The 70,370-nt window shown below is 44.8% G+C and overlaps 1 protein-coding gene and 1 long non-coding RNA gene across 2 annotated transcripts; one reads left to right on the top strand and one right to left on the bottom strand.

Annotated features, from left to right (window-relative positions):
* Nucleotides 1-17,029: 17,029 nt before the first annotated feature.
* Nucleotides 17,030-22,366, bottom strand: LOC144454182 (uncharacterized). The gene is made up of 2 exons (XR_013482484.1): nucleotides 22,002-22,366; nucleotides 17,030-20,427 (listed from the first exon to the last, which is right to left on the bottom strand). It is a non-coding gene; the product is annotated as an uncharacterized LOC144454182 (long non-coding RNA).
* A 20,601-nt stretch (nucleotides 22,367-42,967) lies between these two features.
* Nucleotides 42,968-62,854, top strand: RNF19B (ring finger protein 19B). Its single transcript, XM_020983468.2, has 9 exons — nucleotides 42,968-43,727; nucleotides 54,968-55,173; nucleotides 56,577-56,721; nucleotides 57,398-57,560; nucleotides 58,087-58,201; nucleotides 58,923-59,063; nucleotides 59,753-59,960; nucleotides 61,168-61,299; nucleotides 62,063-62,854. The coding sequence occupies exons 1-9, from the start codon at nucleotides 43,132-43,134 to the stop codon at nucleotides 62,508-62,510; spliced, it is 2,154 nt and encodes a 717-aa protein (XP_020839127.1). The 5' UTR covers nucleotides 42,968-43,131; the 3' UTR covers nucleotides 62,511-62,854.
* The last annotated feature ends 7,516 nt before the right edge of the window (nucleotides 62,855-70,370 follow it).

Here is a 70,370-nt window from a genome sequence, read left to right as displayed (position 1 = left end):
TATGATTATTATCTGGTTAGATCTTCCCAACAACCTTGGGGGGTAGGGGCTATTATTATCTCCATTTCACAGTTGAGGAAACTGAGGCAAACAAAGGTTAAGTGACTTGCCCAAGGTCACGTGGCTAGTAAGTGCCTGAGACTGGATTTGAACTCAGGTCTTTCTGACTCCAAGTCTAGCACTCTATGCACTAAGCCACCTAGCTACCTGTAGAGAGGAGAGCTATCTTTCAAAGTTTCCACCCTGGGTCTCAGTGCAAGCATGAAAAGCAACATGGTGTAGTCAAAAGAATGCAGGGCCTGAGGTCAGAAGTTCTAGGTACAGGTCCCAGCTCTATTTGCTGTGTGATCTGGGACAAGTCACTTCCCTTCTGGGTCCCAGTTTCTATATCTGTGAAAGGAGAGGCCCAGTCTAGACACCCCCGAGGTCACAGAGGTCAGTTCTCACATCCTGACCATGTCTGTGAGCCAAAGAGAAACCTCACTACCCCAACTGTAAACAGTGGCTTCTCGGGGATGGGGTCCCAGAGTGAAGTGAGAGGAAGGAGGGAGGCCCGTGTGATTTCCTCTGTCCTTGAGGTTCTATTTGGGGCTGATTTTGACGGAAGTGGAGAGGAGTGTTCAAGGAGGAAAGGGAGGGAGAGGATGCTGTGGGCTATAACTTCTCCCTGACGTGAAGGGCTCCTACAAGTAGAAAAACAGGAAGGAGCTGGGTCCTACATAGAACCTCCTCCAAGTTGCTCTTCCCCCACTACTCACAACTTAGACTCCCCCATAGGATGACTACTCCAAGGCTCAATTTATTCTCTATCAGAGCTTCCCCCTGCTATTGGAAATATAAGCCTATCTCTATTCAATAAATGTTCTTTTTGCTACTATATTGTATTTCTCACTGCTCTGGTGTTCCCACAATTCAAACACCACTCTCATTTGCAGTTTTGTTCCATAGAGAATTGTTTACTTGGCTACTTAGTAAGTCTGCACCCCTAAATTTATAAATCACAAGCCCCCATCAATGTGCTTATTTTTAATAGTCAGCCAGTGGATACAACTAGCTCAAGGCTAAAGGAATTTACCGAGTTGGCATTATTAGAACGATAAACCTGGGAAACATTCCTTCACAATTACATGCATCAGTGGGAAGAGATGCATGTACTTAGGGAACATAGATGGCTAAGGCAGCTCACACTGCTGACCTGCAGGGCCCCAATGTCCTTTCCCTTTTCATGGTATACTAATGCTACTCCTCCTGGGGACAGCATTTCTGCTGGGCAGGTCACTCAGCTAGGCTTCCCAAGTCTGCTCCTCTCCACAGCTCAAACCCAGAGGCTGGGGTTTGCTCATTTGACTCACAAAGGTCACATTCCTCAAAACTGTCTCCTGCCCAGACTCTCAACTGTTCCCTAATAGGCATGAAACTCCTACAGGCAATGAGCTTCACTGAAAGGTGTATGGCCATTGAGGAAGGGGCAAGGATGAAGAGAAAGAAATGCCCTCCCTCCACTAAGAGGTAAAGGATGATTCACTCTCAAGAGCTGGGTTCTTCTTCCATAACTGGTTTTCTTCTGCCAGTACTCTTCGGACTATCTCCAGCCTAGACCAACTCATTAAAGGGTGTGTCCTGATTTTTAAAGGGCCACCAGCTGGGCTTTCTGCCAATCAATGGCTCCCTGCCCTCTGATCCCATCAAAAAGAATAGCACATCTTGCAAGTGTAACCAAGTTACCCTTCTTTATACCTCATTAAAGGCTTTATTGTCTCTATTACCTGCCCCTATCTTCTGTGATTTCATCAACTGGACTGGAGGGAATCCATCAATCAGGGACATTCTGATAAACTCCCCTCTATACATACTTTTCTTTCATTTAAACATTTGCTATCCCCAGCAAATCAACCAGAGCATTTTGGGCACATTTCTCTATAGTTTCAATTCTTAATAGCTTTCTAGGGACTTGAAAGGCTCGTGCATTGACCTTTGGAGTACCTTCCCTCAGTGCTTTATACTAAATAGTCTCAACAAAATCCGTGTAGTACAGTTCTTACACAATCCAAAACTTAACAAGAAGGTCAAGGCCTACCCTAGCTGGTGAGCCTAGAGATTATATTCACCCCCCAAATACATGGTTATAAAATTCAAAAGCAAATATTATCATACAAAATTCTTATCTGTCACCATCTAATCTAGTGCTTGTAAAGGCCTACCACACCCCAAAGACAATTTTAAAAAAGAAAAAATGTATTCACGTATCTGGTCCAATGGTGGCATATATTTATTTCCTAACAGAAATAAGGGACCTTAGGTTGTCAGTAAGTCTCACCCTTAAGTGGAAATCAAACTCTCCTGGGTGAAAACTCCTCTGGGTCCTTGCGATACAAACAGCAGCCAATACTTCTCCAACGGACCCCTTCAACACAGAGCATTCCAAGTAAAGGTCGAGATAAGTATTTCCAGAGGGTCCCTACAACACAAAGGGAATCTGAAATTTCCCCTAATGGATCCCCACAACACGTGTGACATTACAAATGGATATCCAGACTGACTGTTCACTAGGACAAGCAAGATAACTTAAGATGAAATCCAATTCAACAAAGCCCCAGAGATGTGTGGGGCTCCCCAAAAAGCCATCAAGCTCTTAGGTTTCATTACTTGGGTTTCTAGGCCATCAAACGAACCTTCTTCCAAGGACCTGCAGTCCATAAGGATCCCAAGAAGGTGTCCAGACTTGTGCCACAAGAAGGCAAGCAATCTAATTCTACCCAAAAATAATTTTTTAAAAAATGAGCATGAATGAGCCCCCATGTTGTTCTCTAGATACATTACCAGGTGCCCGCATTCTAGAGATGAAACATCCATACGTCTCATATCAGTTTCTATACTCATCACGAACAAAGTAATACAATAGATATCAGTACATAAACATTCAGCCATGCAAATGTTATTTCCGAGAAATGAATCAGGCAGCCCAGAAATCTGTCTAATTACAGACTACAAATGAAAGACCAAAAAAAAGGAGAGGAATCATTCTTTTTTTTTTTCCAGTGGATCCCTGAAAGACTAGAACATGACGTGGAGATCCTAGATGGAGAATAGCTCCAGTGTGTCCCGGAAAATGCACACCAATCACGTGCACACGTGCACGCGCACACACACACACACACACACACACATACACAGAGTGCAACACTTCTTCTGGACTCCTCCTTGTAAGACTTTGTATGAAAATATAGGGTGAAAAAAAGTGTCTCTCATGATCCTCTATGGGAGAGACTATTGTGATCTGACCTGGGGCAGTAAAATTATATTCCACTCTGGTTCAGCCAAGTAGTGTCATGAATCTGGGCAGGTGTGTTCTTTTATCTGTAAGTGCCTAGATCAGGGACCAGCAAACTACAGCCTTTGAGACAAATCTGGCCTGCTGCCTGTTTTGGTATGGCACAATTTTTTAAAGTATAATTTTAAATAAAATTGGATTTAAAAATATAAAAATCATTCTCAGCTCAAGGGCTGTCCCTTGAATCAGAATATATCAAGCCTTGGTCGGTGTGACTATCTCATCTGTATACCCAGGGGCCATCTGCATAAAAGAACGCCCCTAATTAGGCTGGTGGGAGCCTCTGTCCAGATCCAGTCAGTGATACCAGAAGGTGGCTATTTCACAGAGTCTCTTCTAGAACTTAGCCTGTTGCTGCTGGAAACATGGGCTTATCCCGGTCCAATAATAGTTCTTTTTTGCTGTCATGATGTGATTGTTGCTCTGACAATTTCAACCTGGGCCTGTCCCCCACCAAGATAACAAATGGCATAATCATGACGGGATCATGGCTCCTGGGCCAAGACCACGCCATCGCTCAGAGCAAAAGAGGGGAGGTGAAAAAGGGGGTGTCCCTATAACCTCAAAAAGGAGGAAGTCATATCAAACAGTCATTTAGTAGTAGGGGCTGCCTTCCTGAGGTAGAGACCTTGTACGTACCTGGGTGGTTGATGGGGTCCCCAGTGGTGGAGACCTGGTTCAATTTAGAGGAAGCTGTTAACAGCTAGCCATAACTGGTACACATGGGCGCAAGGGACGAGAGGTCCAGCAGAGCTGAAGGTGAGAAAGAATGTGGGGATGGGAGCTGTGTACCACTGACCACACTCTGCCACTTATATGAGTTCCTGAGCCAGAAAAAGGCTAAAAGCAGTCACTTGTGGGAGGACTTGGAAGCCTTAGTTGTCGTTCAGTCATGTCCGACTCTTCATGATGCCATTTGGGGTTTTTTTGGCAAAGATATGGAGTGGTTTATCATTTCCTTCTCCAGCTCATTTTACAGATGAGGAAACTAAGGCAAACAGGGTTAAGTGACTTGTCCATGGTCACACAGCTAGAAAGTGGTTGAGGCCAGATTTAAACTCAAAGAGATGAATCTTTCTGACTCCAGGCCCGTGGATCTAACCACTGTACTACCTACCTAGCTGTTGAGCTTTAAAGAAGTCAACAACTCACACATAGAGAGGGAGTAGAGATTGCCTCTAGGGGAGCTGAGCAGTGAAAGGATGAAGAAGATGAGAGTGGCTGTTCAAATGAAGGGGCCCCTCAGAAGTGATTACCCTCTGAGATTATAGCCAAGCTGAAACATGGCTGGTGTGAGCACAGGGCAGCAGTAGGTACTTGGTGCTCCTATAGGAAATTTATGGCTGGAAGGAAACCATAGAGATCTTTGCAGCATTTCTATGAGGGTCTTAGAGTCTTACAGAGAGGCTCTGATGCTGCCTGAAGACCTGGAAGAAACTTGGGATCCATGATGGCATTGAATGAAAGTATCTAGGAGAGACTGTGGGGTATGTGTAGACATTCTGTAAATGATTCTGACTTCTTAGAACGGTTGTGAGAATTTTCAGGGTCCTTGCTGGCCACTGCATGAATCAGCCAGTGCAGATTACAGACAGACAGGTACACTGCAGCTTGTTTCTCCACTTAAGACTGTGACACACGCCATCAGGAGGAGACAGACATGTGTGTCTCACAACTCCACAATGATACATATGTAGTCTCCTCTCCTGAGATACTTGACCCAGAGTTTTGGTTAAGATCACACAAGCAAGCTTACGTAGCAGCTTGAGGTAAGATAGGGAGGGCAGTAGGTAGGAAAAGGTACAATTTTAGGAAAAGGAAAAGGATGCTTAAACTGCTACAAAGGCTGCTGCTGCTGGAGCTGCTGGTGCTAGTGTTGGGCAGCTAGGTAGCACAACAGACAGAGCACCAGGCCTAGAGTTGGGAAGACCTGAGTTCAAATCCTGTGTGACCCTGGGCAACTCACTTAAGTCTATTTGCCTCAGTTTTCTCATCTGTAAAATGCGATGGAGAAGCAAATGGCAAACCACTCCAGTATCTTTACCAAGAAAAGAGATGCTTAAACTGCTACAAAGGCTTTTAGCATAACTATTTACATCAAACCAAAGAAGATGGTATCTTCTCTACCAGTTGGTTAACTAATATTTGTTAAGCTCCTACTATGTGCTATGTTGTTTGTCCTTCATTCTGAAGAAAACAAATGACATCACTGGGTGATGTCTTGATTTGCCCAGGAGCAGGACTGAAGTGAGGCAGAGTTGCATAAAGTCATCAGCCTCACTCTCTTTTCCAGAGTCATGGAAGTCCAGTGGCAGGACAAAAATCAAAATGACCAGAGACGGCCTGGGACGCAGTGGACCACCTTGGTATCTTCCATGTCTGACCAAGCTCCAGGCGCCCCACAGCACCTGTTTTAGCTGCCTTCATAGCTGTTGGAACAAGTTGTTCTCATCTGACCATTCTGCTGGGGGAAGTCTTCACCTGCTTGAGGTAGACATGCCCCTAACTCACCCTCAACCTGGTTGAGCCCATCTGCTGAGACGGTTTTACTGGGGTGTGGCCCTTGCCCAAGCTACAGCTTCGTGGAGCCACGTGTGAGAGCTGGGTGCCAGGTGGACACCAAAGGTGGGTGAGCAGCCCTGAAAAGGGATTGGGAAGCCCTCATACCAGAGGTGCTATTACTCCCTGAACACCTCATACACCCCAATATGTGCCTTATTTGATAGAATCAAGGTGCAGGGTGAGTTCCTATTACTATACAAAATCCTGTGAGTTTTCTTTTGTAACCTTAAAGTGATTGGACAAAGAGAAGTACAGAAGGAGACATTTAGCACATTTATACAATAATAAAAAAAAAACAGCAAATATAGCACAAAATAGAATTCATTATGTTCTCCCCCAAATCCATTTTCAATAGAACCATTCTGTAGCTGGTCTGCTAATCATGTAGTGATGGCTGCAGTTGTAGGAGGGAAGCTGGGGACAGCTTCAGAAGGCATATGAGTTGGCCTGGGCTCTCTCTCTTGCTAGCTACCTGATCTTGGCTTGATGCCCTCATTAAAGACAATGATGTCAGGTGGGAGACCTCTCACAGGCTAGCATCTGACCTCTTGTGTCTCCAGGCCTTGGTTCTTACCTGCCTTGTTATTCTTTGAAGTTAGGGGAGACCTCAACCTAGTGAGTTTTGAAAGGTCAGGAGAGTGAGCCTCTGGAAGCCCAGGAGTCTGGAAGTCAGAGTCCATGCTGGGATTTACAGCCAGCCCAATGTTAATGAACTGAGGAGCAAGAAACCACCTTCAGACCTTCAGTCCCCAGTCCAGCAGTAGCTGACACAAGGGCTCCTTTGACAATGATGCTACATTTGGACATCAGTCCTTGGTGAGGACTGATGCTATGTAGGAACTGAGCTAAGTCTGAGCCTGCTCTCCCCAAAGACACTCCAAGATGGTATAGGGAAGAATATTCCCCAGAAGTGGGGGGCGGGGGAGAGAAAGGAATGGAGGAGATATTTGTATTATTTTATTGCTATATATTCAAAATAAATATCCTTTTGAAAAAACTAATTAACATCAAGTGGTTAAGTGGAATTAGGATTCTTTTTAAAATTCTATTTACTTATTTTTAGTTTTCAACATTCACTCCCATGATGAAATTAGGATTCTAGTTACTGTTGGTTTATGATGGGGGGGAAATACAATAAATAAGGGTTTGAGCCAATGACATTAGAGAAAAAAGACAACCCAAGCCTTTCAGTGGTACCCCCTAGGGTCCTGAGGTGGACATATAGCAGCCAGACCTTGAAATAATAAGCCAGAGCTATATGTCTTTTCTGGGGTTTGCTCTAAGAATCCCCAGTAAGACTGGATCTGAAACAGGAGAATAATACTGTACTTCTCCAGAAAGAAAACTTTCTTTTTGTTGCTCTGTTGATTTCCCTGGAGAATGGCTACCTTTGGTTCAAAGAACTCTTTGGACCTATACTCCTAAAACATCACTGCATTTACCTTTAATATCTGCAATCCACACAATTAGTTCAAAGCAAAGGCATTTCCTGATATGGTGTCAACAACAAAATATTCATCCCATAAAGGTGAGGAGCATTCTCCCAAAACGATATACAACATTGATGGGAAGAATGGGCACACCTTTAGGTAATACCCATGACAAAGACAATTCCCACTGCCAACCCTGCAGGGCCCAATGGAGTTCCCACGTTGCCCCCCCTCCCCAGGCACAGCATCTCTCCTGGGAAAGTCTCTTGTCTGGGCTCCCTGAGTCTGGAAAGGTACGGGAGGTAAGAGTCAATGAGTGCCAGGAAACTGAGAGTTGGTGGAGTGTAGGGGGGGAAAAAAGGTGCGTGTCATGAAGTCTGAAGACTTGAATGTCAGTCCCAGGATCTGACGTTTACTAACAGTGTTATTTATCCTGGACATGTCCCTAGGACAGAGACCCCAGCTGGTACAGGTGCTGAAAGGAGAACTCGCCTCACCTGCACCAACTTACCCACCTCCTAGACCCCACTAAGCACCAGAGGGCCCAGCAGAACAGGTCCAACAGGAAGCCTTACTCCCCAATGCCCTTCTACCTTCTACCTTCTAACTGAACACCGACTTCCCATCCCCACTCCCTCAGGAGCGAAGACAGGACTCCAGCTCTACTCCAATTGTCAGACTTAATCTCTCTTTAGAAAAATCATGGGTGGAGCAGCTAGGTCCTTGGAGTCAGGAGGATTTGAGTTCAAATCCAGCCTCAGACACTTGACCCTTACTAGCTGTGTGACCCTGGGCAAGTCACTTAACCCCGATTGCCTCAGCAAAAAAATAAATAAATAAATAAATAAATAAAATAAAAGAAAGAAAAAGAAAAATCATGGGCTAGGTCCCTTCCACCCCATTTCCTTCGAAGGAGACATGGCCCCTCACATCTGTTGGATTAGCATGGAGTCACCTACCTACAATCCTTCCAGTAAGATACAAGACCACCTTACCGTATGCCCTATCACTGTGCTTAAAGGACCCCTGGGCCTTCTCCTCTGCTACTATGCCCTCCATACTCCAAGGCATTGCCCTAACTCTACCCACCATAGGGCCTTGCTATCAGCCCTGCAGGTGTACTATCTTTTATGTGTTATGTCCCCCAGTTAGAATGTGAGCTCCCCCAAAGAAGGAACTGCTTTCAATCTCTAGGACAGAGGTTAATAGCTTATTCCTACCCCACAAGAGACAGCAGAGTCACAAGAACTGGGTTTGAATCTTGGCTCTGATACTTGTTTTGTGGACCTCAAGCAGGCTGTTTCCCTCCTCTGGGCCCCCATTTCCTCATCTGTAAAATAGGGGTGATAATTTGTAGTACTTACAGGATTCTTATGAAGAAAGCATTGCATAAACTTCAGAGAGCTATAAAAGTGGGGGGTGGTTATTTCTGGTGGGGATTGTCTGGGCGCTGATAGAGAAGACATGAGATCCAATCTCTCCTTACTATTTGACCTCAAACAAGTCATTCTTCTGTGAAATGAGGAGATTAAACTACCTAAAGCCTAAGATCTCCTTCAGCTCTGATGTTCAATAGTTCTGTGATTCTGTGATATCTGGGGATTTATGGGGGGGATGTGGAGAGACGTATATTCTGGGCATTGCATTCCCTTGGGTCTTTGCCTGGGAGATTGTGCAATGCTACTATACACAACAAAATGAGCCACAGGGACAGAAAAGGAAGGACAGAGGACTCCACCCAACACTACTCAGCAGAGAGAGTAGGAGAATGAAGTCTGTAATCCCTAGGTATTCAAAGGAAAGAAATAAAGAGGGGGGAACCCAAAAGGTCTGGGAATGAAGACAGGTGAGGAAGTTAGACTTCCTCCGGTCCAGCCAGGAAGGGCAGAGGATTAGAGAACAAACCATATAAGAATTGTTTGGAGGAATAGAGGATACTTAGTCTGGAAAAGAGAAGATTTAGAGAGACACGTCCATCCAGCCTGACCCCATCCAATAAGTATTTAATTAAGTGTCTCTTGTGTACAAGTCCCTAGAGATATGAAGACAAAATTAGAAACAGTGCTTGTCCTCAAAGAGCTTACATTCTAGTGGGGGGAAAAAGGCACCTGTAAAATGTCAATAGGTAAAAATATATAAAGAGCAGCTGAGTGCTGCAGAATCGAGGCTTTTGAATTGTGGTGCTGAAGAAGACTTTTCAGAGACCCTTGGACAGCAAGGAGATCCAATCAGTCAATGTTCAAAGAAATTAATTCGGGAGCAGCTAGATGGCACAGTGGATAGAGCACCAGCCCTGTAGTCAGGAAGACCTGAGTTCAAATGTAGTCTCAGACACTTGACACTTACTAGCTGTGTGACCTTGGGCAAGTCACTTCATCCCATTGCCTCACCAAAAAAAAAATTTAATTCAGACTATGCACTGGAAGGTCAACCACCAAAGCTCAAGCTTAAACACTTTGGCCACAGAATGAGAAGACAGGACTCATTGGAAAAGACCCTGATGCTGGGAAAGAGTGAAGGCATAAGGAGGAGATGGCAGAGGGTGAGGTGGATAGATAGTGTCATGGAGGCAATGAACGTGAACTTGCACAGACTTCGGGAGATAGTGGAGGAGAAGAGGGCCTGGCATGCTATGGTCCATGGGGTCACAGACTCTGACACAACTGAATGACTCAACAATAGAGTACATGATAGGCATAGAGAGAGGAAGTTGGGGAAGCAGACCTTTGAGGGGCAACTTGCCTCAGTCCTTAAAGAGGTAAGTCCAGCAACTAGCTTCTGTCCCAGCCATGTGCTCTGAGATGCCTGTAGGGACCGAATGGGCCTCTTTTTTTTTTTTTGTGAGGCAATCAGGGTTCAGTGACTTGCTGAGGGTCACACAGCTAGTAAGTATCAAGTGTCTGAGGCCAGATTTGAACTCAGGTCCTCCTGACTCCGAGGCTGGAGCTCTATCCACTGTGCCACCTAGCTGCCCCACAATGGCCCTCCTTGATCACTCTCTTCTTTGAGAAAGCCTAACCTTCCTTTCTTTTATCTCTCCTTTCAAATTCCCCCCTTTTTCCCCTTGTTTTTCAGTTTTGTGTTGCTCCTATGCCAATAATTCTTTTGGACTCAACTCATTAAGTCTGATGCTTTGCTGGGATCCTACTGCTGCCATCAGTGCTCATTTCCTGCCATCTTTTTAGTCTAAGTCCTAAAGACTGGGTATGTTCCTTTAAGAATACCCAGCTGTTCGGGCAGTAAGGGCCACAAGGAGGCCCACTGGTCCAAGGAATGCCCCTCTAGGACACCCCCCCCCAAGGGAGCTCCTGCAACTGATGCCTCTGAGACTGTGCCCAAGATGTAATCAGGAGGGACGTTGGAGGAAGGATTGTCCTCGAGGTTGGAAAAGTGGTGGAGTTGCCCCTCAGTACCCTATGCTCCAGAATTCTCAAGACTGGGAATGACAGGGGAGCCTGGAGCTCAGTAGTGCTCCCACTTTCTCCATCGCTTTCACCAAGCCCTGCACAAAAATCGAGGCTGAAGGTAAGGTTACCCACTTTATCACGGTGAAGGTCTCTGTTTTCTGTTTTAACCAATTACTCTGGCCCTACCTGCCCCTCCACCTGTCTGGTCATGCACATTGAAGAGAAAACTAAGGGATGTCTCCAGACACACCCCCTTCCCTGCCCATTTGAGGATCTGTTGTTTGAATACTCCCTCCTTATGCTCTCCTCTTGCCCTGCCCCTTTATTGGGAAGAAACCTGATGGTGAATTTGGGGAGCCAATCTTCTTTAGTTAAGCCTCCTATCTCCCTTTCACCTCTATGCACCAGTCCTCCCATGTTACCCCAGAAGTATGGGAGAAAGTTGAGCTAATTGTTTGGCTTTTATAATTTGGTTACCGTTAAAATAATTTGGCTATTGCTGGTTATTGTTTTAATGTATAAACTTGCCAAAAAGCTTGTTTAGGTCTTAGTTTTCTGAGAATTTGTGTTTGGTTTTTTTAAGGCAATTGGAGTTAAGTGACTTGCCCAGAGTCACACAGCTAGTACGTGTCAAGTGTTTGGTCTGAGGGCGGATTTGAACTCAGTTCCTCCTGACTTCAGGGCCGCTGCCCCGTGGTTTTCTGAGAATTTGCGAGTATATAGAAGTATTCTCTAACGATTGGCTTTTTGCACCAGGACAAATTTAAATTTGAGATGTAAATCCTGGAAAAGTTTTCCTAAGCTGTGATTAGTGAAACTTGCTATTTGAGGTAAAATAAAAAAAGCTCATGGGATTTTATTTTGAGTTGTCTGATAGATCATAATGATCCATTGATAGTCGATAATCCGCCAGCTGAGAAAAATGCCACAAAGCTGCTCCAAGAGAATGTGATACTGGTGGGAAGTCAGCACTGGGAAAAAGCTGAGAGGACAATTTTAGCCTCAGTCTAAGACGGGATCCTCCTAGCTCAGTATCCTCATTATGATCCTTTGAAAAGGAATGTTACCCACCTGGCTATTCCTGAGTCTGGCTATGAACTGGATGTGATACTGCATGGAGTTAGCTAAATCCAAACAGAGCTAAGGATGTTTTATCCTGTCATATCTGGGCCCTGCAGTCTCTTCTGTCAGATTTGCGTCTTGCAGACTACAGGCCATTCACCTACAGCTGGAAGCAAACAGCAGGTACCGGCCAATGTCCCCCCATTGTCCCCTGGACAATGAGCTCGGTTCCAGTCAACCACTCTTTGGGACCCCCTCAAGGCAAGGACAGCTCTATGTCCCTTGCCAGTAGGAAGCAGTTTCAGAAGCCAAGACCTTCGTTCACCCTTACCCCAAAAGAATTTGGGTCCCATTTGTTTGAGGGGGGAATGATGAGGAGGGGATCTAGACCCCAAAAAGGAACCACATGGCAAAATCTCTGGCATTCCCCTGAGGCTATAATCCCATCAACTGGCCTTTCATTGTGGCTATGCCCAATCTGTTACCCTTAACCTAGCCTAGAACTCCCTATGTCCCCAGGCCATTTCCCACCCTTAATCCTAACTAGACTCCATTCTCCCTTGGCCATCCCTGGAGTTCTATTACCTCATAAACTACTTGACCATTCTTAGATCCCTCCCATAGTCTTTCTGTATATAAGGTCCATCTTGTCTCTGTTAAGATGCTCTGAGTCTTATAATCTAGCCACTGCTCAGATTTTTACAATCTAGCCAAAACTCACAGATGTTCAGATTCCTTAAGAGTCAGGCTAATATGGCTGATCTTGAATAAATCTTGTCTTTGGCTGAAAAAAAAAGTCCACTTTCTGACTCAAAGTCCCAAATTTATGTATGTGTCTATACATATATATACATATATGTACATACACACATATGAATTGGAATGGAGGTGGGGGGGAGAACACTAACAAGCAGTGGCATCAGGAAAGGCTTCCCAAAAGAGGAAGCACATAAGCTGAGCTTAGAATGAAGCTAGGCATACTAAGAGGCAGAGGTGAAGAAGGAAGGCATTCCAGGCAGAGGGAACAGCTTGGACAAAGGAATGGAGGAGGGAGATGGAATGCCAAGATTTGAAGAAAACAAATGGGTCAATTTGGCTAGAATGGAGATTGCATGAAGGAGAGTAATACGAAAGCATAGAAAATGGGTTGGAGCCAAACTGTGAAGGGTTTTAAATGATCATCTAAGAAATTTATTTTGGAAGGTCCTTGCGCAGAGAAATGATAAAGTTAGAATTGCATTTTAGGAAAATTATCCTGGCAGCTGTGTGGATGAGAGATTAAGGAGGAGGAAGACTAGAAGCCTAGAGTCAAATCAGAGACTGTTGTAATAGTCTGGGCAAGAGGTGAAAAGAGCCTAGCTGAGGTTGATGGTCAGCTGAGTGAAGAGAAGGGAATAACAGGAATTGACGAGACTAGGCAACAAATTGGACATGGGAGCTGACCGGAGAGTCAAGGATGACACCGATCTTGGGTTGTGATCTCAGGTGATCAGAAGGAGAGAGAGAAATTGGGAGGAAAGGTGGGTTTAAGAAGGAATCAATGGATCAGCAAGAACATATGTATTATGTACCAGGCACTGTATTAGGCACAAGAGATATGAAGACAAAATGAAACAGTCCCTGCCTTCAAAGAGATTCCACATTATAAAGTGGAAAACATCCATATATAAGTATATAAGTAGAAGTACTGGGGGCAGCTAGATGGCACAGTGGATAGAGCACCAGCCCTGGATTCAGGAAGACCTGAGTTCAAATCTGGCCTCAGATACTTGACACTTACTAGCTATGTGACCCTGGGCAAGTCACTTCACTCCACAGCCTCGGGAAAAAATAAAAGTAGTAAAGTTCTGTACTCATTGTTCCAAAGCAAATCTAGCTACATCACCCCTCAGGGTCTTGGGGGAAACCTAAAAGGGTTGGGGTGATTTTTACCAATGCTTTCAGCATAAGCCCCCATTCTGATGTATTTTTCCCACTGTTCACCAACAGTGATTAGCACCCCAGTTTTATTAATCATCTGACATCAATTAGCTTTTACAAAAGGGTATTTACTTTGAGGGGTAGCTAAGTGGCACAGTAAATAGAGCTATGGTCCTGGAGTGAGGAAGACCTGAGTTCACATCCAACCTCAGACATTTACTAGCTGTGTGACCCTGAGCAAGTCACTTAACCCTATTTGCCTCAGTTTCTTCATCTGTAAAGTGAGCTAGAGAAGAAAATGGCAAACCACTTCAGTATCTTTGCCAAGAAAACCTCAAATGGGGTCATGACTGAACAATTTACTTCGAAGATATAAGCAAGAACAGAAGTGACAACCATTTCCCACACATGCATCATCCTCTCCCTTTTACCAGTTGGGAGAGAGTGAGCTCAAACTTAAAGTAATTTCTATATAGGATTGGTCCCACCAAGTTCCCTTCCAAAGGTAGTATAGCCATTGGAAGAGTCTTCATTTCAGCTTTCTTAGATTGAAACTCCTGCTGGGCATGGCTAACTGCCATACCCAGCATGGACTTTAGCTCCTGGATATCAATGATTCACCATTCTGGTCTCACATCTCACAAGGTTATAGCTATCTCCAGTACTCTATCAACCTAAAACAAGAACACATAGACTCAGTGGCAACAGAAACAACAGCAGAGCCATGTGCTCATGTACTACATTGTGGTGGTCCCCATGGGGCAGCCTAGGCCTGTCTCCCCACTGAAGGCTTCCATCATTTCCTGACTCTTCCCTGGAGCACACCCAGGCAGGAATAAGGACCACGCCCTCCAGTTGGCCACTTAGTACCTTTTGAACTTATCCCAGGTGTGGCTACATAGCCAATCAACAATCTATCCCTTACATGGTTAGTGGACCAGAACCAGTTATAGAATATATACACATGCTCCAAATTGTGGAGTATTACACGCCATCACACCTTTCTGGAAGCTCTCTCCCCAGTCTCTTCCACATATGGATTCCATCAGCCCAGCGTACTTTACCTACCTACCAGCTTCCACATCACAGATACAAATACATAGAGAAAGCCAATACAAAGAAATTCATGGGTAAAGGAAGAAGCAGCAGCTAGAGAAGGCTTCATGGAGAAAATGGCGTTGAAGCTGAGGTTTGAAAGGAATTCCAAGAGATTAGAGGTAAGGATGGAAAAAAATTCTGGACATAGGAGATAGCCTTCAAAAACATATGGAGGAAGGAGGTAGAATGTCAAATATTAGGGACAAAAAGTATGTCAATTTGGCCGCATTGTAAAGAAAGGTAACATAAGTCTGGAAAGGTAAAGAAGGGAAGAGAATGAGTTCTCTTCTAGACTATTAAGCTCGAGGTGCCTTTGTCCAGGTGGAGGTGTCTACCAGGCAGTTGGCAATTCATAGGACCATAGATTCAGAGGTGGAAGGGACCCAAGAGGCCATCTAGCCCCATTCTTTTATTGAATAAATAAGGAAACTGAGGTCTAGAAAGATTAAGTGGCTTGCCCAATGGCACACAGGGATTAAATGACAGAGAAAGTTTTTCAAACCTTGGTCCTCTGACTTCAAAGCCAGATGGCTCCACAAAGTGAAAGAGGAGCTCAAGAGAGAGGTTCTGTAGAAATGGAAATCATAATAACTCTTCAAATATTTGAATGGCTGCCTTGTGTAAGAAGGGTTAGATTTGTTCTGCTTGGCCTAGGAACAATGAGTATGAAAACTGCTCAGAGGGAAGTGTCTGATGTAAAGAAAAATATCCTGAAGATTAAAGAAATAATGAAATAAGATGCTCAATAATAATATGTACTATAAAATAGTAATATACATTTATATTTTTTCTATATTTTCAGCAAGGCTGTCCACCGCACGTTGCATGGCGGTGTCACTGTGCGGCTGGAAGGGAGGTGGAATAGATTTCTCTTCTTCCCACACCCTTCTTCAAAGGAGGCTTTATTTCCTGCCAAGAGGGCAAGCAAGAGGTTGAGGCCAGAAACTTAGCCACTCTGCTCTCCCCAAAGAGTGGGATTACCAGGCTAGAATTACATCTATCTGCTTTCTTAAATATTATTTAGTCTAGGGGAGATGGTTTTCAGGTTCGAGTTAAACTTCTGGTGGCTATTCATTAATGGGGAAATGAGGACCCAAGGTTTTTATACAAGGCTTGATTTCCTTCCCATCAAACACTAGTTCTACCATGAACACACATAACCAGTAGCAAAGAAACCCATTTATCCAATTCGATAACAAAACGGAAAGCAGAGAAGGTACACAAAGGAGAATCTATATCAGACAATTCGGAATAAAGGAACTCTCCCATTGGAAGCAAGATAACTCAAATCAACCAAGATAGAAAGTCCCAGATCTCACCCAAGGAGAAATTCCCTAGAATCTCTACTGTAGCAAGCTGGGGAAAAGGACATGATGGAGACTTTCCGCTCCTCTCATGTCTTCCCAGAGTCTTTTCTCCTTTCAACAACCTGAAGTGGGCTGGCATCTTCATCTTCTCTCTTGTCAACAGGACCAGAACTGGCCTTTAACCTGGGGGTAACTGGGCGCTGAAACAGAGCAGGCTAGAGACAGGAGAGCCAGAACACAAACAGAAGTTTAATTTCAGAATGAAGAAAACAATGCCTGGGGGTGAAAGCCCCCCACCCCCACCCCAAGAAGGAGTGCTTAATGCTACTGAGGCCACTTATATCCATGAAAGAGGTTGGCTCACCACACAATCATTCTTAGGTCTTGATATAGTTCTCATGGTTGGCATTTCTTGGGACAATACAGGTGTTCTTGGGTCCCACAAGAATAGTCATTGTCTCAAGTCATGGGGGTCATGATTACTCTGCAAGGTACAGAACCAGAGTTCTGTGTTGGGAACAGGAGTGCTATACCTGGCAGTTACAAGGAACAGGGTGTTGTAAACATGTGATGGATGGTCCTGGGAAATAGGGGGAGCTAAATCTCTCATTGAACACCTGGTGCTGGTCCAAGCAATGGCTTTGCCAGAGGGTGATATCATCTTGACTGCAAAAGATTATTGTTATGCTAAGCTCAGGGAGCAGCCTGCTGGCTGGGCCTTAGCGCTGGTAAACAGGGTATCTCCAAGATATTTTGACACTCTCAGTGACTACTTGAGAGGGATCTTGTAGAAGGGGTTCTTAAGGGGTTGGTAGTGGTTGGTAGACGTCCTGTGAGGTCTTTTTCTGCCCTAAGAGTCTGTGGTTCTGTGAAATTCAAATTCATTATGAAGCAAATTACCAGGTGCAGTCAGTCAGTCAACAAACATTTATTAAGTCTTTACCATGTGCCAGATACTGTGCAAAGTGCTAGGGATAAAAAAAAAAAAGAGGCAAAAGACTGTCCCTGCCCTCAAAGAGCTCACAATCAAATGGAAAAGACAACAAACAAATAGATAAATAAGCACAACAAGCAATATGCGGGACAAATAGAAAAGAAATAATTAACAGAGGTGCAACTAAGAGGAGGTGGGAAAGGTTTTCTGTAGAAGATGGGGTTTTAGTTTGGACTTAAAGGAAGCCTGGGGGCAGGTAGGTGGCTAAGTGGATAGAGCTCCAGCCCTGGAGTCAGGAGGACCTAAAGTTCAAATCTGGCCTCAGACACTTACTAGCTGTGTGACCCTGGGCAAGTCATTTAACCCTAATTGCCTCCAAAAAATAAAAATAAAGGCAGGAGGTCAGCAGCTGAAGCAGAAGAGACAGTGTGTTCAAGGCATGAGGGGCTAGCCAGAGAAAATGCTCACAGCCAAGAGATGGAGTCTGTGGAACAGCCAGGAGACTAGGGTCACCAAATCAAATAGTAGGGTCAGGGAGTAAGGTGTAAGAAGACTGGAAAGGTAGGAGGGATTCTAGGTTATGAAGGGCTTTGAATGCCAAACAGAGCATATTATGATCCTGGAGGAGGCTTAAAGAAGGATGGAATGGAGTGGCCAGAGACTGGAGGCAGGCAGACCTACCAGCAGCCGGTGCAATAGTCCAGGTGTGAGGTGATGAGGGCCTGCACCAGACAGACAGCAACGTCAGAGTCAGTGAGTCAATCCAGTTGCAAAACTGGAAGTAGGAGGCAGGTTTCTTGCATCCAAGGTCACACACCTTTATGTGACTGTCATCCTTGCTTTAGAGTAGACTTTTAGGGTAGAGTTAGCCCCAGCCCTTTTCTGTCTATGACTTCTCTGTGACCCCCTCCTTATGTACACTGAGCTCCTCTGTTCCCCTATTAGCATTCCAAGGCTTGTGCTCCTGGGGGGTACTAAATTGGATTTCATTAAATAAATATTTACTAAGCAGCTAATAAATTAGTTTTATGTCTAGACCCTATCATTTTATTGGTATAAGGAACTCACTGGGAGGAAACTCCTATCCTTGATGAGGATTAGCAATGGATCTACAATTTGGAGTTTTGAAGAATTACCTAAAGTAGGAGGCAGCTAGGTGGTGGCAGTGGATAGAGCACAGGGCCTGGAGCGAAGAAGACCTGAGTTCAAATCCAGCATCAGACACCTACTATGTGACCCTGGACGAGTCATCTAACCCTATTTGCCTCAGCTTCCTCATCTATGAACTGAAAAAAGAAATGGCAAACCACTCTATTCTAGTATCTTTGCCAAGAAAAGCCCATAGACATTATAGTCCATGGGGTCACAAAGAGTCAGACACCACCTAACACAGTATGTATCAGAGAAGAGACTTAATAGTAATAGAATAGGACTTGAAGACTTAAGGCTTTTCTCATAACATCCCTATGAAAGATCTGATCCAAGAATTATTCAACCCATTTTACAGATGAGGAAACAGAGACAGAGAGATTAAGTGACTTGTCTGGCGTCAGATTCAAACTCAGTTCTTCTAAAGGCATACTTTTTCCACTAAGCCATTCTGCCTCTGTCCAGGAAGGCAGTAGGGAACAGCGTGAATCTATGAAGTGATTTAGTGAGAGATAAGACAAGAAAAGTAGGTTTGCTGAAGCCCAGCCCTGTGGGAGAAAATGAGTATATCTTCAAAGAACTCAGAATCTTAAAACTAACACCCATGCAACCCTTGGAGATGGCAGCTCTCCCTCCCGCCCGCCATGCTGACTCAGTTCCCAGACCTTCAGCTTAGTTGTTCAACCTTCATTCTCAAAGAGGACCAATGACATCATGAGGGCAATGCCTCAACTTGTGTATGAATTGGACGTGTGTGTGTGTGTGTGTGTGTGTGTGTGTGTGTATGTGTGTGTGTGTGTGTGTGTGTGTGATTGTCAGTCAATAAACCAAAACGCACGCCTACTCTCTTCCAGACACTGGCTAAGCAGGCTGGGAACAGGAAGAAAAGCAAAAAAAAAAAGCAGTCCCTGCCCTCAAGGAGCTCACACTCTAATGGAATTCTAATATTCAAGATGCGCCATAGTCTAGCCCCAAATGGCCATCCTAGCCTCATCTCCCATTGCTCCTTTACGCATTAGTTGCTCCCCAGTCAATCTGGACTATTGACCTTGTTATAGGCTCATCCCCTGCTTTCCAATCTTTGTTTATAAAGTTCCCTCTATTGTTCTGTCTTTGGTTCCAAGGCTCCCTCTATTCCCTCCATGGTTCCCTCCTCTCTATACCTTTGTTTACAAGGTTCCCTCTGCCTAGAATGCCTCAATCCCTGGATTTAGAACCAGGGGTTGTGTCCCATTCTCTGTGACCCCTTTTTGGAGTTTTCTTGGCAAAGATCCTGGAGTGGTTTGCCATTTCCTACTCCAGCTCATTTTACAGATGAGGAAATGGAGGCAAACAGAATCAAGTGACTTGCCCAGGGTCATACAGCTAGTAAGTGTCTGAGGTCAGATTTGAACTGAGGAAGATGAGTTCTTTCTGCTTCTAGGCCCAGTGTGTTCTATCCACTGCACCACCTAGCTGCCTAGGGACAGAGGACCTGGGTTCAAATACCAATTCTGATATTTACTAAATTATGAACAAGTCCCTTTCCCTCTCTAGGTCTCAGTTTTCTCATTTGTAAAGTGGAGGGAGAGGCAGCCTACCTCATCCCTAAGATTGCTTCTAGCCCCAAAGTCTATGAATGAATGAATGAATGAATGAATGAATGAATGAATGAATGAATGAATGAACATTTATCATGTACTTACTACATGCTAAAGTTTTGGGGATACAAACAGAAATTGGAGACTGTCCTTGTTTTCAAGGACCTCACATTCTAATGGGAGAGACACCAAATGAAGGAAGTTTCAGTTGCAAGTCAGATGAAAAGACCGATGGTCCTTAGAGTACGTTGGCAAAGCTGACTGCATCCTCTTTAATGTCAATTCCACTGATAGCACCTTATCTGTTTCTGATGTTGAACCATCATGATTCCAAGGACTCTGGTGGTAAGAACCTTTTTTTACAAGTCTTCTTTTATGGTTCCATGATTCCCACCTGTCAAAATGCTTCAAGGCACAGCACAAATGCCACCTCCTCCATGAAGCCTTCCCTGATCCCTCAGCCGGAAGCCAACTCTCCCCACTTGGAGTTCCAGAAGAACGTGGTTCCTCATTTGCTGCATTAATCCCATTTGAAATTGGATTGTGGTTCCTGGAGATGTGGCAGTGGGCTGAGACAATGGCCCCTATGTGTGCTCATATGCCACAGCCTTTGATGTCTATGTCAGCAGGTTGGCCGTGGTATTCATCTTCGGGGCAGGAGGGTGGAAATGGAGAACCATTCAGTCAGCTTAAGACATTTATGAGTGGCCAAACTACTGTGTGCATATTCCTATGCTTAGGACTGAGGGAGGTGCCTCAAGACCAGAGGAAAGGGAGGGGAAAGGACACACATAGTACCTACTGTGTGCATATTCCTATGCTAGGGACAGTGGAAGATGCCTCAAGACTAGAGGAAAGGGAGGGAAAGGGTCACACATAGTACCTACTGTGTGCATATTCCTGTGCTAGGGACAGTGGGAGATGCCTCAAGACCCGAGGAAAGGGAGGGAAAGGGTCACACATAGTACCTACTGTGTGCATATTCCTATGCTAGGGACAGTGGGAGATGCCTCAAGACCAGATGAAAAGGAGGGAAAGGGACACACATAGTACCTACTGTGTGCATATTCCTGTGCTAGGGACAGTGGGAGATGCCTCAAGACCAGAGGAAAGGGAGGGAAAGAGTCACACATAGTACCTACTGTGTGCACGGCACTGTGCTAACTGCTTTTTACAAATATTACCTCCAGTGAGCTTCATATAACCCACTGAGCACCTACAAAGGTAGGTGCTATTATTATCCCCATTTTACAGTTGAAGAAACTGAGGCAAAGAGGTTAAGTGACTTGCTCAGGGTCCCATAGCTAGGAAGTGTCTGAGACTGGATTTGAACTCAGGTTTCCTGACCATGGATCCAGTGCTCTATCCTCTGGACCACAGAGCTGCCTCAAGGATTTTGTTGGCTTGAGAACTGCTTTCATCACCACAGATCACAAAATACATATCGCTTAACAGATGGCCTTTCAGAGCTATTGTGGCCAGAAATTATCCTCCTGCACTCAACCTGCTAATGAACTAACTCCAACTTGAACTGAGCCAGGCTGGTCTCAGCATACAAGGCCCTGGGGACCTAGTGCTCCAGTTTTTCTGAAAAAGGAGCAGAGGGTGGTGGGTGGATGGAGTCAGGAAGAGCTGGGCTACAGGCCCACCCTAACACTTCCAGAAGCCCCACAAAGGTGTCCTCTGGGAAGGAAGCATCCTCTCTCTCCCTCCCCCAAGATGTCAGTGACCTGGAATAGAATCATCTTGGTTGAATGTAAGCTCCTCAAGGGAAAATACTATATTGGCAATGGTCCAATATAATTTAATTTAATTTCTCTGTGCCTCAGTTTCCTCATTGACAAAATGGGGATGGGAGGGTTGAATCAAATTTTTCCTTATATTGAACCCAAATCTGCCTCCCTGTAACTTACCACCCCCCAACCCCACCCCTCTCCCCCTCTCCTCTTTGGTTTCTAGTTCTATCATCTGGGGCCAAACTAGACAAATCTATTCACTCTTCTACAGGACAACCCTTCAAATACTTGCAGAGGGTTCTAAGTGTAATATAACTTGCAGTCTATTGGAAAGAAAATTACATGAGAGCAGGAGTCAGAGGATGAGGATTCCAACCCCAGCTCTACCATTTCATTGGTGCATAACTTTAGTCAGATTCCCCTCCCTTCTGCCAGCTCTGTCTCTCCCTTAGTAAAAGGAGGATTATAATACTTAGGCTACCTACCTCATGTGGTCATTGTGAGAAAAATACTCTGCAAATCCTCCTTTCCAGAGGCAGTGGCAAGCCTCAGAACCTAGTCTGTTTGTCTCTTCTTATCACAAGCATTGCAAGGCTGAGATGACCCAACGTCCACCCCACTACATGATGGTTCTGGTTGTCTTTGGGCCCGGAATGAAATCAGCTTTGCCCAATGCTTGAAGCACAGCTCCAAGGAGGGAGTGGGAGACACCCTTCGGTGCCCTGTAGCTTCTGGTTTCATTTCCAGTCAGAATGGCGATGGGGATGACGTTGGCTTCCTCCAGCCAGGAACCGACTCATTGTTGGATAAAGAGCTCTTAGATGGAAAGCAGCTAACCCGATGGTGCTGGATGGCCTCAAAATTGTGACTCTGTGCACTTCCTTCCGGGATTCTCTACTGCCACTGTCGCCCACACAGCCAATGTGCACGGGTTTAGGGGCCGTTTTGGGGTTTTGGGCTTTCTGATCCGTTTCATGGGTCCCTCTGTCCAGACCACTCCTCAACTCCCACTCAGGTCAAATTATCATCAAGCATTTGTAAATCACCTAGCACTGCACCAAGCACTAAGGAGACGGAGAAAGGTTTAAAAAAGGTTCTTGTTCTCAGTCTAAGGGGGGAACATGATAGAACAAAAACTCTGCACAAGCAAGATATATAGATATACACTTACAGAATATATTTATATATTATTATATCTATTATATATATATATATTTTTTTTTTTGAAATAAGCTCAGGGGGAGATTGGTAAAGACTTCTCACAGAAAGTAGGATTTTAGCTGGGACTTCAGAGCAACCAGAGAAGCCAGTAGCCCCAGCTGAGGAGGGAGAGCATTCCAGGCATGGGAGGACAGCACGGGAAAATGCCAAGGAGTCTGGAAATGGAGGAACAACCAGGAGGCCACTGTCACTGGATCAAAGAATACATGGAGGAGAGTAAGGTGTAAGAAGACTGGAAAGGTAGGAGGGGAAGAAGTAACGAAAGTCTTTTTTTATTACTATTAATTTATTTTAATTTATCAACAATCACTTCCATAAGCTTTTGAGTTTTAAATTTTTCTCCTCCTCCCTCCCGACCTCCCTCCCCAAGACATGGTGCAATCTGATATAGGCTATACATTCCTATTAAACATATTTTCACATTAGTCATGTTGTAAGTAGGAATTAGAACCAACAGGAGGAACCACCAGAAAGAGGAAACAAAACACAACAGAAGAAAAAAAATCAGCAAATAGTGTGCTTCGATCTGCATTCAAACTCCATAGTTCTTTGGATGAGGATAGCATTTTCCATCAGGAGGCCTTTGGAGATGTCTTAGATCCTTGCATTGCTAAGATGGGCTAAGTCTATGAATGTTAGTCATGGCACAACGTGACTGTTACTGTGTACATTCTCCTGGTTCTGTTCACTTCACTCAGCATCAGTCCATACAAGTCTTTCCAGGTTTTTCTGAAGTCTGCCTGCTCATCATTTCTTATAGCACAATATTCCATTACATTCATATACCACAACTTGTTCAACCATTCCCCAATTGATGGGCATCCTCTCCATTTCCAATAATGAAAGTCTTAAAAAGCCAAACAGAGGATTTCATATTTGAAGGCAGCTTATATGTGGTACAATGGATAGAGCACCCCAGACCTAGACTCAGGACGATCTGAGTTCACATCCTGCCTTAGATACTTACTAGTTGTAATCCTGGGAAAGTCATTTAACCCTCTTTGCCTCAGTTTCCTCATCTGTAAAATGAACTGGAGAAGGAAATGGCCAACTGCTCCAGTATCTTTGCTGAGAAATCCCCATAGACAAAATCCATGGAGTCACATTGAGTCAGACACAACTGAACAACAACAAAGGTTAGGAAGGCAGCCACAGCCTTTGCCAGGCCTGTTTCTGAAGCTTTTCCAACTTGGAAGGACCTGCCGCAGCTTGTGTTCCACTGGTATTCCAAGATCATCTTCATGACACTGAAAAAGGACTTGAAGGATTATCATCATCATCGTCGTCATCATCATGATGAATCAAGAGAACGGAGGCCTAGTCCCAGCCCTGCTACTAACCCCCAGCACACATTACTAATGCTTGGCACATAGTAAGTGCTTAATAAATGTTTGCTGACTGACTAGCTCTCTGTGCAATCATGGGCAAGCCACATTCCCCTTCCAGGTTTTTGCCCCCTTCCCAGCCAGGACATTCCATCCTCTCCCTCCATCAGCTCCCCTGTCTTCAGGGGTATCTCAGTATCCCAGGATACCCTTCAAGACTCAGCTTAAAAACCCCATCTTCAGGAGGTCTTTCCTCATTCCACCTTCTCACTTGCCCAATGGTTAGGGCTCTTCTCCTCTCTCTATTTTTACATGTTTATTTTGTATTTACTTTGTGCATTTGTTGTAGCTTCTTGAGGACAGGACCTGTTTTGGGTTTGTCTTTGTTTCTCTTTGGGCCCAGCATAACAACAGCTCTGCCTGGTCCTTGATGCATAGATCCAAGGTAACAGCCTATGATTTAGCCCCAACCATAGTGTTTTGCTTTTGTTGTTCTGTCATGTCCAACTCTGATCCCACGGGCTTTGTCCATTGGGTTTTCTTGGCAAAGATACTGGATTGATTTGCCATTTCCTTCTCCAATGTGTCCCCATTTTACAGCTCGGTAACTGAGACACATAAGGGTTAAGTGACTTACCCAGAGTCACACAACTAGCAAGTGTCTGAGGCCAGATTTGAACTCAGAAAGATGAATCTTCCAGACCCTAGGCCTGGGTTTGCCACTTTGTCACCTAGCTGCCCACAAGGGCCTTTCATTTAGTGGATACTAAATAAGTGCGTGTTAAATGGAATTAGAGATGTAGCCTGACCTAATGGACACAATACTGAACTTGGAGTCAAGAAATAGCTGGGTTCAAATCCCCTGTCAGTGCCCAGTTGAATGAGCTTGGGGTAAGGCTCCACCTCCCTGCAATCAGTGGCCTCCGAGGTTTCTTCCGGCCCTCAGTCTAGCATCCTCTGAATTAAATTAATGATAATAATGCTCTCATACCCACTTCACAGGGTTGTTGAGAAGAAAGCCCTTAGGAAATTTTAAAGGGCTATTGACATGCCAGCCACAATTATTCTTAAGGTTCAGAAGCCTTCCGTTCTGTTTCCATTCTCTCCTGTTCAGTGACTGCAGCTTTGCTGTGGGGTCGCTTCTTTTGGATGATTCTCAGTTTCCTTTTCTATAAAATGAAGAGGTCACACAGGATGATCCCTGAGCCCTAACGTTCTATGACTGTGACCATATTTTGGTGGAGGCACTCTGGTTTGCAGCAGCCAGGAAACACCAGGCACCAAAGGGGTTTTCCATGCAGAGCCTGTGAAGCTGTCTGGCCACAACTATTTCCTTCCTTAACAACGTCCTCTCTAGCTCAGCTCGAGGGAGACTAGACTACAAGCCTATCGGGAATGAGCTGTTCAGACCGGCTTCCTTAATTAGGCAGCCCCTCCCTCCTCAGGAATGCAACCTCCGAAAGCCTTGCCTGGCAGCAGGCTGGGGTGATGGGATCCCAGGACTTGGAGTGGGGAAAGGGGCTTAAAGATCATGGGATCCAACCTCTTCTTCTGCAGATGGAATTCCGGAGAAGGGAAGGGTTTGGCTCAACCTCACATAAAATACCCGGCCGTGGAAAGGGTTTGGAATGATAATGAAATTAGCCAAAAAACGAAACTAAGAAACCCAGAGAGGTGCACTTGGACATTAGCTGACTGACTCAGGCAGCCTAGCCTTGCTCTAACCGAGGGCTCCCCCAGCCCTACATCCTGAGCCATGCCCTCAATCAAACACTCGCCAGGCAGGTGCGCCTTTCTCTCCCTTCCCTCCATCCCTACCCCGCCCCCCTTAATCTACTTTTTGAAGTCCGGGAGAAGGGAGACTGCCATTTAAAACTGAAAGAAACCTTAGGAGACAATCATTCCAATCTCTTCTTTTGAGAGACCCGAGAAAATCCAGGATAGGAGGTGGGGGGTGGGGGCAGAATTGGTTCTATTTTGTTCCACCCCTCCCCACCTGAAAATCAGAGTAGACTCTGAGATCAAGGGTTCTCCTTGTCCCAGTCCCGTCCCCCACTTCCATTCTTCTGATATAGGAAAGTACAGTAGGGTGAATGGAAGGCTACCAACATCCTTCTCTAGAAGAGCTGCGGAGGTGGGGTGGGGGTGGGGGCGGGAACAGAATCCAGAAATCCCGCCTTCATTTCACTCTCCCGAGGCGGAGGTGGGAAGATTCTTTTGCCTGGAGGCCTTGGATGAGGTTAGCCCTTCATAAACTGAATTCTGACTGTGCTGCCTCTGCCTCTCCAGGTCTGTCTCTATCCTGTGATATCTAGGGCCCGAAAAATACCCCAGCCAGCTGGATTTGGAATCAGAAGACCCAAGCCCTAATCCCGGTTTGGCCACTGAACAGCTGCTAACCCTGGCTAAGTCATTTACCTGCTCTGGTTCTCAAAATTCATATCCATTAAATGTGGATAATATTACTTGGACTAACTACCTCACAGAGAGTACTTCCATAAGAAGACCATCTCATCTAATCCCCTTCATTTTATAGATGAGGAAACTGAGACCTGGAGAAGGTAATGACTTGCCTAAGGTCGAATAGGTAGTAAGCATCAAACATAGGATTTAAACCCAGGCCCTTTAACTTCAATCCTGACAGTGACTCCACTAACATTTGCTAAACACCTTGTGCCTGGCATTGTGCTAAGTGCTAGGAATACAAAGACAAGCAAAAAAAAAAAAACAGTTCCTGCCTGGTCTCAAGAAGTTCCAAGTAAACTGAGAGACAAGATGCAAACCACTTTGTACAAACAAGCTACAAAGACAGATAAATTGGAAATAAACCCAGAGAGAATTGGGATGAACTGGGAAAGGTGAGACTTGAAGAAAAATGAGGCAGACAAGAGGCAGAGATGAGGAGGGAGAGCCAGACAGGCATGGAACACCTTCGCAGGCAGCCTTTGTGAGTGACCGTGGTTGGGGCAGTTAGGTGGTGAAGTTTATAGCCCTGGAGTCAGGAGGACCTGCGATTCAGCCTTGTGATCCCGGGAAAGACACTTAACCCCAACTGAGGAAGTGGGGTAGGAGGAAAGAAAGTGAGTGACTGTGGTTCTAAAACACCCTCTATTGAGCAGCCCTCCAATGATAAGCATTTCTGTAATTAGCTCAGTTGGTCATAGCAGTGGATAGAGTCAAAAGCCACCTTCGAAATCACATAGCTGATTCCATGGTGTCTCCCATTAAAATATAATCTCCTTAAGCTCTGGGACCACTTTTTCGTCTTTCTTTGTAACCTCAGCACTTAGCAGAGCACCTGATACATAGTTTTAATAAATACTTATTGACTTACCTGAGTGAGGTCCCTTCCAACTCTATGAATCTATGAAATTATGCCTAAATTACAAAGTTCCCATTTGTATTGGTGGAGGGAGTTTCCACATAGGATGTTTCCAGACGCTAATTAAATTCTTCCCCATTCCCTCCCCGCTCCAAAACACAAAAAACAAAAAACAGCTTTGCTTCTACTATTAACTTCCTGTGTGATCCTGAGACAGTTACTTTCCTTATGGAGGTCTTAATATATCTTCTGTAAAACAAGGAGGTTGGAACAGTCCATCACTCAGGTACCTTCTGATTCTGACACTGAGATAATTCTTCGTTTCTCTTGGGAAATTTCGGCCTGGCTGGCCAGGCTGCTTCTAGAACTACAATCTGAAGGCAAGCCAGCCCCAGGCTGTCTGGGGGTATCACTGTCAGCATCCACAGATGGTTGGTGAGTTCCTAAATATGCCGTTGGCCCTGGGAAGCTGGAGGCATAAGAGGTCTCCTTACAATTGGGCAAGAGAGACAGGCCCTACATAGCAAAGAACAAGCTAACCAAAGATGAAAGCAATAGGCTAAATGCCAGCTGAAGGGCAAATGCCAAGTGCAGCTGGAGGTTAGAGAGCAGGTTCTTCTGATTAGTAGTAATGACTGAATGCTGTACTCCAGATGTGGACATGGCAGGACCATGGCTTCCTTTGACCTCCTCATGGGAGCTGGAGGACCAGCCTCCAGGACTGGACAAATGTCTTTCGTCTGAGAACCAGAGAGTCTCATCATCAAGCTGGCTGCTGAGTGATGAATCATTTGGCCACGGCTACTTTCAAAGACCACCTAGCAAGGGGAAGAAAGGTGATGCAGGTTAGCGGATACCTCTACAGAGGCAGTATGACATAGTGAATAAGATGCTAGAAGACTACCTCCGAAACTAGAGGACTGTGTTATCTTAGACAAATCACCTAACCTCTCCCAGCCTCAATTTCCTTATCTGCCAATTAAAGGGGTTGGACTTAAAGGCCCCCCCTCCAGCTCTAACTCTGTGATTCTATAACAGATGAAATTCTAATCCCTGGAAACATCCAAGTAATAATCGGTTTTCTGATAACATTTTAAGATTCACAGAGCATTTGCCTTGCAATTCAAGTGCTATTTCCTGCATGAGCCTTTCCTAATCCCCCTGCTCCTAGAGACTTCCCCCATCTGTACTTTCTATATACTTATATAAATGCCTATTATTTCCCTTGATAAAAGTGGAAACTCCTCAAGGACAGGGACTTTTTCATTTTTGTATTCGACCCTCCAGAACCTAGCACAGTACCTGGCACACAATAGATGCTTTTAAATAAATGCCTGTTGATTGATTGATTGATTGATTGATTGGGAAGCAGGCAGTATCATGACTATTAGGCCCATTTTACAGAAGGGGAAGTTAAGTAGGGATTGAAACTCAGGTCTTTTGACTCTAAGACCACTGCTCTTTCCCTTATACCACAAAATCTCAAACTAACATAAATAGAAATAAACACCCCCCCCACACACACACACACATACACACACAACACACACACACACACACACACATGCCCATTCCCTGGACCCTCTGTAACTTGCTGCAAGTTATCACAGATGGTGGGTTCTAGTAGCAGCTACAGGGCCCTGTCCTTGACCCTATTCCTCAAATATTTTATTTTCTTGAACATTTTAAACAATTAAACTCAATTCAATAAATATTTATTAAATATTTATATTCATCTATACTTAACTGTACTATATTCAAGGTACTGGAGTTACACACACACACACACACATTCCTGCCTTCTAGAAGCTGCCATCCTACTGGGCATGGATGTCAAATTCACCAATTTTGTGGATACAAAAAGCTAGGACAGGAAATTAATTGGACAACAGAATTAGGACCCAAAGAGATCTCAACAGGCTGGAAGGCTAGTAAAATCTACCAAGATGAAACTGAATAACAAGAGGTGGGAGATGGCATATTTAGGGCATGCATATAAATACATACACAAACACAGATGCTCTTAACTACTTCCCTACACACACACACACACACACACACACACACACACACACACACAAGTTCATAGGATTATAGAATCCTAGCTTTGGAGATGGAAGGGACCTCAGAGGCCGATCTAGTGAAATTCCTTCATTTTATGGTTGAGGAAGCTGACCTCCAGAATGACATGACTTGGCTAAGGTCACACTGATCCTGTTCAGAGGCAGAATTTGAACCCAAGTCCTCTATCTCCAGAGTCAGTGCCATGCTTTCCACTGTGCCATACTGGTCAAAGACCAGCATCCAGGCTGGGGTCCAAGAGTTCTCAGATCCATTACCAGCATCTTCTCCTCTTTACTACATGACCCTCCATAATGCTGAAATGTGAATTCTCCTCTCCCTTCATTCCTTTTCTTCCTTCCATCTTTTCTTCCTTCATTTCTTCTTTCCTTCCTTCTTTCTTTCTTTCCTTCCTTCCTTCCTTCCTTCCTTCCTTCCTTCCTGTACCTTGAGAACCTCTAGGAAAAGTTTTCCTCTAAGTCCTACAGAAGGGAATCTCTTATGGAGGTGCTCTGCTTTCCTGCCATCACTTTCTTTGCTCACCCAATTCTGACTGGGATTCTTGGGCTCAAGGAATAGAATGATAAAGCATCATAATGGAATGCAAAGAATATTATTCAGGAATCAATACCTAGTTCCCAACTTGCTGTGTGACCTTGGCTAAGTCAATTCACTTCTCTGGGCCTCAGTTTCTTTATCTATAAAATGAAAGAGTTAGACTAGATGACCTCTTGGCCCCTCCCAATCGTGACATTCTGTGTTCTAAGGGCCCTCCCAGCTCAGACATCCTATGTTCTAAGTTCTCTCCCAGCTCTGACATTCTGTGTTCTAAGGGCCCTGCAGGCTCTAACATTCTGTAGCCATTTTTTGGCATCATAGTCAATAAGATATTCAGGATCCCATGACCACCCTTCAGGAAATGCTATGAAAGCTGACACGATCTTCACGGCGAAGACTAGCCTCTGGGTAACTCCTGCTTAGATCTGTGGGTTTCTATTATGTCTGAACCTCTCTCAGAGCCTGGGGAGCCAGGAGAGGGATAGCAAGCCTGGAGTGTTTACTGGCATTTGGAAAAAGTGAAGCTGTCTCACACCCCCCGCCCTTCCCTTCCCTATGAGGGAAAGGCCTGACTGCTGAGAAGGGGAAAGAGGTCCTTGATTTTCTTTGGAAGAAAGGGAATGAGACAGCCTGGACCTCCCCTCCCCACTTGACCCTCTGCCCTCTGGCTCTGCTCTCCCACTTATTCTGACTTCAGGGACCCAGCTAATATGCTGAGTCAGCAGGTTATTTGGAGGCAGCTCCAGACGTTTTTGCTATCTGTCTACCCATGTGTTCAGATGTGGCTGACACTTCAAGAGGAGGACAGGCATCCACACTGACCTTCAGGTCCTCAGAGTCCACTCCATCCCATTCAGGGCTCTCCCTCAGGGCCCTAAGTCTCAGGAACAATAGGACTCCTACTCTGAGCTGACTCAGGGCCCCCTGAGCACTGCCTACACAGAAGTGTCCCAGCTGGCCTTTCAATGAGATCATTGGAATGGAATGCCAATGGAAATCATAGGATTTTAGATGACCTTAGAGGTCATCCAGCCTAATCTCCACTTTTTACAGATGGGGAAACTGAGGCTCAGAAATAGGAAGCAACTGCCCCTGAAGCCAGGAAGACCTAGGTTCAAGTTTCTTTCTTTTTTTTCTTTTTCTTTTTTTTTTGTTTTTAGGCAATTAGGGTTAAGTAACTTGACCAGAGTCACAGAGCTATTAAGTGTCAAGTGTTTGGGCCGGATTTGAACTCAGGTCCTTCGGACTTCAGAGCCAGTGCTCTATCCACTGCGACACCTAGCTGCTCCCTAGGTTCAAGTTTCACCCTGGTTTTGTGACCCAGGGCAAGTCATTTAACCACTTGGTACTCTAGGGAACTCACTAAGACTCTAAGTTTCCAAAAAGGTGCTGATCTGAATAGGTAGAGGGAGTTTCCCCTGTATAGACCAGTTCCCCACCACCACCCTCATTCCTTTATCCTACCAAGCAATTAGATCTAGTCATAGCCAGTATACAGCCAACCATTTGGAGCCAGTCTTGACTGCCTCCTCAAGGTGCGTTTTTGATAGATGTGCTTTAGCCCACCCCCACCCCCTTTCCTCTCCAACTCCTTTCTTTTCTAACTTCCTGAAAACTGGTCCTGCTACTTTTTCGAAGCTCTGATCAAAAGCCAGACTTGTTCTCCCTCCAAGGCTGAACGGAAGGAAAGGAAAAATAGACCACACACAGAATTTAAAGCCAGAAGGAAATTTGGAAATCATGTCATCCGCTCCTCTCATTTACAGATAGGGAAACTGAGGCCCAGAGAGTGATATAGAAAGGCAGCCGAGGGTCATGAAAAGTACACACTGGATCTGATGTCAGAGGAGCTGGGTACAACATCGCTAATCAGCCAGGCAGTTGAAAAGTACTTATTAAGTGCCCACTTTGTGCTAAGTATAAAGAATGAAAGCCAAAAAGCTGGTCCCTGTTCTCAAGGATCTCCTAGTGGAATGGAGCAGACAACATGAAAACAATTATGTACAAACAAGATTTATATGACATAAATTCTCTGGCCTCAGACACTTACTAGCTATGTGACCTTGGGCAAGTCACTTAACCTTTGCCTTAGTTTACTCATCTATAAAATGGGGGACAATAATAGCACTTGCCTTCCAGAGTTGTTATGAAGATCCAATGAGATAATACTTATAAAGCATTTAGCATAGTTGTACATTGTAGGCTATCTATCATCATCATTATATTAGAGATAATCAACAAAAGGAAGGCATTAGCATTAAGAGGGGTCAGAAGAAGGGATTTTAGATGGGACCTGAAGGAAGCCAGTAGACAGAGATGAGGAAGGAGAGCACTCCAGGTGTTGGGGACAGCCAATGAAAATACATGGAGCCTGGACACAGAGCATCTTTCTTAAGTAACAGCAAAGAGGTCAGTGTTAATGACCCCAGAGTACATGGGGATGATAAGATAAAAGAAGATTGGAAAGGTAAGAAGGGGACAAGTTATGAAGGGCTTTGAATGACAAACAGATTGATCCTGGAAGTAATAGGAAACCACTAGAGTTTATTGAATGACATGGTCAGACCTGTGCTTACTAGCTGTATGATCTTAGGTAGCTCATATAAATTCCTACATCTTCAGGTTCCTCATCTGTAAAATGATGGGGGTTACCTCCCAGAGGACCATTAAGGTCCTTTCTAGCCTGGAATCTATGATTAGAAGCTGAGTGTATAAACACTCCAGCTATTGAGGGAATGAATCAAGATTGAAACTCAGGTTGTTTGAATCCGGCACTTTTTCCCTTCTTTCTCTGGTAGGGATCCCACTGATGCACTGCTATTTAACCCTCTGTTTCTGGGCTACCTTTCTGGTTTACTTAATAATATCCTCCTACATCCCATTTTCAACCAAACTAGTCTACTTCCTGGCCATACTATACGTGACATTCTGTCTCCCACCTCCAGAGTTTTACCCAAGCTGTCTCCTATACCCAGAAACCTTCCAATAATTAGAGCTATCTCAAAGTGGACACCTCTTCATCTCCATCTCTTGGAATCCCTCGCTTCCCACAAGGCTCCACTCAGGGACACCATGAGGCCTTTCAGGTTCCCCCCTAAGTCCCCACCACTGCTAGTATTCCCCTTCCCTCACAAGTCAATTACTTCAAATTAACCCTGCATATAATAGTAATAGCTAGCATTTCTATAATGCTTTATGGTTTGCAAAGTGTTTTACAAATATTATCTCATTTTTTAATCAAATGTTATATTTATCACATATTATTTGAGCCTCAGAACCCTAGGAGATAGGTGCTATTATTATCTCCATTTTATAGAAGAGGAAACTGAGGCAGAAAGAGGTTAAATGAGCCGGTGAGTATGAGGCCAGTTTTGAACTCAGGTCTTCCTGACTGAAGGTCCAGCATTCTATCTACTGAGCCATTCAGATGCCTCCACTATACATTATATGATAACATAAGTATGTTTGTTTCTATATACACTATATTTATTATATAATATACATTATATGTGCTTATCTGTGTACATGGTGTATCCCCTTAGCAGAATAAAAATTCCTTCAGGGCGGATACTGTTGATTTTTCCTTTGGATCTTCACTGCCTAGTCCAGTACCTTGCACCTTAATAAACTAAAACTTAATAAACGAAAAATAAGTCTCTTAATAAATGGTTGTTGAATCAAGATGAAATGCTTGGATGGTCCAAGGATTTATATAGTCAAAGCACCTGGATTCAAACACTGACTTTTGCTACTAACTTACTAGCTTGTTCTGATATTAACTATATTTGATAAATATATCACAACCCTTCTTTGGACCTCAGTTTCCTCCTCTACAAAATTAAGGCACTTAAATGATCTCTAAACTCCCTCTGGCTTCAAACCCCAAACTCCCTTGACCTGAATTCTTGTCCCTATGGTGACAAAGAGCAACACCCACCATTAGACTGTGAGCCTCTTGAGGTCAGGGACTGTCTTTTCTCTTTTTAACAAGGCACTTAGCATGATGCCAGGCATGTAGTAGGCAATTAATAAATGTTAATTGACTCCCGAAAGTCAACAAGTCCGGAGTTGCAAGAAGGAGGATGTGGCATCAGGGACCCAGCTGGGAAGTCTGGATTAATACTTACATAGAGTCATTTCTTTAAAGGGGGAAGGCAAGTTTTGGTCTCCTAGACTCCCTTCTGGCTAAAACTCTTATGTGAAGGAAATGCAGGCCTGGGTGTAGTTCTGGGGCTCCCTCTTTCAGGTTTTTCTCTTACCAGTAAGATCACTTGTCTTTTGCGCATTTTCTTCCTCAGGTGGAAAGCTCTGGGGTGTGATGGTGCAACCTATGAGGGCAAAGAGTCCTGGGTTGGGAGTCAGTCTTGAATGATCTTGGCTCTCTCACTAAGTCACTCACTGAAGGATCTAAGCCAAGTCACTCAGCCTTTTGGGATCTCAGTTTGTTCCTCTGTAAAATGTGGATGGAATTGGACTATAAGGTGTTCTTAACCTTGTCCATGTCACCGACAGTTTGGCAGTTTGGATGAAGTCTCTGGATCCCTTCTCAGAATGATGCTCTTAAATGCATAAATAAAATACCTAGGATGATAAAGGAAACCAATTATAATAAAATAAAGGTGTAATTTCCCCCCCCCATACAAATTGCTGGATTCTCTGAAATCTATCAGCGTCCCTTGAGGATGGATGCCAGGTTAAAAACCCCTGGACTGCCTTCTGGCTCTCTGACCATTCTGTATAGTCTAATGCCCTTTTCGACTCTAATATTTTCTGTGTTGCATGCTCCGGAACAGGAAGGGAAAAGAGGGGGCAGGAGCCCTTGGAAATTCTGCCTATAGGCAGAATGTGTTTGTTTTAACCCCCTCGATCACGATCCCCTTCCTCATCTCTCCCAAACCCAAGCAAGGCGGAACCCAAGAAAAGAATAATGCCGTTTCTAGCCACCATTGCACTGGAAAGGAAGAACTCTTTAGGTGGATTCCCCTAACCTAGAGAGGATTGCCGGGAAGTGACTCTAGCAGAGAAACGTTCCCCATCCCCCTCCCGCTCTGGCTTCTTGCTGCAGTCCCAGGCGTAGGTCCCTGGAATCCCGATTCGCGAAGCCCGGGCCAGCACCGGCTCTTCAGTTGTGGGCGTTGGGGTTTCTGCGACTGCGCACTAGGCAGGGAGTGGGGAGGGGGCTGCAGAGGAGGGATTGTGGGGATGCCCTTGGTTTTCCTGGAAAGACGTGGATGGCGATCGAGTTGCTATGATGCACCCCCACCCCCCACCCCAGACAGACAGGACCGCCTCCCTGTCTATCCTCAGAGGGAATGTTAACCACACGATGCAGGGATGCTGGACTGCCCCTGGGTAACAGATGGGCTGACTACCGCAGCCAAACAGCTCCTGCTTACTGATTTGAGGAGCCCTTCCCAACTCTCAGAGCTCATTTACACAGCAATGCCTGATTCTGTTCTCTCTCTGCAGTTCTCATCCCACCCCTACTCCCACCCCCACTCCCCGCTGCCTCCCCCTTTGCATTCACCTCTTCCAGTAGGCTACCCCATGCTTAAAGCCTCAGTTTCCTCATAAGTCACACGAGAAAGGAGGTTAGATCAGATGATTTCTAAGGTCCTCCTCCCTCTAACATTCTACCTTCTAAAGTCCTTCCCAGCTCTGACAAACTATGTTTTCGGATCTCCTCCAGTTCTGACACTTTTTGTTCCACGTCACCTGAGTGCAATTCGGCACTGTCAGCTTTGATCTAAAGCAAAGCAGACTCTCATTTTAGAGTGCCTAGCCAGGAAGCATTCCATTTGTTTGGTTTTACAAGCAAGATGAGATTATGACAGTTATGTCTGTCAGCATGCAGGGCTGTCACTCAGTTCCCTGAGTGGCAGGCAGGAATGAATTTTTCCCGCATGTCCTGGGATTAGTGTGTTGGGTTCCTGCCAAGGATCTCTATCATCCTCAGCAAGGTTGGTTTTCCCAAGTGTGTGGCTCTCAGCTCTGCAGTGGTCTTTTATTCTGCAGCGAGCTTTTGCTGCTAGATATTGGGGGAAGGGGAGAGAGAGAGAGAAAGACAGAGAGAGAGAGAGAGAGAGAGAGAGAGAGAGAGAGAGAGAGAGAGAGAGATTGATTCAGGGCCACAGCACAAGGTGGAAGATGATCAGGGAAAGTTTTCATAGAACCATAGGTAATAAGTACACTGCAGAGAGAAAAGAGACTTCATTTCCCATGAGGCTCTTAAGCACAAGAACAGGCGTGATTAAATTTCCAGGACTTAACTTCCCATGGGATTGTATGCTTGTAGCAAAGGGTGATTGAATACAAAGGCAGATAGAAACTTTGGAGAAGGGAAACTACATGCTGACCATGGTCATGGCCACACCCAGTGCAAGAAAGAGGACAGCACTAGGAAGTCTTCTGGCTGGCCTCCATGAGAAGGTAGAGTAGAACTGAGCAAGAAAGAGAGAGAGAGTGAGAGACTTCCTGATGTGACTCAGCTGGTAGAAACTGGCAGATGCTCTGAGGGCATAAAAGGATCTTCCAGCCTTCTGTCCAGCTACATTAGGCCATTTGTCATACCCTTCCCATATCAGAATTTGACTCATTGTTTTCCCTATGAATCACTCGGGGATAAAACTGTAATAATCCCTGACGTGCATGTGCTAAGATTGTTATGCCTATTCCTTTTGTAGTGCAGGCTCTGATCTCCCTATTCCAACTCCCTACTAACACCTACAACTCAGGTCCCGGGGGCAGATGGGTACTGCTTCCCTCAGAATTCTTGGAGTCACCCTGGCCAGTCTAGGGTTTTCACTTATCTTCTTGCTCATGAGCCCCCATACACTATGTTCCTCCTAATAACATTTAACCAGTTAATATCTCCTGAATATCAACTGACCAATTAATACCAGCTAGCTTTTACAAAGGGATAGTATAGAAAGTATGAGAAAGTATAGAAAGGACTGAAGTACAAAAGCCCCCACATGGGAGGAGAAGGCTTACTTTACCCTCTATATGTGGACTCTGTGGGGAGAGTAGACTTAGATCTGAAGTGGTTACTGAAAAATATTCCCTTGTCCCTGTTTCCCTGATCCTGGGAGGCCTTTTCTCTCATGGAGGAGTACCCACCATGTTCCCTTTTGGGTGTGGCATAACCAGTGGATGAGTTGATCTCTTGCCACCCAGACTGTATCTTGACTGCCAGGTCAATTTAATGCTGTGCTGAGTCAAGCTGGTTGCTCCTCAGGGCTGGCTCCTCTGTTACTAACTCTGATTGCTGAAAGGACTGACCTTTCAAAGCTTGTAAGGTCTTAACCTGTTGCATTTCATCTCCAATATTCATCCACCTTAGATCAGAAAAGACTAAACACAGAAACCAAAAACCAAAGCCAGACATGCCATGCATTCGTGGATACGTGGTAGCCACGTGGGAGAGAGCAGCTGATGTTCCATCCCAAGCTGAAGACACGGGAAAGGGAGAAAGAGCGTCTCCTTGGAACTTTTGTATGCACACTCTCAGCCCAGGAGCCAACTAAAAGACTTTTTATCACCAAACAGTGAGCTGGCAAGAAACATCCAGAGAATATCTTTATGTGCTCTGCAGTGGAGGGAAAAGCCCCTACATTACACAAGCCCAGAAACAGGCCCACCAAGTCTCCATACAGGTTGGTACCAGGCAGGGCATATTATTCATGCTCCAAGGACTAGACACCTGTTACCCAATCCCCCCATTACCTTTTAACTTTTTGAGATCTGATTAAAAGATTTACTTCTGCAATGCATGTTGTTTCTTGTCTGTACTAATATAAGACATGAACTGTGTTTAAATGACCTTAGAGGTTCCCTAGCCAGAGCTAAGTGGCATGAAGGTTACACATAGAACATCAGACTGGAAAAGCAACTTGGATATCTTCATTGCTTCAACACATTAATGGATTGACAATCTCATCACTGGGCATACCGTCTCCTTTGGTACTGATTGCAATTCAACCATGCTTTCCTATCCTGTATGGTTCTTGTCCGTGTTTTTTGCATAGATACTCTGGAATGGACACACCCACATGCCTGAGGTTATTCTCTAGATCTTGTTACATTTCTTGGATACCGGAGGAATATTCGGTGTGACCATATGCCACCTCTTGCCCTGACTACATAGATAGACTATCTTCATTTCTGAACATACAGTGTATTTCCTTAATGACATTCCGTGTACAGCTCATCAGTGAAATATACTACTTGTATGCACAATGTATCTCTCCATTACCCCTTTGGTTATTGCAGCTTTGAGGATCTTTGTGCTCAAAGTAGGAGGTTGCGCTGTTGTTCCAAGATGATTACAGTCAGACTACAGACTGAAATACCCTGCTGTGTTTATTGTTTGTGGATTTAAAAATATTGATTCTATAGAGCAAAACATCTTTAAAAGGCTTTCTCCATCATGCATATATATCTTACCATCATACAAGATTCCTTAGTAAATGCAAATACAGAGATAATTCTGTTGAGTGATGCTTTGTCTAGTAAGGCCAAACAAGTCAGAAAATGAAAAGATCTATGTTCATCAAAAGTGTCACTAGCTTATACAAGATCCAAATGGGAAACTTCCCTCCAAATGGTAAGGTCCTCCAGATGTCCCTGCTGGCAAATCATACTGTGTTGATCACATCAATAAACAGTGAATAGTCAATAACATTTATCAAAGACCTACTATGTGTCAGGGACTGTGCTAAAAGGCTGGGGTTACAGATATGAAAAAGATAGTCGCCGACCTTAAGGAGCTTACAGACTAATGGGAGAAGACAATACACAAAAGAAAAGCTGAAAGGGGGTAGGAGTAGAGGGAAGGTGCCCAGCCCAGGGGCATAGGAAAGAAGGAAAAGAAATCCAAAATGAGTACGGGGGTGGGGAGGAAGTGGGGAGGGGGAATAAGGAGATATCAGTCTTGTTCTCTTTCTTAAATGGAGGCGTTTATGTGTCTACCCTCCAAGCAGAGGGGCAGAGGGTATTGATGAGGTAAGCTGATTGGATCTTGCAAAGTGATGAAAATTCCCCTGAAGATGAGTTTACTGGAGGCATGGTGAAGTCAAAAAAAATGCAAAATGTGCGCTGTCCAAGAAGACACCAAGTTCCAAAACATTAAAGGCCTCCAAGATGAGACTCACAATTATTCAAAAACTTAAATATCAAAATGTCTGAAACCCTTTATTTTACATATGGGGAAACTGAGGCTCCAAGAAAATAAGTGTATTGTCAAAAGTCACACAGTAAGTTACTGGCACAAAGGGGAATTGATCCAGGTCTCCTAAGTCTCTGCCCAGTGATCTTTCCACCACACTATACTGTCTCTCACGTTTTCTATACAGGCCAACCAGAGACACGAAGGAAAGCAAAGGAAGAAGAATAACTCTCAGCCCAGTTTTGGGAACACAACAATTTGGGGGCTGGGTCCAGAAGGCTCGATACCCTACTGTCCACTGCAGGCCAGCCACTCAGGTACCCCAGCCTTGTCTCCAGCACTTTGGATTTGTGTCAGGGTTGATAACAACCTTCTGCCTCAGATCTAAAGTATTTTGTTTGCATCTCTCTAACGCACTTAAAAGGCATTATTGAGTATTGAGTATTATGTGTTTGTGTCTTACCCTTCATGGGACTGTGAGGTCCATGAGGACAAGGGCGGTGTCTTGACTAAACTTTGCATCTTTTCCAGCATGTAGAATAATGTATTCCTCATTATCTCTCACCTCCCATACCCAAGCTCCCATATCCAAAGCCTGTCGCTTTCACCTTTGCAATACCTCTTGAATATGCCCACTTCTCTCCTCTGAGGCTGCCACTGCTCTAATGCAGGTCCTTATTAGCTTATGCCTGTATTATTGCAATAACCTGCTGGTGCATCTGCCTGCTCAAGTCTTTCCCCCTCAACTCCAATCCATCCTCCATCCAGCCCACCAAAGTGATTTTCCTAAAGCACAGGTCTGACAGTGTTACCTCCCTACTCAATAAACCCTAGTGACTCCTTCCTACGGCCTCCCGGATCAAATAGAAAATCCTCTGGTGTTCAAAATCTTTCATAAGCTAGCCCCCTTGTCAGCCTTCTTACTCTTCTACATGGACTCTTTCACCTAGTGACACTGGCCTATAAACAAGATATTCAATCCCTTGGCTCTGGGCATTTTCTCTGGCTCTCTCCTATGCTGGGATGCTCACCCTCTTTGACTCTGCCTACTGTTTCTTTAAGTCCCAACTAAAATCCCATCTTTCACAGGAAGCCTTCCCAGCTCTGCTTAATGCTGGTGCCTTCTCCTTGTTAAATCTTCCCCACTAATCCTGTAAATAGCTTGTTTGTATTTGTTGTCTCCCCCATTAGACTGTGAGCTCCTGAAGAGCAGGGACTATCTTTTCTCTCTTTTTTTTTTTATCCCCAGTGCTTATCCCCCGGCACATAGTAGGAGCTTAATAAATGTTTATTGACTGGCTGACTGCACACGGTAGCTTGCATCATAAATGGTTACTGAATTTGAATTCCACAGAACCATAGACTCTTAGCAGAGGAAAGGACCTCGCAGGATATCTACCAACCACTACCAAGCCCTCAAGAACCCCTTCTACACAATCCCCAGCAAGGGCTCCTCTAGCTTTTGCTCAAAGACCTGTCGTTCATCCTTCATTATCAGAGGCCCAATGATATCACAGGGTGATGTCTTGACTTGTACAAGAGCTAAATGTGAGTCAGAGTTGCACAAAATCATGTTTCACCCTCTCTTCTAGAATCATCAAAGTCAAGTGGCAAGACAAAAGTCAAGACGACTAGTAAATGACCTGGGATGCTGTGGATGACCTTGGCATCTTCAATGTCTGACCAAGATCTAAGCAGTCCACAATGCCTTGCTTCAACCGCCTTCATGACCATTGGAACAAATTGTTCTCACCTGACCATTCTGCTGGGAGAAGTCTTCACTTGATTAAGGCAGACATCACCCTAACTCATTGGCAGGTTTAAGGCCTATTAGTTGTCCTCAACCTGGTTTAGCTCATCTGCTGATATGGTTTTACCAAAGTGGGGTCACTGCACATGCTATAACTTCTTGGAGCCTCAGGTGACAACTGGGTGATATGTTTCCTTATACTGAGCCTAAATCAATCTCTCTGCATCTTAGAATCATAGGAACCCAGATAAAGAGTTAGAAGAGGCCTTAGAGGTCATATGGTTCAATCATTTCACTTTACAAATGAAGAAACTAATGCTCAGAGAGATGAAGAGACTTTCCCAAGGTTATACAACTAGTAAGTGGTAAGAGTCAGGATTAGAAACCTAATCTTCTGAGATTATTTCCACTATACCATATTTATTGCTCTTAATTCTGCCTGCCAAGACCAAGCAGAACAAGTCTGATCTTTTTTTTTCCATACAAGAGCCCTTCAAATACTTGAAGACAGCCATCATGCACTCTCTAGGTCTTCTCTTGAACATCTCCAAGTCAAGTCAAGTCAACCAGCACTGATTAAGTGCCTACTCTGTTCCAGGCACTATCCTCAGCACCATTTCCTTCGACTCATCCTAGTACGGTCCAATCTCTATCACTTCACCATCTGGTCATTCTTAAATTTTAAAGTATTATCATGGTGTAGTGGATAGAGAAATCAGCCTTAGAGTCAGGAAGACCTGAATTCAGGTCTTTGCTTTGACTTACTGTGCAGCCATGGTCTGAGTGCTCCAAGTAACTCTCTAAGACAATAAATAACAGAGAAGTGGCAGTTCTGACCTGGGGGAAGGAATTTCCACACAGAGTGGTCCTTATATGGACAAAATCACTGATCTAGACCAAAATCAAAATTCCATCCATGTGGGAGGCTGTGTAGCATAGTTGTCATAGCCAAATTAGTAATTTCCTTGGTCCTGTTTCCTTGTGTATATGCTAGTGTTATCTGGCCTACCTCAGAGAGCTGAAATAGGCTTAGGTTCCAATTCCATCCATTTCCTATGACTTCTTTGTATGGCCTCAAGATGAGACACTTTTCATGATGAAAACCTGAGCTTCAGGTTCATCTGTAAATTGGGAATAATACTTATATCTTTCTTTCAAGGTTGCTATGAAGAAGATACAGTACAAACTTTAAAACTATAATTGTGAGTTATGAAAACAGCTACAGACTTATTCATCCATGGCTTCCGATGACCAAAGGATAAGTATTTCATTTTCATCCGTTGTAAAGGTATTTATTATGTTTTTTGACCGGACCTGCAATTAGTAATTTTAGGAGACCTGTCTGGGGACACTGAGAGGTTAAGTGAGAAGATGAAGACTCAGGTCACCCTCATTTTTTGTTATGGATTGTTATTATTTATGGCTATGATGGTTATCATTAATAACACTGATTAGACTCAAAGGCTGAAAAGGTAAGAGAAAGTGGGACAGAAAACGCCAGGAGAGGAGCTTCTGTCACACATTCTTCCGCGTGTGACTTTGGACAAGTCACTTTCACTTTCTGAGTTTCAGTTTCCCCTATCTATGAGATGAGGGAGTTGGACTGAGATGATTTCTGAAGTCTTCTCTTCCTGGCCCAATCCCCTCCGCCCCACCCCACCCCATCCGAGGGACGTAGACCACCACAAGTGGGGTCAGGTTTGGGCCACTCCTCCCAGACCCCAAACCCTGTCCCCCCAGGTTCCCCTCCACAGGATCTCATCATTTCCATCCCAAGATGGCTGCTCCGAACCACGTGACCCACAAGGGTTGTGCGGCGAAGGGGGCGGCTGAAGGAGGGAGAGGAGGGGGAAAGCCCTGCCCTTTCCCTTCCCCTCACTTCTCTTCCCTTCCCCTCCCCACTCAGCCCCGCCTCGCTGCAGCATCTCCCCTCCCCTCCAAAGCTCCCCACCAGGCCGGGGGTGCGGTTTATGAGGTGTCCCGGGGCGGGCGCCTGCGCAGTGCACCCCGCGCGAGGCAGGGGCTATATAAGCCTTTTGCTCGCAGCCCGTCGGGTTCTGGCTGCCGGAGTGCGGAGGAAGGGGACGTCAACACGGACAGGGACGTAGTGGCGGCGGGCGGCCACGGCGGCGGCGGCGGCGGCGGCGGCCGGGCTTGAGGGGAGGAGTCGGCTCTTCGTCTTGGCCGAAGCCGCAGCCGCAGCCGCAGCGCAATGGGTTCCGAGAAGGACTCCGAGTCCCCGCGCTCCACGTCCCTGCCCGCGGCCGCGCCGGACCCCAAGTGCCGAGGCGGCGGCGGGCGGCGGCACCGCTTCCTCTCCAGCCTCGTCCTCCTCCCCGCGGGCCGCGGCCGCCGGGCCCGCGCCAAACCCCCGCCGCCGGCCCTGGCTCCGGCCGAGCCCCCTGCGCCGCCGCCGGCCCCGCCTGAGGCGCCTCCCGCCGAGCCCGCCCCGGAGGCCGAGGCCGGTGCGGCGGCGCCGGCGGCGGCGGGCGAGGAGGCCGCCGAGACCGGCGGCGACGAGGTGGAGTGCCCGCTGTGCCTGGTGCGCCTGCCGCCCGAGCGCGCCCCGCGCCTGCTGAGCTGCCCGCACCGGTCGTGCCGAGACTGCCTCCGCCACTACCTGCGGCTGGAGATCAGCGAGAGCCGCGTGCCGGTCAGCTGCCCCGAGTGCAGCGAGCGCCTCAACCCGCACGACATCCGCCTGCTGCTCGCAGACCCGCCGCTCATGCACAAGTACGAGGAGTTCATGCTGCGCCGCTACCTGGCCTCGGACCCGGACTGCCGCTGGTGCCCGGCGCCGGACTGCGGGTGAGCCGCGCCGCCGGGGGCGTGGGCCGGCCGCAGAGCGGGGGCCCCCGCTGCTGCTCCCCCGCGAGGGCCGGTGCGGGCGTCCCCCTGGCTGAAGGACGGGTGGGCGGGGGACCCCGCTGGCCCCCCTTGTGGTCACGTCCCCTGCCGCCAAGGGGCTAATGCGGGCTTCCGTTTAGCTGAAGGCGGGGCAGGGGGCTCGCCTCCTCGTCACACCTTTGGAGTGGAAAAGAGACTGCCCCAGGGTGAAAGCAGGTGGGGAAATCCCTTTAGAGTGGAGAGAGGCCTCGCTTCCCCCCTCCCCTCTCTTTCTCCCTCTCCTTCTCTCTCTCTCTGTCTCTCTCTGTCTCTCTCTCTCTCTCTGTCTCTCTCTCTCTCTCTCTCTCTCTCTCTCTGTCTCTGTCTTCTCTGTCTCTCTGTCTCTCTCTCTCTCTCTCTCTCTCTCTCTCTCTCTCTCTGTCTCTCTCTCTCTCTCGTTTTCTGCCTTGGAAAGGTGAGATGAAACCAAAACCATAGGAGGGCACAGCCATTCAGTGAGGAGGGGAAATCCCTTCTTTTTTGACGGCATAGGAGGAGATTGAGGGCTGCAGCTTTCTGTCCTACAAAGATAGACAAAACCGTCGAGAGAGGGAAAAGGGACACAGTCTTAGACAAAAAAGAAGGTAGATTGCCTAAGTGGGGAGATGGGCTGGGGCTGTTGTGTCTTGGGGCAATAAGATATTTTGGGGCACGATGCCAGCCATGCCCTGCAAAAATGGTAAGATGCAAAGACCTTTGAGGAAGGGGAGGCTTGCCCTGACAATATGGGATGGTGCAAACATCATTGCAGAAGGGGAGGGGGTAGGTGGTTACATCATCAGTAGTGGGGAGAACAGCAGCACTAGAGCAGTGAGTCCAGGAAGGTTCCACTAGGCCCATAACTGGCAGCATGTTTGTGGGTAACCCACTGATTCTAGCTGCCCAGGCAGAGACAAGAGATGGGAGGCAGAGCCTTTCTTTTGTAAAGGGAAAGGGGTCACCTAAGTAAAGTTGAAATGAGGGTGCTAAATTGCTGCGTGAAGGAGAAATTAACTCCCAAGTTAGTTGTCTTTGAGAGTTGTTCTCCTGATGGTAGACTGGTGCCTATGGTGTGTTAAATTTTTACATTCTTAGAAGAGTTGGATGGAGGAGAATACTCTGTCTTGAAGAATTAGGTTATGTGGACACTTTTTTCTTATCTGATCAGAGCAACCATAGTGTACTCTCAGTACATCCCTAGAAAGGACCTCTTGTTTAAGTGGCTAGACTACAGGATTGGGCCTTGGGATATGCCTTGAACCTTGAATGGAATATGACCTTGAACAAATAATTTCCTCATTGTGATGAAGGCTGCAAGGCTTAAAGGGAAAAAAAAGAGTCCTGAATTTGGAGTTAGTAGACCTGGGTTCAAATCCTTCTCAGACTAGCTGGGTGACTGTGGGCAAGTCAGTTAACCTCTCAAAGCTTCTATTGCTTTATCTGTAAAATAGGAGTAAGATTTGCACTACCTTCTAGGGTTGTTGAGGAAAGGATTATATAAATGTGAGTTACTTTGTTGGGGGGAGGGGGAAAGTGTTGTAATAAAAGTGTAATTCTTTAGTAAGTCCTTATAATATTCTGCTTGTCAAGTCTTTTAAAGGAGGAGACTAATTGTAATTTGTTTCAGACCAAACTTCACAGAAAAGAGTTAGGGAAAAAACAGGGACATTATTACTAAGGTATCAGAAGAGCTGAGTTCTGTTTCTGACTTGTTTCGAGATGGGTATGTTATTTAACCAGGATAAGATGGAGTTTCTAAAGTTCTTGGAGATATTGTGGCCAAAGGTACTGTCTTTATCTGTGGTAGATGATACCTGCTTTCTGTTGATAAAGACCAGACTTTGTAGTCTTGGGTATAGTCTCTTCCTTTGGTTGGCATTTGTTATTGACTTTGAGACCTTGGGGGAGAGAGAGGAGTTAAATTTTTTGGTATTTAAGCTTTTTAACACAAAGCAAAAGCATATGAATTAGTATTGGAAGACTGTGCACATTTTCCCTTAGTTTTATCCTATTTATTTCTAATGAGGAAATGAGACTGCGTCACTGACCGTCTGGTTCACCTCTCATAGGACTTCTTTCTGCATTTAATTACTCAGATACTAATTTTTTTTCCTTCCCCTCACCTTCAATAAAAATTGACAGAGCTCAGTTGTAGAGATAACTCACATTTCCATAGCATTTTCCTTACAACTGTGTAAGGTGGGTAATACAAGTGGTGTTATGCTCATTTTTAGAAAAAGAAACCACAGCTCAGGCAAGCAAAATATTAGTCAAGACTGGAACTCAGGTCTTCTGATTTCCCATTCTACCATGTTCTGTAAATAATTGTTGAATTGACTTCAATATTTTCTGTTGAGTTTGGTGATAAGAAGCGTCAGAGTCATTTAGTGTTCATCCTTAGTTTGGTAAAAAATGTACTTAAGTGGATCTGTGATCTGATTCATCTGGATGTTTCAGATGCAGTCTTCCATGACTGCCCATCCTATGTGACTTGTCCATAGCCTTCCAGAAGTTCCCTATAGGCAGTCCATCCAGCATGCAGGAAGGTTTCCCTCAACTTTGCTGATAAAAGAAATGATAAATATAAACCAAGCTTTTTAAAAATATAACTACCACTCTGTCCTTAAGATTTTCTAAATTACTTTATCTCTCTACATTTTCTTCATCTCTGAAATGAAAGCATTGGACTTGATCTCTAAAGTCTTTTCTAGCTCCAGACTGATAATGGGAGTGGAGAGAAGGAAGTCTGACTTAGAAAAATCAGCTCTTGTCAGTGGAATGAACCCCCAGTTCATTATAGGATGTTTTTGTCAGATTGTGATATTATGATAGAGCTGAGACTAATAGAATTAGGGTCTGTTTCAGACTTCCAACTTCATTGTCAACATTCACTTCATGTTTTTCTTCTGCTATAAAATAAGCATATTTTCTACCTTACTTGTGAGTCTTAATTAATGTTTGCAAAGTGTGTTGAAATCTTCAGTTGAAGGTGTTATGTAAATACACAGTAACTTTGACGTTTTTTTGCTTCCCAAGTGGGTAAGTTCTTTGGGATATGGCCACTAGCCCTTCTTCCTCTGTCTTACTGCCTTTTCTGTTGAATGCCCAGAGATTTACCTAGAGAAATTTACCATCGATTCCTGTGTTCTCACACTAGGTTGATGTGACTGGTGTTTGTTTTAAAGTGAAGATCATGTAGATCACAACTTTAGCCTGGCAATGGCTTGTAGTAGGCACTGAATAAACGCTTATTGATGGTGACAGTGACTAACACAAGCTAATCCCCTCAACTTGGAGCATAGAGAGTTTGAGCTCTACAGATTTTCCCAGCATTGTGCGCCGTATCTTTCTACTCTACTCCTCAACCCCCAAAGCGGAAGTTCTCGGAACTAAATTGGGAAAGATGGGTGTGTTCTTTGGTCTGTTTATCCCCAGGAACTAATCATTTTAATAAAGACTCAGAGAACAGAAATTATGGAGTGTTTTTCCTTTTCTTTCTTGGTTTTGGAACCATTTGTTAACGGTCAGTCAAGCCGTGTCACAAAGTGGATGTAGTAGGTGGGGATCAGGACATGTGTTTCCATGTGTGATAGATGCTCATTGATTGATTGATTGGCGAGGTCAGAAGCTCATTGCCTCAGCTTGTCATGCATAAAGACTGCAGACTGGTGAAGTGGATTGGGAGAAAGTGACTCTAGAGTCATCTGCAAATAGTAAGTGACAAATATTTAGTGGAAGATAAGTGTAGAGAAGTGCTGAGTTTGATATCGGGACCTTGGTTCTAATCCGGGCTCTGATGCTCAATACCTATGTGCCCTTGACCAAGACACTTCACTTTCTTGTGCCTCAGTTTCTTCACCTGGTAGAATAAGGGAGTTGGTCTGTATAACTTTTAAGATGTCTTCTAATTCTAGATAGATGATTCTAGTAGGTAGGTTAAAAGGTATTTAGTAGTAATGGTAATTTATTTACCATATGTTTTCTGGGCAGATTGGGATTTCTACTTAAGTCTCTTTTTCTCTATCTGCCCCATAAGACAGAAGGAAGGTAATTGGATGGACCTCCATTTGCAGAGTTAAGTAGAGGCTGTTGTGGCTTGCTCAGGGTCACAGGACAAGTCAAGCAGGGCTGTGGAAACCGGGCCTCCTGACTTGTGGTTAGAATTGTTCCCACTGCCTCTCCCAGGCATCTAATACATTAGTGCCCAAATTTTTATGTAAACCTTGTGATCTGTCAGGGCCAAAATACAAATACAAGAGGGACAGGCCTCAATTCCTGTTATAGACCTGTTTTTCATGAGAGTTAGTTTGTATGGATAGCAAGAATGTTAAACATTGTTGTTTAACATTGGCTATAATTGTATCCCATGTGGCCTAGATAGATATACCCTATTCTGGTAGTTAACTGAAAATTGTCCTGGTCCCCTTTAAATGGCATTAGTGTTATGTTGTGTAATTAAATCTTGTAAATGTCCCTACCTCAGAACTTAATATTATATATTAAACCTGGGAAGATTGCTTACAGAGATTTAGTGAAATGAAATGTCTTACCTCAAATTTTCTGCGTTGTACGACTACTAAGACTATTTTATCATTTAATTCCCTTTCTCTAGTGCAAGGTAGACAAAGTAGTATGATTTGAGGAATTCCTTCACCACCCACAAATATCTTCTGGCCAGGCTTTGAATTAGGTATTATTTCTAAAAGATCCATGGCAAAAATCTTACCCTGTGTAACACATTAACCCATTGTTATTACAAATTGTTATTACAAATTAGTTTTAGATTAGCTGATCCTGAAATAGCCTTCTCATCATATCTTTCCCTTCTTCAGAAACTGGTCAATTACTCTCATTTGTCTAGAAAATAAAGCCTAAACTTTTTAGGCCTTACAGTCCCAAAGTCCAGGCTTCTCCAATATCTTCTACTGCTCACAGGAAGAACAGTTCACCCCAGCTAGGGTAGTCTGATAAATTCTTAAAATTTTAGAGCTGAGAAGGCCCTTAAAATAATCCAGAGCTGGACAGTGTTAGGTGCCAGATGGTGCCCAGTTCTTTTCAGTTTACCCTCCCTGCAGAGTCCCTGTTCCTACCCTTAGCTTAAACTAGGAATGTGCACTGTATTCTTCCTACTTGTGTATTCATTTTACTAACATTGAGAAACTGAAAATGCTGCAGCATCAGTTAACATGTTTGGGGGAGGAGGCTACAGTAGTCTCTCTGACAGAGAGCCTACACTGTACACGTCAGGACGCTTGGGCTTTGCTTCTTGCATGGGAGAGACAGAAGGCCAGGGACACAGGAGTCACTGCTTGCTTTTTTAAGCCTGATGCCACCACTTCATTGTTGCCTAACCACATCAATGCACAATGATCTCTTCTCCTATGCCTTTGTTGAGAAATAAATATGAGCCATGTTCATTCAGTCTTTAATTTTTTCCTGTTTGTGCCTCATCTTCCCAACTCTGTCATCAGAGGTAAGGATCATCATACCCTAAATTTAGGGTTTGTCATAAGAACAGCCTGATGACGCTGGAGAAGGAGGCCTGGCCAGAGAGGGTGTTGAGAAAGGGAGGTTTATAGATCTTCACCAGACCAGCCTTAGTGTTGGTTTCGTTGTTGACTGTTTGATCCATAGTGTCCACATTTTTCCCTTGCACATGCTCTAAATCTATTTGTAAGTGGCTAGTTATACTTCCTAGGAATGGGGAAGACAGACTTAAGAGGGGAACAAGTCTCCTGACAACAGGGGTCTGTTGTCACATAATCAAAGATCTTCCTCCCAATGTGAATCTCCCCCAGTCAGCTGGTACTGCTCTTTGGTGCTTGGCACATTAATAATTTTCTAAAGCTTCAGAAATAGTATAAAACAAAATGAATGAAAAATTCTGTTGCAGTTACTGTGTGTATTCTTTTAGCTTGTGTTCAAGTCTCCTGTCCCCTCCTATGTACTAGCTGAGTGACTTTGGACAAGTCCCTTAAGTTCTCTGAGCCAACTTTTTGTCACCTGAAAAATGAGTATAATCTTTGTGCCCCTTTGCTCACAAGGGGATTGTGAAGAATGTTCTCTGTAACTGAAATGCAGTATGAATGAGTTGAGCTAGAGGAGGCAGAGGGGAGAGGCAAGGCCCCCACTGTGTAAAGAACAAGATGCTTAGGCTAGATCCTCAGGCAGCAGTAGAAGGAAAGAAAAGGTAGCAGTTTTCAGAATTCTCCTGTGAAATCCTAGGGCTCAAGTTAGTATGAGAGTTTGCAGGAAACTGAGAGCCAAAGACCATTGTTGAAAGAATTCTGCTTGTTCCCGATTCTGTTAAGTACAGTAGTCGGTTGCACACTGGGCACATCATTTCTGTGTAGATGATTCCCATAACTGTGTATCCAGCCCTGATCTCTCCTGGGCATCAGACCTGAATTACCAGTTGCTTTTTGGATGTCCTTTAGTCATCCTCAAACTTAGCCTGTCCCGAACAGAGCTCATCATCTTCCCTTCTGCCATTCTTTTTCCCTTTCCTATCACTGTCAAGGCTACCACCACCACCATTCTTCTAGTCACTCAGGCTCTCAACTTCACTGTCATCCTCTGCTCCTCCAGTTTGCCTCATATATCTAATCTGTTGTCAGGCTTGTCTTTTCTACCTTCACGTCTGTCATTTAAGTCCCCATCTCTCCACTCAAAGAGCCATCTACCCTAGTTCAAGCCTCATCACCTCTCCCCTGGACTATTATAATAACCTTCTAATTGGTTTCCTTGCCTCCAGCTCACTCTCCTATTCAGCTGCCAAAGTGATTTTCCTAAAGTGCAGGTCTGACCGTGTTGTGTTCCCTTTCTCTCTTCACTCACTAAATTGCAAGGGCACCCCATTATCTCCAAGAGAAAGTATTTTAAAGACCTTCACAGCACAGCCCCTTCCCGCCTTTCTAATTTTCTTACTCTTTTTTTTTAAGTCCTCATCCACACAGACTCTTAAGATGCAGCTGTGCTGGCCTGACTGATGCTCCTCACACTCAGCACTCCATTTCCTGACTCATCCCCTTTTCCCTGGCTGTCTCCCATGCCTGGAATGCTCTCCCTTCTCACCTCCACCCTCTAACTTCCCTGGCTCCCTTCAAGACTTGACTTAAATAGCACTTTCTACAAAAGACCTTTCCATTTCCCTTCGAAATTGTCTTCCTGCACACAGTTAATATGGTATATTGGCTTTACCATTAGAATGAGGGCAGTTACCCCATTTTTCCTTTTCTTTGTATCCAGTATGCTTAGCACAGTGCTTGGCACATAGTAATCCCTAAATATTTGTTGACTGAAAAAGGATTGTTTTGGAATGGGGTGCCCTTATGAGTTGGGCAGGCTGGTAGCAGGAGATTGGCAGAATTAGGGGTCAGATGGTACTGGAAAGAAAATAGGGATATACCCTATAAAAAATAACTGGGGGTTGGATGGAATATTACCCATGTCTTCATTTTGTGGGTGGAAACTAAGGCTTGGAAAGACTTGTGACCAGCCCAGTAACATGCAGTGAGTCAGTCAGCTTGGAGGAGGCACAGAGGGCCCCAAACTGGAAAGCCCAGTGGCTGTGCTAAGTAGCTCTTCTATCATAGCAAAGAATTACTATAACTTTTTGATGTGCTTTTGACAGCTTATGTTTATATAAAGTTTTGTGATCTACAAAGTGCTTTCCTCATCCAGTCCCTGAAATTGAAGTCATATAATCCAGAACACAAAGTGTTATATATTCTTTTATATTTTGAAACTGCACAGTGTCCTGTCAGTGTCTCCACTCTTGTGGTTAGTAGTCGGGAAAGCTTATAAAGTGCTTAAAACCTTGGGCTGACCACCAGAGAATCTGAGATTCTTTTCTTTAAAAGTTAATTAACTGGTTTATTAGACTTTGTCCTTTTATCCTATCTTCCTAAGACGAAATAGTAGTAGGCATGTGACTTTCTTCAGGAGAAATGTTTGTCTTTAGTAATTATTTTGCACCTAGATCACACATTCATGGTGAATTTGTTCAGTACTCCCACAGGATATGAATCATTTGTAGTGTGACACATTTACCAATTTTCCATTTGTTCTCCTTTGAAAGGACTTTAATATAACTTGAATTATCCAGTTAATTAAACAGACTTCTCAAGAAATCCTCAAGACCCTTACCCTCAAAAGCAATCTGCAGAAAATATGGCAAAGCTGAGAACTAGAATAATAATAAATAGCATATATATATATATCGCTTACTGGGAGCCTAGCAACCATGCTAAATGCTTTACAATTATCATTTTATTTTTATTTGATAATAGAAATTATACCTATCTTTATAACACTCTAAGATTTACAACGTGTTTTCCCCACGATAACCCTGAGGTAGATCATAACTGACACTTCTGCTGCACTTTAAGGTTTATAAAGCACTTTTCATACATTGTCTCATGCCAGTGTGCATTTTCACCACTCAGAGTTCAGTCATCTAGCATTTAGTAAGTGCCTGAAGGTGCCAGGCACCGTGCTAAGCTCTGAAGTCACAAAGAAAGCCGCAAAGCCGTCCATGCTCTCAAGGAGCTCACAGTCCATGGGGCAGACAACATGCAAACAAGTCTGTGCAGACAAGCCGGATTCTGGGTGAATTGGGGGCAATCTCAGGAGGAAGGCACCAAGGTGAAAGAGCACTAGGAATGGCTTCTTGCAGAAGGTGGGATTTCAGGTGAGGCGCAAAGGAAGCCAGGAGACAGAGAGGAGGCGGGGGAGCAGGAGGGAGAGCACTTCAGGCACTGAGGAGAACCAGTGAGAGCACTCCAAGTCAGGAGAGGGAGGGACCCGAGGAGAACCGATGTCACAGGGTCTTAACATGGAAAGTGTGAGAAGACTTGGAAAGTCAGGAAGGGGCCAAGTTATAAACGGCTCTGAAAGCTAAACAAAGGATTTTATACTTGATCCTAGAGATTATAGAGGAGAACCACTGGAGTTTATTAATCTGGAGGCTCATGGACAGTCCTGTGTTTTAAGGAGATCGCCTTGACAGCTGAGCAGGTTTAGATTAGAGTAGGAAAGAGACTGGAAGCAGACAGGTCCCCCCAGCAGCTGTTGCAATAGTCCTGGCATCAGGTGATGAGGACCTGCACCAGCGTGCTGGCAGTGTCAGAGGAGAGACCAGGCTGCTTGAGGACATGCTTTGAAGGTAAGAAGGACGGCACTTGACCGTCGATTGAAGGAGAGGTAGAGCGATTTGACAAGGAAGGGGGGCACGTAGCTAGTGAGTGTTTATAGCAGGAATTTTGAACCCAAGTCTCATGCTTCCAAGACATTCAGTTAGTGCTTTTTCTGCTGCTGTCCTTGTCCCTTGCTAAAAATAGACCCATCCATCCATCCTTTGGGGATTAGCTCAGACTTTGAGGACTTAGCTTCTTATATGTGAACTTACTTCTAGTCATCCAGTTCATGTAGTTAACAACAATAATAATCATAATAACTGATATTTGAACCACTTTAAGATTTGCAAAGCACTTACATTATCTCCTTATATACATTACAAGACATCTTTGATAGACTCTTGGAAAGTATAAAGCAATCCAAAGGAGCTGCAGATTGACGGTTTCCTATCCGCTCCTCTTTTTGTCTTCCCTTTTGTGTGTGGTAATGCTCATTTTATTTAGTGTTTATGTTTAGAATAAAACATTTTTATTAAAAGGTTAAAAAATCAAGTTGAATTTTTTAATTGAACAATCTGGCTCCTTTTCTGTAACGGGCCTCAAAGCTTGGACATCTGGAGCCTGTCTTGGTTCTTTTACTTGGCTTTTTTTTTTTCCTTTCTCTCTCCCAGTGGTCATGGAAGCAGTGCCCAAAGAGAGATGTATGTCCTTTCCCTTAGGCCAGTTCAAAAGTGGTGTAGCTAATCTCCAGAACTCATAACTCTTTCTTTTTTCTGGTTTGTTTCTTTTAAAGTGATTTCATTATCATGTTATTAGGTCAGCTAAGACTACTAAGGAACTACAGAAAGTCTTAATAGAATTGCACAATGGATTATATTAAATTTGTAGTAGGCAATAATAATAATGTTTGGTGTGGTAGACATTAAAATTTGGAAGGAACAATTAAAAACGCACCCAGTGGTGACAAGTTCCAAATTACCTTTGTCTTTACACAGAGAATATTATTTCAAAAGACTTATGTCGAATGAAGGAAGTGATCTCATGTACTAATGAGATATTTCAGTGGTATCCTAAGATTCTAGTGCCTGAAATGAAACAAGTAATCTCAATCTCAAGGATATGGAGTTTTTTGTTTGTTTTTAAAGCAAGATCTGGAGAGAGAATCTAAAAGGAGCTCAGCTTCCATGAGAAATGATTGAGCGTAACTAGATTTATTGATTCTCCTTGATATAAAGAGCTTTAAGTGCTGCCTTCTTCCTTCAGTGACCCGGCAGGATGTATGACTTGCTTTAGTTTCCTCTGTTTTAACATTTCACCACACTGGGTTCCACAGAGTGCCAGCATTCTCCATAGTATGACTAGGGGGTTTTGGTGAGAATATTTCTTCTCTAAAATAATAAATGTGAAATTATGTGTATATATCAAGAAATATTCATGTGAAAGAACTTGTATGAAAAAAGATTGCTCTTCTTTTATTAAAAAATTTCTCCAGCCCTACCTTAGAGAATATTCCCTCAAGCCCTAGGGGTATTCTATTTGTCCAGAACAACTTTATATTTCAAGCCCCCAAATATTCCGTGGCCAGATTAGTTGGAAAAATGCTTCCCTGTCATATAATACAACATTTATGATCCCCCTAAAATATAGCAAGCTCAGAGATAATTGTTCAACCTGTAATTTATAGGCCTTGCTGAATAAACTGCTATTGAAGCAATTTAAAAAATAAGACCAGATTTTGTCTGCATCATTGCAGGGACTGCTCACCTATACCACAGATCCTTTGGATTATAACGAAGCAACAGGCAAAGTCATTTTTTTGGTCCAGTAGGCTCATGGTATAAACAGACATTTCTGACTAAAGTAAAGGCAAATCTTTTGCCTCACAGATGGGATGTGTTCTGCAGTTGGCCCAGGTCTGCAGTAGGTTTTTTTTCCTTCACTCGTTGTCATGGTGGTCTGCCAAACCCAATGCTATCCATCTCTTGGTGCCAGTCCCTGTGAGAGCATTCTCACCTTACTGGTGTCTCTTCCTGTTTCCATCCTCAGCTATGCCGTTATTGCCTATGGCTGTGCCAGCTGCCCAAAGTTGACCTGCGAGAGGGAAGGCTGCCAGACTGAATTCTGCTACCACTGCAAGCAGATATGGCATCCGAATCAAACGTGCGATATGGCCCGTCAGCAGAGGGCACAGACTCTGCGAGTACGGACCAAGCATACTTCAGGTCTCAGTTATGGCCAAGAATCCGGGCCAGGTACGGTTTCCTCCTCTGGGCTTATGGCAACATGAGCCTAATACTGAAAAAGACGAACCCCTCTATTAGGCTGGGCTTTCTGGGATTCAAGGATATTCCTTTGACACCTGGCAGTGAGTTTTATTTGACAAGTTCTTCCAGAATGTTGCACATTCTGAAAGCTTAGCTACTAATACACAGCTTCTTCCTCTGACTGGGAAACTTTGTTCTTCATCCTAAGTAGCATCAGAGTCATCAGTTGGATTATTTAGTCCCAGAACCTAGTACTCTTTCTGTGGTAGGCCTCAGAGCTTAGAGACCAAAGAGATAAAATCTGCTGGCTTTTTTACACACAGTGAAAAGAAAGGGATTTAGTCTAGGTTATGCCTTTTAGATCTGTCTGCTGCTGTTCCCATTAGATTAGAGTGCATGACTGATTATTATTAATGATAATAGCACATTTGTGTAACACTTGTGAAGATTACAAAACTATTACCTTACAGCTGCCCAGAGTGATAGTACAAGTATTGTCCCAATTTTTAAAATGATGAAACAGACTCAGGTTAAATGACTTGTTCGTGGTCATGCATCTAGATCTGGGATTTGAGCTGAGGTTTCTTGATCCCAAGACTGGCACTCTTTCCATCGCACCATACTAATTTAGAGAATTGTGAAAGAATCAGGAAATGCTGGGGTTTTTCCACAGCAGTCTTCATAATGAAGCTTAAAAGGTGTACCACACATTTAATTCCAGGCTTTTACAAGTAAGATACTAACAAGTCCATTTAAATATGTAGCTAAGTTTATTGGCTATTATAAATCTTATTTTACTAATGTCATGGAGATAGGGGGAGGGATACAGTGAAAAGGGAAGATTTTGCATTTGACTTTTACTGGCACAGACTCTTCAGTGGTAACATGCCAGTTATGGGCTTATTGTGAAAATCAGCAGGAACAGACATGCTGCAAACGCATACTCAACTCTTCATTGCGGTTTGGGAAATGTATCATTCCCTAGGATTCCCTAGGGGGCCATGGGTTCATTCAACATCAATCATATTTGAATTAAACCAAAAAGTGAGTCTGTTCCCCCCAGTTTTTTTCTTTTTTTTTCCCCCAAAATAAAAATAAGTCCATTTCCAACCTTTAGCTTCTGGTGGACCCCTACTCTGGGTTTTTCCATGAGCAGTTAGGTGGTGAAAACTGTAGTTCTGAATTAACCGTTCTTCTCTTCAAGAGAAGACTCGGATGCTCCTTGTGCTGCGAAGCACCACGGCTGTCAGCCATGGAGGGTCCTTTCTGAGCGTTCCCAAGCCTGGAATCTTTGTCTAGGAACTTCCTGTCTTTCTTTTTACCTCTGGGTTGTTCCTGGGGAGCCCATTTAAGTCAAGCCAAGTTTGTTTCTTTTCCTCCCTTCTTTACAGCGGATGATATCAAGCCATGCCCACGCTGCAGTGCATATATCATCAAGATGAATGATGGGAGCTGCAATCACATGACCTGTGCAGTGTGTGGCTGTGAGTTTTGTTGGCTTTGTATGAAAGAAATCTCAGACTTGCATTACCTCAGGTGAGCTGGAAGAAGTAATATCCTTGTTTGGGTGGGGAGGCATGGAAGAAACTTGGGTTGATTTGGGTTTGAAGGGTACAGGGGAAAAAAACCTACTCAGAGTAGAAGATTGTCTCTAGGGCTCAGCCCTACAGTTTTGAGAAGCCCAAAAAACCACATCTTCCCTCTGTTCCTTAAACATTAAATTTCTGTGGTAGAGCAGTCCATCAGCATTGGCCAAATAGTCACTGGGCACATTGACTGTATGAGATACCTTGAAGGGACTTTAAAAATGTGCACATACATGTGTGTCATATAACTGGGAGACTGTGCAAGGGGGTGTAAGGTGCTTCTGAAACGGGCAGTATGTTACACCTTGGCGGAGATCAGTCAGGGAAAGCTGCATGCAGCAGTGGAGTGGGGGCAGGATTTTTACAGTTTAGAAAGATTGCCAAGGGAGAAGTTGAGAAAAAGTGTCACTGCCTTTTGTGAAGGTTAGAAGGTGGGAAGCAGCAAATTAGGCTTGTCGGGCTGGAGCAGAGAGTTCTGAGAGCCTGTATTCTATCCTTGTCCCTTGTTCTAGTTTTATGGCAATAGATGTTCATCAGATCAGCAACAAGGAAGGTTTTGCTCTTTAAAGAGAGTCCTACTCTAAACACAGAATTCACAGTAATGCCAACATTCCTTTTCTCCGTAGCCCCTCTGGCTGTACGTTCTGGGGCAAGAAGCCATGGAGTCGTAAGAAGAAGATTCTTTGGCAGCTGGGCACCTTGATTGGCGCTCCAGTGGGCATTTCCCTCATTGCTGGCATTGCCATTCCTGCCATGGTCATTGGCATTCCTGTTTATGTTGGCAGAAAGGTAAGGCATGTGTGGCACTCTGTGGTGGGCACTAGGTGTGTGCCTGAGTGAGCACTTGATGTCTGCTGGGTAAAGACAAAAAGGGGAAAAACAGGAGCCGGCATCGCAGAGCTCTCTGGAAGCCAGCTGGTTCTGGGATAAAAATACCTTTCATTTCTTAAATGGATTTTCTTACACCCCACATGATCTGAAAGTTTCTATTACCAGCCTTGGCCTGGTTCAGACCAATAACTTAAAGGTGAAATGTTCCTTAGCTGATTCCCCTGAGTTGCCTGTCTCTGGCTAATGCTCATTTTTCCTACAAAAGCTAATCCTGTAGAAGTCTGGGTCAGGCTGAGATTCGAAAAGGCAGGTTCCCCTTTGAGTCAGGCAATGGAGTTTGGCATGGTTTGTTTTTTTTTTAATGTACATAGCAGAACAGGGAAGTTTTGGTTTTTGTTTTTATGTAAATGTCACCCTATACTTTAGCTTCTCACTCCTAGCAGAGAGAGCCAATTTCTGACCTGGATTTTTGTTTGATTCTCAGATCCACAGCAGGTATGAGGGAAAGAAGACTTCAAAGCACAAGAGAAATTTAGCCATCACAGGTGGCGTGACCTTGTCAGTCATTGCATCACCAGTTATTGCTGCTGTTAGTGTCGGTAAGGAGGGATTGTAGCTGTGTTGGGAGCCCTTGGGCCTGGGGCACAGAGGCGGCATTTGTGACAGATGTCTCTGGTCCTGTGGGCAGCTGGGAGGTTTATGACCCCATAATGTAACTGGCTAGCCAGAAAACACACCGACATTCATCTTGGTGGCCATAGAGAGATTGTTGCATGTCATTCCTAGCTTTGTATTTAAAAGCATGTTCCAAATAACGTGCTTGGTGTCATAGAATGATAACATCTTGGGACTAGAGAACCAGGACCTGAGTAGGAATCCTCCTGCTCTAGAATATCCCCCACAAGTAGCCCAGATGCCACTTGATAAAGGTGATAAATTTATAGTAAAAGCAACCTACTTGTAGACATCTGTAATTTCCTTTCTGTGTGACAGTCCTTCAGATCTTTGAATCCAACTGTAGAACCCCCTAAGCCAGCCTTGGGTTCCTTTAACTAACTCTTTTAGGGCCAGACCTCTAGTTAGTCTACCTCACCACCGCAACCAGTCTCCTCTGGATGTTCTCTAGCTTATCTCTCTGTCTCTTCTGAGTGACCCAGATCAACTTCCTAGTCTTTCTTTGGAGGAACAAAGCAAATTGTTATCCTCTCCTGCTTTGTTCAGAAGGAGTGTGTCGTCTGTCCAGGTTTTGTCTTCCGTCCAGGTTTGAGGTAAGACGTCTGTGCTGGTCCATCCTCACTGCTATGCCTCATTCCTTTCCAGGTATAGGTGTCCCCATTATGCTGGCATATGTTTATGGGGTCGTACCCATTTCTCTCTGTCGTGGAGGAGGTTGTGGAGTTAGCACTGCCAATGGAAAAGGTGTGAAAATTGAATTTGATGAAGATGATGGTCCCATCACAGGTAAAGATCTTTTTTCTGTCCAAAATCAGTAAAAATTCAATGCCTTTTACAGAGAGACTGTTATGGGAGGATTTCAGTAGCGAATGAGCTTTGTGGGGGCTGCTATTTTAACCTCATTTCTTTGTGCTGGAGTTAGTAGGTTAATTCCTCTGATACTGACACATTATGACACGAATAAACTGGCGGCCATGTGATATATTGGAAAAATCATTGACTTGGGGAACCGGACTTTAGGACCAAACAGCAGTATGGTTCTTTCCCAGCCAGAACACTCAGACCCCCTCCCTCACAGCTGTCCAGTCAGTACATGGGATGATGCCATGTCCCAAGCCTGCATGACCTCACACAGGTCCCTTTCCCTCTCTGTAAAGTGTGAGGGCCTTGGGCCAAATGTGAAAGGTCCCTTCAGCTTTCAATCCTATGCTTGATTGGTACCAGGGGATAGAGTCTTAGAGTCTGGAAAACATGAGTTCTAATCCTACCTCTTAGTTGTATCTGTTAAGTGATAGGTAGACTATTGACTGCCTTCATAAGAAGTTCCCGTGCTTTTGAGTTCAGTCTTCGCTAGTTTCTGTATGCATAACAGTAATAATGTGGGTAGCCTGTTGGAGGCTATCGTGGAACAGGACAGATAAGCATTTCTTTAATGTTGTTCATTCCTTACTTGAGATGTTTCCTTCCATCCGTAGTGGCTGATGCCTGGCGAGCCCTGAAGAACCCCAGTATTGGGGAGAGCAGCATCGAAGGTCTGACCAGTGTGCTGAGTACCAGTGGGAGCCCCACAGATGGACTCAGTGTCATGCAGGGCAACTACAGTGAGACAGCCAGCTTTGCAGCTCTCTCAGGGGGCACTCTGAGCGGGGGCGTTCTCTCCAGTGGCAAGGGAAAGTACAGCAGGTGGGCAAACTGATCTTAATGTTGAAAACACTAGGCCTTTTCCAAGGTCCTGTTTTGGTTGGGTCTCAATAGCCTTGTTGATCTAGGATGCAGAGAGCTGGGCTCCAAGTGTGAACATCTGAGTCTTGGCTCTGGTGCCCAGGGTGGTTCCTTGGCCTCTCTAACACAGCTTCGTCAGCAAAATAATAGGGGTTATTCCCCTGCTTGGGCAGCCTAATTCTCAGGGTTACAGGAAAAGTGTTTTACAAACCATAAAGTTAGAAATGTCAGCTGTCATTACTACACTATTGTGTTAATTTATCAATGCTGTTATATTTGTCTTTTTCCCCCTCTGTCCCTTACCTTCCCGTTCAGTCACAGATACCAGTGACTCCTCCAGTCACACTCATCTGATCCTCTTGCTTTTCTTAGGAGGACGCAGGGGCCCAGGGGCTGTGGCTTGGCCTGGCTCCCCACAGAGCATCAGGGACAGCAGTGGAAGTAGAATCTAGACCTTTCTAGTTCAGGTCCTTTTCCACTGTGTCTGTGCCTAACATTTTCTGTTGTTACTTAATTTCTGAAAAGGCGAATGAGGTTAACAAAAGAGAAAGCAGGAGACATGCTGGCGATTTCTCTTGTCTCTCCTTGAGCTTCCTTTGACCCAGCTCAAGTTGGTGAGCTCAGGTTGTCTTGCTGTGAGCTCCTAATTGCAGGGAATCCCACCCCCACAGTCAGCAGTGTTCGCTGCCACATGTTGAAAAACTCAGTGCCCCTGGAAAGCAGCAGACCCATCATTGGAGGCTGACTTGCTGAAATTGCAGCTCACCCAATCCAGCTGTTGAGTTTGTGAAATCCTCTTGTTCCCAAGAAGTGAATGAGTCAGATGTGTGTGACCGTATGTGAAACCCATTATGGAGAAGCTCAAGCCTGTGACAAGATGCCCCTGGAGCCTAGCTAGGGAGCCATAAATGTCACTAAGTGCTGTGGCCCTGCCAAAGGAGGGTGGCTGCTGGGGCTTGGGGTTTGGGTCTGTTGTTGTGCCCTGTTAAGTCTGGTTTGGGCCTGTCTCAATCTAGAGGAAGGCAGAGCTCTTTTTCAGTCTGTGTCATGGGAAAGAAGGTCCTGTCATCATAACTGGAAGGGGTCTGCCAAAGGAGCCCAGAGAGGAGGCAGTCTATCTTGAGACCCAGTTCTTATGTATTTGGATGCCTCCTCTCTTTTCACACAGGCTGGAAGTCCAAGCTGATATCCAAAAGGAAATTTTCCCCAAAGACACGGCCAGTCTTGGCGCCATTAGTGACAATGCCAGCACTCGTGCGATGGCTGGTTCCATAATCAGTTCCTACAATCCCCAGGACAGGTATGTGAGCAGCAGGATGCTGGGGCCATTTGTTCTTTGTTAGTGGGCCTACAGAGAAGACTGGCAGTCTGCTTTTTGCCTGCAGGGCCCTGGGCTTCCATTGTGTAGGTGGGATCTCTGGTCTTGGACTCCCTGTGCAGTTCTTATGCATGGGAGTTCTGGCTTCTTCACTTGCCTCTGACTTGTACTTTCATGCATCATCTTCCACTGGAGGCAAGTAGTGCTACCCACACAGGACTCAAGGGGCTTTATTCGTGTTCCTCAAGTCCATGGCAGTCTGAATTCCTGGGTTGCTTGGCTTCTTGAGAAGCCGGCCTGGGATCACCTCCTTTGTGTGGTGATGAGCATGGCTAATGTGTTCTCTCCCAGGTGTCTTGGCTGCTTATGCTGAAAAAGATGAAACTGGGACTAGAAGCATACTTCTCTTCTTGGCTTATGTTTTAACTAAGAATGGATGAGATTTTGTTACCCCTTCAGTTTCTCAATAATTAAAAAAAAAGCAACACTAATCTATAGAAATTAACAGAATTCTTTGTTCATATATTCTGTCAGCATTTAGAAATTAAGCTACCACCTTGAAAGGTTGTATTATTTCAGTTTTAGGTACTACATTTAGGAGTGAAAGTTCTTTTTGAATGAGAGAATCTCTTGGCCACAGTGACATCTCTTTTGGAAAATAAGTATTTCCTTACCCTGAACCCTCAAACCCCTCACACTTAAAGCCATAATCCTTGACTCAGCAAGGCGGATTTTGTCTCCCCAGAGAGTGCAACAATATGGAAATCCAAGTGGACATTGAGGCCAAACCTAGCCATTATCAGCTGGTTAGTGGAAGTAGTACAGAGGACTCTCTACACGTTCATGCCCAGATGGCAGAGAATGAGGAAGGCGGTGAAGAGGAGCCACCGTGCAAGCACCAAAGCTGTGATCATAAGGACTGCATTGCCAGCAAAACCTGGGACATCACCTTGGCACAGCCCGAGAGTATCCGGAGCGACTTGGAGAGCTCGGACACACAGTCAGATGATGTGCCGGACATCACATCAGATGAATGTGGCTCCCCTCGCTCCCAGCCTGTAGCCCACCCCCATACTCCCCGAGCCAGAGGCGCACAGAGCCCAAGTGCCCACGCGAACCACTGTGCCCACGCGGAGGGGCATAAGTCAGAGGAAATGGTCTTGAAGCTGGAAGGTGTGGAAGTCAGAGTATGAAGTCGAAGGCTCCTGTCTGGAGAAGCACACTTGTAACTGCATCTCTTGGAAACTTTTTTAGTTAATGTATTTTATTTCAAATATTCTCTGGTCACAGGTTTACCCCAGTGTAGCTCTGGGAAAGATGCCATTTCTTACAAGATAAAACATGGAAATTTTACCCCCCCGGCTCTACCCTCCGGTCCCTTCCCTGCCCCTCCTTTTTTTTTAGTTTTAATTTATTGGTTAAACAGCTGGTGGTGATCCGTGAGGTGTGTCAGAGTGTATATATGTATGTGTGTGTATATTGTATGTATGCAAACATATTACTGAAGGACACATTTTAATAAAGATTTCTGTCGTAATCCTGCTCAGATTTCATTTTCCTTGGCAGGGATGTCTTGCAGATCCAAATGGTGGATTTGAAAAGAGCCCCCTGCACTTTGGAAGTTCTGGGCCCTGCATGTGTTAGGCACAGTGTCCCAGGACAGACAGGAAAGATGAACAAATCAGACAGAAGCAGAGTTGTCACCTGAGCTGCCACCCCCAGAAGGACAAAGTGGAATGGGCCTTCTCTCTCCCGTGCTGGCTACTTCAGCTCCAGATTGTGGGCCAGGCCGGTGAAGGGCTGGGATGGAGCCTGTTCGCCCTCTAGAGGCCACTGGCTGTGTCTCCCCCCTGGGAGCCTTTCCTTCCTGCACTAGATTCCCAGGCTGTCCTTCAGGCAGAGTGGGTATGACAAGAAGCATTCCTGCCAATGGGAGGGGACAGGGCAGCCCTCCAATCATTATAGCCCTGGATTTTGCCCTTCCCTGTTGTGTCTGCCCTGGCTCCCTGAGACCTATCACAGCCTCACCCCTTTGTTCTTCTCCTCAACCGATCCACCTTCACATCAGCAAGACCTGAGTCAGAACAGCAGGCCCTCTGTTGATCCAGGGCAGGAGAGGACTTAGCTGCCTCCTTCCTTTGGAAAGGAGCTTTTTTCCATCATGACCTGGACTGAACCATACCATATAGAAGGTGAAGAGCAAAAAATGGTGGCCAAGGGTCCTGCCCCTCTGGGGCTACCACAGAGTCTAGAACTGATATCAGTATCTGTAGGAGATCCAGTTAAGTGACTATTAGGTAGCAATAGCATGCTCTTAGAGCTCCTTCCTCCCTGACCTGATGATCCCAGCTTCCCAACTCCAAAGCTGGTTTCATTTGTCATCCTGGGGGCACCTTGGGTATCCAGCAGTCCCTTTTGACTGTGCTAAGACTTTCAATTCTCTGAAATGGTTTTTTTGTTTGTTTGTTTTAAACAAGAATGGGCCTCCTTTCTTTGTGGTACAAAGATAAAATGGGACATTTCCCCCAGCGGAAGAATGTCTTATCTCATAACTCTACCTCATTATTGCAGATACACATAGATAAATTTTTAAGTGTCCTATTAGACTGATGAAATCTTATGTCCCGACGAAAATAAAAACAAAACACCAGAGAGAGGTAGGGATTGTTTTTCATTTGTGTTACTGTCCCACAAAGCCCTGTGCTCCCATGTCTGTGTATGTTTGTTAGATTAATTGGAAGTGCTTCTATAATTGATCAGATCTAATCCACAGGACAAGGGATTCCCCCTCCCCCACCAAAAGAGTGGCAGTTGTCGCCACCTTTTTTCTGTGGGAGTCACCTGTGGTGTAAGAAGGAACATTTTAGATAAAGGTGCTTTGGGGCTCTGGAGAATTAGACTCCACCTTGGTGTATGGTTACTCTCAGAAGAGGTTTAAGGAAATAGTAGGAAGAATGAATTCGGGGAAGCAAAGATGTTTTCAACAGAAATAAAAGCCCTCTGTTTTTTTGTCTTGGAATCTCCCAGCACCCATCATAATGCCCTGGTACGTGGTAGGCAACAGAAAGTCTTAAATTTGATGCTAAATAGGAATCCAGAAAGTCATTTCACTAATCACCCTTTAGCTGGAATGTCATGAAGTGCATGCAAGTGGCCAGGAAGTGTACCTTCGGAAGGAAGGAAACCCAAGCCACTTTCTCAGTGAAGACACCTGGAAGCAATTGGTAGACCATCCTGAACCTACATCCGTTCAGCTGCTGGCTTTACTAAGAGCAGAAAGCAGTCAAGGAGAGAAGAAGTTAATCAGTTATTGTAATTCAGAGTGCCGTGGCAGGGTGGAAACAGGGGCGATAGGCAGGGGAGGTGAAGGCTGCCTTTGTAGAGAAGATGATATAGAAGCAATAGTGCAGAGACAGGATGGGATTTAAGAGCAAGGTGAGATCTCTCTTCTCATGGATGATTAGGATGCACTGCTCAATTGTGTAGACTGACTCAGGAAAAAGTGTTAGGCAGAATTTAACTTTTTCCAAAACGCTTAAATATCTAATCATTCCACTCCCATCCTTGAAGTCCCATGAGGCAGATACAGGGCAAGATCTTTTCCCCCATATGATTGATGAGGGTAGATCACAGGGGAAAAGCTGGGGCTTAGGACTGGGGTCTCCTAACTCCCTGTTCTTCCTTCCCCAGGCTAGGGCAGCACATTACACCTGCTTCTGGCTTTAGAAACTCAGGGACCTGAGGCCTAGTATAGAGATTCCTTATTGCCAGGTAGTAATAAGGAAGAGAGAGCCATTAAAAAAAAAAACCAGGCATGGACCTGGCACTGGATCTGTGTGGGGGAGGAGAGGTGACACAGTATTTGGACATGTTACCAGGGCTGTACCAGAGCATCTGGTGTGTTCTCACTAATAGATGCTTGAATTCTAGTTGTCTTTACTAGGTCAGCAATAGCAGAAATGCCAACTAGGTGGGAGTAGAAAAGGGTAGCAGTGTAATTCAAAGGCACATGGGAAAATGTGTAAAAGGGCAGATAAAAATCTGAGTTAAAAAAGAGGCCCAAGGTAGCCCTGGAGTCTAGCCGGCCCTAGAACTGAACCAAGTTTAGTTTGCCCCTGAAGCCATAGCTTCTCAGTCCACTGACAAGGATACCCAAATCTCACCTGTTGTTCAGTCTCACCACCTCCAGGAAGCCTCCCCTGAGATGTCATACAGCTCTATACTCCTACATCCTGAGCTAAGCACTCTGCCCAGGCAGCCCAGCTCAGTGCCTTCCAGATTCTGAGGGAGGCCCCAAGTCCCAAAACCAGCTTCATGACCTAACCCAGCCTTTTTCGGTTGTATTCTGTCCCTAGGCTCTTTGTTTTATGTTTCGTTATTTTATGATCCATCCACAGAAGGGACTTTACACTGTTTTGCTCTCGTCCTTCTGCCACATGCCCAGCATGTGACGCAGGCCTTGGCCTGGAGCCTAGCCAGAAAGGATCATCCCCTCTTTGATTACCCTCTTAGCACTTTGGACCCCTTATTACACTAAACACACATGGCTTTGTCCTGTGCAGTTTGTGGCCTCCCGTTCTTCCACCCTTACTCTGCTGAGCTTTTCGAGGGCAAACAGTCACCTGTCAATCCCCTCTGCACAGAGTAGACACCAACTGTTTGGATTCATCAGCCCCAGCTCCCATCCAGCTGTCACTGGATGAGAAGCACGTGTATTATTTGGTCGTCTGACTTGGCCTTCATACTAGTACCGGTCTGAATCTTTGAAATGCACTGTGAGCACAAGGTAGGGCACATCTCAGCTCCGCCACTTACTTATCTTGGTGGTAGCCCATTGAGAACCAGGGGACTATCTCTTGTCTTTGTATCCACAGTGCCTATGCTACTAGAGTAGTAGGTGCTTAAGAAATGCTTATTGATTGATACACCTCGATGCGGAGGTCTTCAGATTCAATGGTTTGCTGAGATGGTGGCAAAGACCCCTCCCTCCGTTCTCAGCTTCTCTAACCTTGCTTAGCTTCAGCCATATGGTCCAACAAGCTTGTCCTGGTGGATCTTATAACAGGGCACTGGGTTGATGAGATCACAACTCCAGCCCCCTACCCCCACCCCCGCAGTGATTTGCCCAAGATGACTCAAGTGGTAAAGAAAGCTAGAATCGAAACCCAGATTCTATATTTCCAAATTCAGTATTCTAAGGGCTCCAGGCACTTAAGGGAGCTGAGAAAAATAAATTGAAGAATTATTCACAGTTTATAAAGCGCTTTCTTCACAACCCACCACATAAAGTAGGCAGTGCCATTGTCCCATTTTGAAGACGTGGAAACAGACTCAGAGAGGGTAAGCCATTTGCCCAAAGTCACAAAACTGCTTAAGGGGCTCAACTGGAACTAGGGGCCCTGCTTTCCTTCTCCCAGGTCCAGGATCTTTTTCCTCAGTGAACCAAGCAGCTTCTCCGACGCCTGGAAAGCCACATGTAAGCTATAGTAATGGTACAGGAGCTCCTCTTGGTCAGTTCGTCCAAATCCTGCGTTGAAGCCCCACCTTCTGTAGGAAGGCTTACTCTTACTCCTTCCCTTTTTGTCACTACCATTATGGCTGATTATGTAATCCGTCCTGGGCAAGTTCTACGTGTTTGTTGTTCATAAGTTTGTCTCCTTAACCAGAGTGCCCCCCTTGAGGGCAAGGAGTGAATTTGCTATCCACTGAGAGTGGGTTGGGAAGCCAGGGGTTTTTTGCCTATAGGGAAAGCAGTGGGCAGAGAGGATTGGATCGGTTGGTGTTCAGGTTTAACCATCTCAGTTGTGTGCCCTTCACTCTTTAAAATGACCATGCAACCGGGAGAACAATTTATATAATAGCAGCAACATTATAGACAAACAACTTTGAAAGGAATCCAGAACCTCTGTCCCACACAACCACCAGCCTCAATTCCAGAGGACTCAAGTTAAGTGTGCTGGCCACCTCTAGGCGGAGATGTGATGCACTCAGGAGTACAGGCTGGGACACTTTTTTGACACGGCCAATTCGGGAATTTGTTTTACTTGCATATACATGTTTGTAACGGGTTTTGCTTTTCTTGCTTCCTCATTTGGGGAGTGAGAGTGATGGGGAGGAGACAATGCAGATGTGAAAAATAAAATGATATTTGATTCCCAAAAAATGACTGTGCATTATCATTCACTCTCCCTTTTTCCCTTTTTTCTGTGGTCATGGTTGGGGTGGGAGGGAGGGAGCGTATCCCTTTACTTTACTATGGCCTGGATCTCTCTCTCACACCTCCCGGCTCCAGCAGTCTTCTGATCTCTCACTCCTCTCTTTCTCCCATCTAACCCTACAAGCATACCCAAGTATCTCCAGTCCAGGCCTAAAGAAAGTTTTCCTTTGTCCATCCCAGCCTATCCAACTACTGTCCCGTTTCTCTCTTCCCTTAAAAAAATGGTATTGGTATCTTGTTTTTACATTATTTTCATTGCGTTCCTCCCCACCTTCCCCATCCAGAGAGCATCCATCCTCCCTTTCATGGCTAAGCTCCTTAGAAAAAGTTGTTTGTATGCAAAATTTCTGTTTTCTCATTGATCCCATTGCAAACTAACTCCCATTCCCATAACCTTACAAAGGTTACCAGTCACCTAATCTAAAATACAGTGGGCTCATTTCAGTCTTTATCTTCCTTGATGTCTCTGTAGCATTTGTTATTCTTTACTACTCCCCTCCTTCCGGATACTCTTCTCCCTTCTCTTTTTTTGGGACACACACACACACACACACACACACACACACACACACACACAATATACTCCCTCCCATGCATAATGAAGATTATCTTCCATTTTTCCTCCAGCGTCTCACTGTCCCTTCTCCATCTCTCTTTGCTCCTCACTCTTTCCCCAACCCCCTAAAGTGGATATTGCCCAATAATCTGTCCAATCTCTCTCTCTCTCTCTCTCTCTCTCTCTCTCTCTTCTCTCTCTCTCCTCTCTCTCTCTCTCTCTCTCTCTCTCTCTCTCTCTCTTCCACTGTCTATTTCTCCCGCTTCTTTTCCCTCCTCTCCCCACCTTTCCTCTTTCTTTCTCTCTTTCCCTCCCTTTTTCTCTCTTCTTTCTTCTCTTTCCCCATAACTCAGTTTCCAGCCCTGACCTCTCTTTTGAGCTCAAGACTTGCATCTCTACCTACCTACAGGACATCTGCCTGGATCATCTGCCTGGACATTTTGCCTTCACTGTCCTTCCTGCCACTTCAAACTCAGCAGCTACAAAAATAAACTTAAGATCTTTCCCCATAAACCTGCTTCTCCTTCTGACTTCCTAGTTTCTTAGTGGCCCCCAACCCGCACACCCAGCACTGCCCCTGAACATAGGAGTTGCCTTTGACCTATCTTTTTCCCTCACTTCCAAGCTGTCACTAATTCCTGTCAATGTCGTTTCTGTGACATTTCTTGCATCTCTTCCCTCCTGTCTGTTCACTATCACTACAGTCTCTACCAGATTTGCCATTATCAGCCTGCCCAGACTATTGTAAGAGCCCCCTAGTGGGGTCCCCCTACTTTTTACCTTCCCTCTCCTAATCCATCCTATATGCTGCTATGAGCTTAATCTTCATTATGCATATGTGTTTGTGTGTGTGTGTGTGTGTTTGTGTCCCAAAAAAAGCTCTTTACAAATAGCCCATTTGATCCTGACATAACTCCAGGAGGCAGGTGCTATTATGATCCCTATTTTCCCTATTGAGGAAACTGAGTCAGAAGTTAAGCAATTTGCCCAGGATCACACAGGTAATAAATGTCTGAGGCTGACTTTGGGGGTTTTTTTGTTTTTTTTTTCAGGCAGTTGGGGTTAAGTGACTTCCCAGGGTCACACAGCTAGTAAGTATCAAGTGTTTGGAACTCAGGTCCTTCTGACTCCAGGGCCAGTGCTCTATCCATTGTGCCACCAAGCTGCCTCTAGCTGTATAGCGCTAGGCATGTCACTCTCCTAACACTTTCAGTGATTTCCTGTTGCCATTGAAGTAAAGTCTGTGGGATCATAAATTCACATCTGGAAGGGACTTTAGAGGTTATTTGGTCTAACCCCTTTATTTTATAGATGAAGAAACTGAGGCCCAGAGCAGTAAATGACTTTCCGAAGGTCGCATCAGAAGTTTATTTGCTTGGCACTTCCACAATCTAGTACTCCCCCCTCCAGCCTTTGTGTATGCGTCTTTACTTCCGTGTATTCTACTCCATGTATTCCAAACTGAACTGTCTCATAAATTTATCCCATGCTTTCCTGCCTTCATACCTTTGTGCACACACCACTCCCTGTGCCTGGAATGTCCTCCCTCTTCTCTGCCTGATTGAACTTCTTACCGTATTTTAAAACCAGTGCAAATTCCACCTCCCCCAATAAACGTTTGATGAAACTCACCTTCATCATAAGTGACCTTCCCACCCAACCCCACCCCTCCCCCCCGCCCCCACTTTAGACTTCACATGACTCAGAATTGAATAGTTATTAATGTTTGGGTTTCATTCCTAGTACTCCAAGATCCCTGCAGATCTTACCTAGACTTTGTCTCTCCCAGCGTCTGGCACAGCAGACATTCAGTAAATCTTTATTGAGTAAATGAGTGAATGAAGGCATGAAGGAATTCTACAATTATCAGATTCTATTTAAGATCCTATCTTGGAATCTTTTAGAAAAATTTTGAGAACTTAGAGTCAACTTTAAGTTCAATCTTGGATTCTTAGAATGTGAGATGTAATATTTAAAACTTAAAATTTTGCTGAGAAATCCAATTCAAAACTTAATTCTCAGGTTGAAAATTTCAAGGGGTGTAGGAGTCTGTTGTAAGGAAGTGAAAAGAGGGTGCCTTTGTACCCAGAGGACCTGGGTTTGAATCTGGACTCTGCCACTTAACATTTACAAGAACCTAATCAGTTAGTCAAGTGTTTCTGAAGCACTTAACTCTGTGGCAGGCTCAGTGCTAAGCCCTGGGTTACAAAGAAGGGCAAAAACATGGTCAAGTGATTTCGTTTTTCTGTGCCTGAGTTTCCTTATCTACAGAATGAAAGG

The sequence above is a fragment of the Phascolarctos cinereus genome, unplaced genomic scaffold (genome assembly GCF_003287225.1).
Source record: "Phascolarctos cinereus isolate Bilbo 61053 unplaced genomic scaffold, phaCin_HiC Scaffold_726;HRSCAF=1367, whole genome shotgun sequence".
Lineage (NCBI taxonomy): Eukaryota > Metazoa > Chordata > Mammalia > Diprotodontia > Phascolarctidae > Phascolarctos > Phascolarctos cinereus.
This window is presented reverse-complemented; position numbering and strand designations above follow the sequence as displayed.

Excerpts from the sequence above, each read along its gene's own strand:
- RNF19B (XM_020983468.2), top strand. The coding sequence starts at position 43,132 with ATGGGTTCCGAGAAGGACTCCGAGTCCCCGCGCTCCACGTCCCTGCCC. Across the intron at positions 57,561-58,086 it reads CTGTTTATGTTGGCAGAAAG|ATCCACAGCAGGTATGAGGG; the intron begins GTAAGGCATGTG and ends TTTGATTCTCAG. Across the intron at positions 58,202-58,922 it reads TATTGCTGCTGTTAGTGTCG|GTATAGGTGTCCCCATTATG; the intron begins GTAAGGAGGGAT and ends ATTCCTTTCCAG.